Below are 72,089 nucleotides of genomic sequence, written 5' to 3' on the forward strand. Positions count from 1 at the left end.
TAGACATCTCTAATAGCTATGGAATATTAATGTGAAAGCCCTTATGTGATAAATAGCCCAATAACATGATAGTGGATGATAGTGGCTTGGTAATTTTGAAATTTATGATGTTTTTAAAGGTTAATTTTTGTATTTAGTAAAAATAAGGTTAATTAAATAGAACAAAATAATTTTTATCATCTCTTTTCATCTTCCCAACCGAAACTAGAATGACAAGAAGCCATTTCTAGGGTTCTTCATTTGGCCATCAACAATTCTTGCAATTAGGTATGATTTTTGTCTCATTTTTAATGATTTCTATATTTTTAATATCGTTGCAGCTTAGTCTAACTAGCCCAAGGACTAATTTGCAACACTGTTAAAGGTTTATGGCTTTTTCATTAATGAATCTATGTATGTTTTGATGTTTGATGATAGAAAATGCATGCTTGTTCTTAGATAAACAATATTTGTAAAGTGATTTTTGACAAAATTATCATTTAGGGGTTAATTGTGAAATGTGTAAATTTTGTGGTTAAATTGTGAAGTAAATGAAAAATATGATCTGCTAAGGACCTAATTGAAATTTTTCCAGCATGGGTTTTGGTTGAATTGCATGAATTTGTGATTTTATGAAATAAGGACTAAATTGTAAAAATTTTGAAATGTTAGGGGGAAAAGTATAAATTTGCCTTAATGTGTATTTTGGACTAAATTAAATAGAGTGATAATTAAATAATCTAAACTTTATATTATTTAGATCAAGAAAGGTGAAATACGGATTTAGATCGGGGAAAGAACAAGGTTCAGATTAATCGACTTATTACGCCTTTTTTGCATTCGAGGTAAGTTCATATGTATTAAGGTTTGTTATAAATGTATTTAAATGCCTTGATATTGCATAAATTGTGAGTACGACTCTATGGGCATGTTCGACGACAATTCGACAAGTGAAAAATCCTGATTGAACCTTAGGAATAGATTAGGGTACGAATGACATGTCATTAGGGGTTATGTGATTTGGGTGCTGGCCCGTACGTCCTACCGGTGGCTGAGTTATCTGACATGTGTTGCGACTACTCTTCAACTTGTGTGAGCAGCACTATGTAGCTTTTTCATGACCATCAGCTTGTGTGAGCAGACCCGTTGATAGCTTTAGCGTGAGCATTATATGTGATACGAGATTGAGATAGCTTCGGCTATATATATATGGCACTTAGGGTGCGAGATTCTCAAGTATCTAATATTATTTTGAATGGTTAACAGGTATATATGTTAGAGGTGTGGTTGATTATAAGTTTGATACAAGATTGTACAGGTATGTACACGAACCGCATGAGCTTTGAATCGAAGAAAACTGTGAATTTTACATCAAATCTTATGATTGAATATGTGAAAGGTTTGTTATCTAATATGAGTTATATGTTGATATATTCAATTGGTTGAATTGTATACTTGTGGTTAATTGAATTTAGTATTATACGAACTTACTAAGCTTTATAGCTTACTTTTTTTTTTATTTTCTGTGTTTTATAGTGAAATCAAAGCTAGCTCAGATTCGAGAATCGTCGGAGACTTCATCACACTATCCAACTATCACTTTGGTACTTTTGAACTCAAGTATTTTGAGTATATGCCATGTATAGGGACATTAGTCATGTTGGTATATGTGTAGTTAATGAATTTAGTCATTTGAAATGGCTTGTAATTATTAAGAGTTTGGTTTTGTTTATAGCCATGAGAGTTGGCTTGATTTTGTTGATTTGTTTGTGCATATGGCTTATGTTGTGAGTTTGTTGATGGATGTATGATGCTTGTTGATTATAGGTATTGTGGATGTCAAATGGTTGATATTTGAGAATTAGTATACTTGTGAATTTGGGCAAAATGATGCATGTTTGAAAGTGTTAAATTAGTTGAATTGTGAATGTAAATTTGGTATAAATGGAATGGCCTATTTTGCTACTTGTGTGTATTGTGGATGATGGTATAGAACTAGTATGAATTAGGCTTGATTTAGTTGACTTGAATGTCCATTTATGCCATGTTTTGGTGCCATTTGATTTGGTGTAGATATATGCAAATTTGGGTGGCAAGATGGCTTGGTAAATAGCCTATTTTTGTCTACATGGGTAGAGACACGGGCGTGTGTCTCAGCCGTGTGTGACACATGGTCAGGTTACACAGCTATGTGTCCCTTGGTGTGTATTTAAAAATCAAGTCAGTATGCTCCACACAACGCAGCATACGAACGTGTGACTTGGTCATGTGACATAAGTCAGTACACCCTACAGGTTTGGCACGGCCTATCACACGACCTGGCACACGGGCGTATGTGGCCATTTCTTAGGGCACATAGGCTAGCCACATAGGCGTGTGTGTTGGCCATGTGACCCAAGTTAGAGAGTTACACGGGGTCGGACACGGGTTGGGACACGGCCATGTGATCCCATTTCGAATGTCCACACGGCCTGTGACACGAGCATGTCTTTGGCCATGTAAGACACACAGCCGAGCCATATAGGCATGTGTCCCCTATAGTTTGAAAATTTTTATAAGTTTTTTGAAATTTTCTGAGATATCGGTTTAGTCCTGAACCATTTCAAATGCATGTTTGGGGCCTCGTAGGCTTGTATTAGGGACAATGTGATGATGTTGAGTTATAATTGCATGAATTTTGAAAATGTATGAGAAATGTATGTTTAATTAATTTATAAGTTCGGTAATTCTCCATAACCCTATTCGACGTTGAATACGGGTGAGAGGTGTTACATTTATATTTTGACCAAAATTAATTAATATAATTTTTATATTAATAAATTCGATAAAATACATACAATTAATATTTTGTATGAATCAAATTCATATATTAATTTTATCTTTGTTCTCTATTTGTGTACAATAAGTTTGTACATATAATGTGTTTAATATTTAACTATCAAATTAAATTAATTCAACAATTAATTTAATTCATGTGATACCTAAATGCAATACCAAATGTATTTGAATTATGTTCATTACAACTATAAGGTGTGACCCTATAGGCTCTTGTAATGTTGGTAGTAATACTAGAACATTTCTAACATTAGAAGTAATTAGTGACATCTAACAATGCATCATTACCACCCAAGTTAGAAGAAGTTGTGATTCGGCATAAACTTTCTGTGATAATCTTTTCATGTATTATATCTTTTTATCTTTAATATCTAGATTGGACAAAAGTCATGGAATAATCACATTTGTATAGTCCAATTTCATATTTCTTGATTTTTTTGAGTAGACTTCAATAAACAAATAAGTGTGATATCTTATATCAACTTATTCGAGCATGACCATGCATTTTTAGTCTCACTCCATCAAGAGGCCTAAGATATTACTCCCATTATGTAGGAGGGATAAATCTTATCTTGATCAACCATATTCCACTACATGGATTGTGGTATATCCAACATCAATCATTATAGTACAACCTATTACGGTAGACGTTTTGACCGTATCAAAATATATGACTCACGATGTTGGGACAATGATAATCTTAAGTTTGAGGATCATATACATAGTTATCACTTGAAGTAATATTGTGACTATTGCATAATAACCCAAGATACATACTCATACCTGGTTAGTCTAATATGTTGTTCTCTAACCTATACTCATGTATTGATTTTGGCATCCTTATGTCAATGACAACTCTTTGTCATTAATCAACTAGACATTAGTCTGAATGCATTATTTTTGTTCAAGCCAACAATAATACTTGACTAAGGACCTTTTAAGAATAATCATATTTTCTTAGGACTTTATTACAATTCAGTTTACTTATATAAACAGAAAAAGAAACTGAAATAATAATGGCAATGTCTTATATTAATAAACAAGATAAAATGAGTATGTGATTACAGTCATCGCATGATTGGTCTTTAGGCATACTCTAATACCATCATCATCGGAAAATCATGGATGGTCATTTATTGACCTGTGTTTTTGTGTGTCAAGTGATACTCGAGGGCAGATATGATAGATGGGTGAGAATTTAAAATTCATAATTGCAGTTCGTCATGAACATGCATTGATTTACTGAATGTTCCTTACATTATGTTTAATTATTTTGTTGTTATAAATTGAATGATTTGCTATTTGAACAATTATACATATAATGGTTCATTTAATGCCTTGAATGCTTCTAAGTTTGTTTTGTAAAAATTGACATAAGTGTCCATCTGCTTCAATGGTTGAGTGTTTTGGGTATGTGTATGAGGTCTGGGGTTCAAATCCCACTTTTGAAAATTTTTATTATTTTCCTAATCCTAGCCTTATCCTTGTTGAGTGGGTTTATATAAAATTTTCTGTTAATCCATATCAGAATGAGCCTGCTGGTTCGAGTAATAAGGAGTTGGTATGTTGCAAGTCTTTTGTTTGAATCCTTACATGAGCGTGATTATTAATTTTTGCCTCGATTGGCTAAGAGAGTTTGGATGGGATTGGGAGGCTGAGTGAGTGGGAAATTGTGGTTGAGATGATAGTGGGGAGTTGGGATATTGGGGCTATCTGATTTTATTTTTTTCAAAATAAATTTTGGTTCTCTCTCTCCTTTAAGTTTTCTAACGTCAGTTTTCTGCCATTCCTTTTTGGTTCTACCGTTTGGTCCTCTCTTTCATCATCTACATTTATTTTATGTTCTTTCATTTTTTTCAATCATTTTACTTTTTCTTTTTTGTCCTTCACGCGATCTCGGTAAGTTTTTCGTTTCATTTTCATTTTTCTTGTGGTGTGACGATAGTTGTAAGGAATTTGAATTCTACAAATGGTTGTGTAGGTAAAGGTAGTGAAGTTGTGCTTTTCACTTAAAAGGTTTAATTTTCACGTGTAGTTGTCTTTGCGGTGGTAAGTTTTGAGTGTTGCTCGGTTTAGTTTTGTTGAATTTGTAAATCGTTTGCTAATAGGGCATTAGAATTCTATTTTTAGGTGTTGGTGGTCTCAAAGCTGGTTTCGCATCGAAACTGTAACAGTTGTGTTCCCAAAATGTAGAAAATCAAGTTTCGGTGAAAGTCGAATAAGCATTCTATCAACGCCACACAGGGGTGTGTCTGGCTGTGTGGTTGGCCGTGCATGAGACACGACCATGTGTTTGATGAAGGAATGGTCGTGCGCAAGACACGACCGTGTGGTGGTGTGGGCATGGCTGTGTGGGCCACACGGGCTAGGCCAAGTAAGGCGTGTTGGCCCACACGGGCATAAAACACGGGCGTGTAGGTTTTTGGCTAGGCCTTGTGGGCCACACGGGCAAGCCCCACGTGGGCCCATAATTCTAAAATTTTCTCTAGGATCGCACAAGTCGCTTCGATCGATTGTGGGCATACTGTGGGTCGGTAAAGGCTAACCAAGCCTTATATTATGTGATCTGATATTCTGATAATCTACTCTGAATAAGACACAGTTATGCATGTCTAATTATTCTATTAAATATATATGTTATTTGTATCGAGCATGTTAAGCATGATATTTATGTATCTATATTCTGTATATATGTTTGAGGCGGGAATTGTATATGTGGAGGAAATGGTCTGTACGACAACCTTTCGCCTATACTCTAGTAGCTCGACTGCATATTATCTGTGATGTGTCGTATCGACACTATATGATGTGTAGGGATGGGTGTTGTTTTTAACCCCACATAGTGTGATGCGATGGTCAGAGCTAGTGTGTAGAGGATGGAGGTAGGATTATGTATATCCGTTTTGCTTATCTAATTATGTTATTTGTTTCTGTAAAAGACTTAAGCCCAAATCTTAATCTGACTGTATATGTGTTTTCTACATGTATAGCATGTCTATTTCTATTGGGTTACACACTGAGTTTACGAAAACTCACTTCTATTTGTCTGTTTTGTACAGGTAATCCACAGACTCAGGTGGATCGATACAGTAGAATCTTATGGTGACCACAAGTTTGTGAACTGCTTTAAATTAATGGTTTGTTTATTATGGATTATTTCTGGGAGTTTTTTAATTAAGGGACTCTTTGGACTATTTGGTTTTACTTTGGATTTTTGATTTAACTCTTTATTTGTGATGGTTAACTGAAAATATGGTTTTACTAAAACAAAAGCTTTTTGAAAGTATGAACAGGATTTTCAAATATAACAATTTCTAAGATTTTTGCTGTAAATTATGTTTTGACAAATAAATGGGTTAACTAATGCTTTCTGTAATAATTATAAATGCATATAGATTATAAAACCTAGATGATTTTTTGAACAATTATACAAAGCTTTATCGAAATGACGTTGCTTCAAAACCCTTCTTTGTGACATCTCTAGATTCGGCCATAATGTCTAGGTCAGGTTGGACGTGTTATATTCAGTAGTATCAAAGCTAGGTTGCAACACTCGGGTTGTGGATTTTGGGTTCCAAAATCTTGTTTCAAAAAGAACTGGTTTTCAAATGAATTAGATCACTCTGAGTAAGTATGTGGTACACCGAGCCTTCGGCGCCGATCCTGTAAGTATTTTTGAACTTAGACAGAATATTCTGAAAACACTGTAGTTAGCACTTTCTGAAACGATACTGAGTTAGTTAGAGACTAAAACCTCTGGATTACGTCTGAACTCTTGATAATTTAAGCATAAAATATCTACTAATAAATACTGGAACTGATGCATAAAATTTAATAATGTAGACAAATTTGAAAATATACAATGAGCACTTGTGGAACTTGCTATCGTGGTATTTGTGGGTGCGGTAGAAGCCGTAAGGGGGCTAGAGCTAAGCCTTCCTCTCTAGGCAATATGCCAAATTTAGACATGAGTAAGACATTGGTTTCACCTGCTACTTAGACTGGGTCTCAAAGCCGCTCGACTAGGGATGATGCACTGTCTCAAGCCATGTTGAGGGTGTTAGAGAGGGTGGTTGGACCCTATTCTAGATCTAAGGCCTATGGCTCGGTAACTGAACGACCCGGTCCAATGGAGCTAGCTGTTTAGGGGTGTCACTAGAGTCGCCCCTAATGTGGCTGAGTATTGGTTAGAGGCCACCGAGAGGATCATGAATGACATCGATTGTACTTTTGAGTAAAAACTTAAGGGTGCAACCTCTTTGCTTCGCGATGAGGCTTATCAGTGATGGTTGTCGGTTGAGGAGGGTACTCAGCCGGATTGTCTAAACTAGGACTATTTTAAGACTACTTTCCAAGGAAAGTATGTGGGGGCGAGCTATGTTGATGCTCGTAGGTGTGAGTTCATGAATCTCAAGCAAGGTGATAGATCTGTGGCTGAGTATGGGGTCGAGTTTCTAAGGTTGAGCCGCTACACTCGAGGCATAGTGGCATCTAAGTATGAGAAATGTATCCAATTTGAGGATGGTTTGAGGGACAGTTTGAGGGTTCTGATAGCTCCGTAGAGGGAGCGTAAGTTTTCTATTCTAGTGGATAAGGCGAAGATCGCCAAAGAGGTTAAGCGCATAGATCACCAAAATAGGGATCGTGAGAGAGGCAAGAATAAGAGGGAAAAGCCCTCTAGTTCTATTCAGAAGCCTAAAAAATGGGCTAGACTTGATAGGCCTATTACAGTGGAGGAACCTGTCACTGCTACTGGGATTCAGCCATGTGGTAATTGTGGTAGGAGCCATTCGAGAGAATGTTGGAGAAGGTTGAGGGCTTGTCTGGGGTGTGGGCCTTTGGAGCATCGGATTCGAAAGTGTGCACAGTATGCTGATCAAATGCAAGTTTCATGTCTGAGTTTCGTATAGCCTCAGAGGGTAGTTCAACAGCCATCTAGGAGTTGTGGACCGGCTAGGGGTGGTAATGGTATGGGCTGAAGATAGAGAGCACCGGACAGAGGTGTTAGTCAGACTGAGGCGAGGCAGTCTGTACTGGTTTATGCTACTCGATGCCGAAAGGATAGAGACGTTCCTGATGTTATCATGGGTACGTTCTTTATTTTTTATATTTCATATACTGCTCTGATAGGCCTCTGATAAACATAGGTTCTATACATTCCTATATAGCTAGTAATGTTTTCGAAAACTTGGGGATTTCTATTAAGAGTACTTCAAGTGAGATTACTGTACTGAGTCCGTTGGGGCAATCTGTTCGGGTTAGTAGACTTTATAGGAATGTTTCGTTAAAAGTGCAAGGGGTTATATTTCTGGCAAATTTGATGGAGCTACCGTTTGGGGAGTTCGACTTAATTCTGGGTATGGACTAGTTAGTTGAACACCAAGTTAGCTTGGATTGCACGACTAAGACGGCCATTCTGAGGACCAAGGATAATAAGGAGGTGGTTGTGATCGGTGAGCATTGAGATTATCTATCTAATGTGATCTCCACTCTTGTGGCTGAGAAATTGGTTCGAAAAGGGTGTGAAACGTATATCGCTTTTGTCAATGTTCTAGTTTATTGGAACTCTTCTGTCGGGGATATTAGAAAAGTGAGGGAATTTCTGGATGTCTTTCTTGAGAAGTTACTGAGTTTACCTCTAAATTAGAAAGTTGAGTTTGGCATTGAGCTTCTACCAGGTACAGCTCTAGTGTCTATCGCTCCCTACCGAATGGCACTGAAGGAGCTTACAGAGCTTAAAGCTCAACTTCAAGAGCTTCTAGATTATGGTTTCATCCATCCGAGTGTGTTTTCGTGGCGGCCACTAGTTCTGTTTGTAAAGAAAAAGGATGGTACCATAAGGATATGCATTGACTACCTACAGTTGAATAAACTTACTGTGAAGAATAAGTATCCACTTCCAAGGATCGACAATTTATTTGATCAGCTCCGAGGGCTTCAGTATTCTCAAAAATAGATCTCTGTTCTAGGTATCATTATCTTAGAGTTAAGCAAGTGGATGTTCATAAGATGGCATTTAGGACTTGTTATGGGCACTACGAGTTCCTAGTTATGCCCTTTCGTCTGACGAATGCTCCGGTTATATTCATGTATCTGATGAACCAATTTTTTTAGGTATATCTAGATCAATTGGTCATAGTCTTCATCGACGATATTATAGTTTACTCTAAGACTGAGGATGAGCATGATGAGCATCTTAGAATGGTGCTTCAGATACTCTGAGAGAAATAGCTCTACGCTAAATTGAGCAAGTGTAATTTCTGGTTACGAAAGGTAACTTTTCTGGGGCACATAGTTTCTACTGAGGGGATCCAAGTTGATCCTAAAAAAATTGAAGTTGTGCTTGACTGGAAACAGCCTAAGAACGTATTTGAGATTTGCAGTTTTCTGGGTTGATAAACCATAATTTATACATATTTCTATCCCATGCTTAGCACATTTTATGGATGATTTTTCCTTAAAATTGGTGAATTCGATGCTCCTAATGCCTTAATTTCATGTTTTATACTTAGGTGAGCATAGAAGAGTGAAAGGAATGATAAACGGGCCAAAAACGGAGAAAATGGGCCAATGTACGAAATCAACACGTCCTGGACCTCCTCACACGGCCAGACCACACGACCGTGTCAATTTGGCAGAATCGAAGCATGACTCACACGAGTGGACCACACGCCCGTGCCTATTTAACAGGCTTGACCACGGCCTGAAGTAATCGTACACAGGTATGTCACACGGGCGTGTCCCTGCCGAGCCCAAGTTTAGTCCAATTCGAAAAAGGCCAATTTTGAGGGTTATTAGGCATTCCAAAGCCTATAAATACACCCTAGAGGAGGAAGAAAAAGGGACACACAGGTAAGGAAGTAGGGAATTGCTCAAGGAAAGCCGATTGATCTATCTAAGAAGCCGGATTCATCATCAAGATTGAAGATCTCCCCTCAATTTCCCTTCAGGAGTTTTAGGTTTTTCTTTATGTTTTGTATTCATTATTCTTCTAAGATGTTTACCTTTTTAGTTATGAACTAAAACCTCTAAATACCTAAGGGGAATGAAACCTAAGACAGATCTTGTTATTATTATCTGAATTGTATAATAAATATTTGACTTGTTCTTAATTATGTGTTCTTAATTCTTATTTTGATATTCCAGGATATTGACTCAAGTTAAGCTCTTATTCAAAGGAGGAATAGACCCTGTCTAAGAGTACATTTGTCATAATTAAGCGGAGTTGGTTGCGCGCCTAGAGATAGGGTGACAAGATTTTGTCGGATTAGGGTGAAACCTAATAAAGGAATCAATAGATCGAGTTAATGCAATCCTAGGGAGTTAATTAGAAAGAGATTTCAATTATTCAACCTAGGGTTAGACATTGTTAGTCTCGAAAGAGATAATAATATAACTTAAGGATTTCTACGGATCAAGTTAAATGAATAAATCGTCTGATTCAGAGTCAAATAACAAGTGAAGTCTAGGTGGATTTTTCCTTAGGTATTGTCTCAATCAATCGAGTTTTCCAAAAGTAATTCCCCAATTCTATTTTCTGTGAATTCTTAGTTTGGTTAATTAGTTAATTAAAACAAACCCCATTATTCTTAGGCTAAATAATAAAAAGACAGTCATTACTAGTACTTTTAGTTCCTTTGGGTTCGACAATCCAGTCTTGCTAAAGCTATATTTCTATTCGATAGGTACACTTGCCTTCATCGTGATAATAGTTAATTTCAAGAATGATTCATTATAAATATTTAAAACCTATCACGAATATCACGTATCATGGGTCTTGTAGGATATTATCGATGGTTTGTCAGGGGGTTCTCTCTGATTGCAGCTCCATTGACTAAGCTTCTATGCAAGGGTGTTCCTTTTGTCTAGACTGATGCGCAACAATCGAGCTTCGAAAAGCTCAAGTCTTGTAACAGCCCGTTTTTAAGTCAAATCAGAACAGTGGTTTCGGGACCACAAATCTGAAGTTAAAATATTTATTTTATTATTTTATTAAAGTTTACAGCATGATAGAATTACTGTATAAAAATTTCGTTAAGAAATTTTACCATTTAAATGCTTAATTCGGTAAAAAAGATTAAATCACATAAATTGTAAATTTTGTGTGCTATTATTTTAATGTGCCTAATAGCTATGGTTTAATAAATTATAATTCCTTATGATGAAATTTGACCATGATTAAGGTTAGTGGACATTTATGTCCATGAATTATAAGACATATTAATGTTTAATAATAAGGTTATTAGTGTAATTGAATTAATTATGTTACAAAACAATTTTCAAGCTATCATCTTCTTCAATAGTCGAATGTGAGAAAGAAAATAAGGGTTTTAAAGCTTTGAAGGTTCGGCCATTGTTGTTCAAGCATTTAAGTCCATTTTGACTCAGTTTTTAATGATTTTTACATTTTTGAGATCGTTGCTTCGTATTCTAGCTAGCCCGTACCTTAATTTTTTAATTTTTTCATGATTTTGTAAAGTACCATTGTTGAATACTTGAGCTCTTTGATGTTTAATGATAGATTACGGAAGCTTGATGATATTTTACATGTTTTGTAAAGTGATTTTTGACAAAAATGTCAAATAGGATTAAATTGAGAAAATATAAAATTATGTGGTTAAAAGTGTGAAATAATGAAAGATATGGCTGCTAGTAATACATAGTAAATTCGGCTAGATGTGGGTTAGTACTAAATTGCATGAATTTGCAATTTTATGTGATAAGGACTAAATTATAAAAAAATTTAAAAGTATAGAGGCAAATATGCAAATTTGTCAAAATACGAATTATGCACTATATTGAATTGAATAACTTTTGAATGGGTTAAATTTGATATGTTATAGATCAAAATAAGCAAATACCAGAACTAGATTGGGGAAAAAGGACAGTGGACGAATAGTCGATAGTGTTATCTAAAGATACGAGGTAAGTTCGTATAATTAGAATCAAACTTTTATATACTTGTAATTATTGAAATGAATGTATATAATGGACATACTTGAAGTATGAATGCCTTATTCATGTAATTTATTTGTTGCTGATCCATGTTTAAATTGTATGAATTCATAGGATTATTGATGTTACCATTTTGGTTGAGCTTCTGCATTTGTTGCAGACTCACCACAGCTTGTATGAGCTTACCAATATATTAGCTCGTAAGAGCTTACTGTTATCAGCTCATTAGAGCTTACCGTTTCAGCTCATATGAGCTTCCTATTCAACTCGATAGAGCTTACCATTCTAGCTCAATAGAGCTTACTGTTCATCAGCTCGGGAAGAGCTTACCAATCATGGCTCGAAAAAGCATAAATGATAATGAATTGACGAATTACTGATATTACTCACCCGAGTAACCTTTGAATTTCTAATAGGTTCAACGAGCACAAATAATATTATATGGATGAGTTACGGTTTATAAATGTTGTTAATGTTATATATATGATATATGAATTTGGAATGATGCAAAGCATTGTATTAATGGATGGTTTCATGTATTTTTACAATGACTAACATATGATGACTACTTGTGATTAGGTATTTGTAAATTGAATTGGTTGCACTTTAATTATTTCTTTGATTATGTACGGGCTTACTAAGCTTTAAAGCTTACTCTGCTTCTTTTTCTATGTTTTATAGAGGCTCGTTAGCTCGCTCGTTTCGGAAAAGTCGGAGTTGCACATCATACTATCCAATTTTCGATTGGTATTTTTGATCTTGTGGATACATGTAAATGTGGCATATATAGGCTAGTTTAAAATATGTTAGTTATGTACTTGATATCATAACTTTGGTATGTTTTTGTGTATATGTTAAGCCATGTGATTTGGCTTATTTTAGTACTATGTTTTAGTTGAATTAAGTGTTCAATTATGGTACTATGCTTTGGCAAGGTAATGATGGAATGAAATTATGCAAGTGAAGTCTTTATATGTAGTTGGTAAATGAATGGATTATGCATGATGTTAAATAGGTATATAAGTATGTAATTATTAGGCTTGGATATGGCAAATAATGTATATTGAAATGGTTATTTTGGCTGCCTATTGAGTTGTAAAAATGTGGTCATTTATGCTTGTGAATGCTTGTGTTTATATGGTGGCAAAATGGCTTTACAAATGGCCTATTTTTGTCCACACGGGCGTGTGTCTCAGTGTGTGCGATACACTGTCATGCTACATGGCCGTGTGTCCCTTGGGGTACCCTTTCGAATTAAGTCAGTATACCCTACAATTTTGACATGGCCTAACACACAGGCTTGTGAGGCCATTTAAAAGAGCAAACGGGCTAGACACACAGCCGTGTTATTGGCTGTGTGACCCAAGTCAGTATCCTCTCCAATTTTCACACGGCCTGGTACACTGACGTGTCCTCGGCCATGTGAGACAAGTCAGTATGTATGCCCTGTTTCCACACGGTCTAAGACACAGGCGTGTCTATTGGCCATGTGAGGCATACGGCCTATTCACACGGGTGTGTGATACTTGAAATGTTAAAATTTTTCTAAGTTTCCAAAATTTTAATATGTTATTGATTTAGTCTGGAATGTATGTTTTAAGCTTTATATGCTCGATTTAAGTACATATTGAATGTGAATGAATGATAGTTACTGAAATAAGATGATAATTGATAAATTATTGTTCTAAACTGAGTTATAAGTCTGGTAATGCCTCTTAACCTATTCCGACAACAGTTACGGGTTAGGGGTGTTACAAGTCTGTTCTAACTCCTGCTCCTATCCTGATATAGTCTGAATCTGGAAAAGAGTTTGTGGTGTATAGTGATGTGTCACACGTCGGTTTGGGATGTGTACTGACACAAGATGGTATGGTTGTAGCTTATGCGTCCCGTCGGCTTAAGTCACACGAAGGGAATTATCCAACGCATAGTCTCAAGTTGACTGCTATGGTTTTTGCATTAAAGATATGGAGGCACAATCTGTATGGTGAGAGGCGTATTATTTACACTAATCACAAGAGCCTCAAGTACCTCTTTACACAGAAGGAGTTGAATCTTAGACAGCGTTGATGGATTGAGCTGCTCAAAGATTATGACTGCACGATAGAGTATCATCTGGTAGGGCCAATATGGTGGTCGATGCTCTCAGTCACAAAGCGATGACTGATTTGAAGGTGATGTTCACTCGTCTTAGTCTGTTTGATAATAAGGGTCTACTGGCCGAGTTGCAAGTTAAACCGACTTGGATTTAGCAGATTCGAGAAAAGTAGTTAGAGGATAAGTCATTGGTTATGCTGTTCTATCAGGTTGAGAGTGGCAGTGCATCTAATTTTGGGCTGAATAAAGATAGGGTTTTGTGTTTTCGAGGTTGGGTTTGTGTACTGAATGATTCTAATATGAGGCAATCAATTCTGAGGGAGCTGCATAGTAGCCCTTATGCTATGCATCCTGATGGTAATAAGATGTATCGGGATCTCCGTGAACTGTACTAGTGGCCAGGTTTGAAACTTGATATTACAGATTTTGTTGCTCGTTGTTTGATATGCTAGCAAGTTAAGGCTAAGCACCAGTTACCTTCAGGTTTGCTACAACCTATTAAGATTCCTTTATGGAAATGGGAACGAGTGACGATGGACTGCGTTAGTGGGTTGCCCTTAACACCCACTAAGAAAGATTTTATTTGGGTCATCGTGGATCAAATGAAAAATTCCACTCATTTTATTTTAGTTTGGACGAACTACTCTCTGCAGAAGTTAGTGAAGCTTTACATTTCTAAGATTGTAAGACTGCATAGGGTTCCAGTTTCGATAATTTCTGATTGGGATCCTTGCTTCACTTCTCGATTCTGAAAGAAATTGCATGAGGCTCTGGGTTCGAGATTGGACTTCAATATTGCGTTCCATTCTCAAACCAATGGTCAATCTGAAAGGGTGATTCAGATACTAAAGGATATGCTTCGTAGTTATGTGATTGATTTTCGAGGTAGTTAGGATCTTAGCTGAGTTCGCTTACAATAACAGTTTCCAGTCTAACATCTAGATGGCACCTTACGAGGCTTTGTATGGTCGTAAGTGCCGTACTCTGCTATGTTGGACTGAGTTGGGTGAGCGATAGATTTTAGGTCCTGAGTTAGTTTCTGAGACTAAAGATAAGGTTAGATTGATTTAAGATCGTCTGAAGGCGACTTCTGATAGACAAAAGTCCTATGTAGGTCTGAAAAGGCGAGATATCAAGTACTCTGTGGGTGACTTCGTATTTCTTAATATTTTTTGATGGAAGAAAATTCTAAGGTTCAGTCGTAAGGGCAAGTTAAGCCCTAGGTTCATCGGGTTGTATCAGATTCTGGATTGTGTAGGACCGGTCGCTTATCAGTTGGAGCTACCTCTAGAGTTGGACCGTATTTATGATGTGTTTCACGTCTCAATGTTGAGGCGGTATCAAACTGATCCATCTCATGTTGTTTCTATTCAGAAGATCGAGATTAGACCAAATTTGACTTTTGAGGAGGAGCCGATTCATATTTTGGATCGAGTTATTACAGTTCTAAGGAAGAAATCCATCCCGCTGGTTAAGGTTCTGTGGCGAAATCATGGTACTAAGGAAGCCACATGGGAACCTGAGGACTCGATGCGTCAACAATAACCTCATCTATTCTGAGCATATAAATGTCGAGGCCAAAATTTCTTTTAGGGGGCAGAGTTGTAACTCCTTGAATTTTTTTAAGTTTGCCTTGTAAAAATTGACACAAGTGTCTATCTGCTTTAGTGGTTGAGTGTTCTGGGTGTGTGTATGAGGTTTGGGGTTCAAGTCCCACTTTTGGTAAATTTTTTTAATTTTCTAATCCTAGCCTTATCCTTTTTGAGTGGGTTTATATAAAATTTTCTATTAATCCATATTAGAATGAGCTTACTGGTTCGAGTGGTAAGGAGTTGGAGTGTTGGAGGTCTTGTGTTCGAATCCCTACATGAGCGTGGGTATTAATTTTTGTCTCAATTGGCTGAGAGAGTTTGGATGGGATTGGGAGTCTGAGTAAGTGGGTGTGGTTAAGATGATAGTGGGGAGTTGGGATATTGGGGTTATCTGATTTTATTTTTGTTTTTCAAAAAAAAATTTGGTTCTGTCTCTCGTCCAAGTTTTCTGATGTCAGTTTTCTGCCATTCCTCTTTGGTTCTGTTGTTTGGTCCTTTTTTTCATCATCTACATTTATTTTATGTTCTTTCGTGTTCTTTCAATCGGTTTACTTTTTCTTTTCCATCCTTCTCGCGATCTGAGTAAGTTTTTCATTTCATTTTCATTTTTTTTGTGGCGTAACGATAGTTGTAAGGAATCTGAATTCTACAAATGATTGTGTGGGTGAAGGCGGTGAAGCTGTAGTTTTCTCTTCAACGGTTTAATGTTCATGTGTAGTCGTCTTTGCAGTGGTAAGTTTTGAGCGTTGCTCGGTTTAGTTTTGTTGAATTCACAAATTGTTTGCTAATAAGGCATTGGGATTCTGTTTTTAGATGCTAGTGGTCTTGGGGCTGGTTTTACATTAAAACTGAAATAAGTGTGTTCCCTAAACACAAAAAATTGAATTTCGGCAGAAGCCAAAAAAACATTCTGTCGATGCCACACGAGCGTGTGGGCCCATAATTCTAAAATTTTCTCTAAGGTAGCACGAGTCGCTTCGACCGATTGTGGGCCTACTATGGGGTTGGTAAGGGCTAACCAAACCCTAAATTATGTGATCTGATATTCTAATACTCTGCTCTGAATAGGACACCATTATGCATGTCTGATTATTTTGTTAAATATATATGCTATCTATATGCGAGCATGTTAAGCATGATATTTATGTATCTGTATTATGTGTATATGTTTGGGGTGGGAATTGTATATGTGGAAGAAGTAATCTGTACGGCGACTTTTTGCCTATACTCTGGTAGCTCGACTGCATATTATTTGTGATGTGTAGTATCGACACTATATGGTGTGTAGGGATGGGTGGGTATTTTTAACCCCAAATGGTGTGATGGAATGGTTAGAGCTGGTGTGTAGAGGATAGGGGTAGGATTCTGTATATCTGTTCTGCTTATCTGATTATGTTATCTGTATATGTAAAAGACTTAAGTCCAAATCTGAATCTGACTGTATATGTGTTTTCTATATGTATAGCATGTTTATTTCTGTTGGGTTACACACTGAGTTTACGAAAACTCACTTCTATTTGTTTGTTTTGTACAGGTAATCCACAGACTTAGGCAGATCGGTGTAGTGGAGTCTCACGATGACCACAAGTTTGTGAACTGCTTTAAATTAATGGTTTTTATTTACTTATGGATTATTTCTAAGAGTTTTGTAATTAAGGGACTCTCCGGACTGTTTGGTTTTATTTTGGACTTTCGATTTAACTCTTTGTTTGTGATGGTTAACTAAAAATATGGTTTTACTAAAACAAAGTTTTCTAGGAGTACGAACAGGATTTTCAAATATAACAATTTCTAATACCTCCGTTGTAAATTATGTTTTGGCAAATAAATGGGTTAAATAACGCTTTCAGTAATAATTATAAATGAATATGGGTTATAAAACCTGGATGATTTTTCAAACAACTACACAAAGCTTTATCAAAATGACGCTGTTTCAAAACCCTTCTTTGTGACATCTTCAGATTCGGCCATAATATCTAGGCGGGGTTTGAGGTGTTACAGTTCAAAAATTAGACTCATATTAAGTTTTCATAAACTCACTCCCCTTTTTTCTTACCTTTCAGGTAACACAGAAAACTAGGACTCGGAAAGGCATCGGTGGAACCCCGGACTAGCAGCTCATTTTTATTATTATTTTAAAGTTCCATTAAATTTTTCCTTCATCGTTTTTAGGGTTGTAATTATTAATTATTTATTTCTTTTATATCTTAGGTTTGGTATTCTTTAGCTTATTAATTCTAAGCGTGATACTTAGTTAATTCTTTGATAATTGCATGCTATTTGGTTTTAAAAACAATTAATTTTAATAATGTTTTTCGCTCCTTTGCAAAATACTTAGAAGTTTTGAAAAAATTCTTGAAAACCTTAACTATTTTTAAAACTCCATGATAATAGTATCTTCATTAATTTTTTTAAGAAAAGCCGGCTTAATTAATAAATGTTTTTCTAAACACAAAAGTGTGGTTTCCTCACATATCAACGCAAGTAAAAAGGTGGTTTTACAAGATCACTTTGGTGATCGAATGTAACACCTTCAACTTAGTCGAAAACTCTTAGGTCGGGTTGGGGGTGTTGCATCCGCTTTGGTCAGAAGAATCCAATTGTTATTGTCTAAAATGGTGCATTGGTCGATTCATTATGTTTCCAGAAAACTCAACAAAGATGCTGATAGGCTAGCGAAAATGACAGTTGATTATAACAATGGCCTTCAATTTTTTGAAACTCCTCCAAAGAGGCTTGGGTATATATCTAAATAGTTCTTTGTAATATTTTTTCTTTCACCAAAAAAAAAGCATACTTGTAATTATGATTAAATACGTTTCTTTTGAATATTTATAATATATATAAAAGTATGCATTTGTAAAAAAAAATCACTTATTGGGAATTATATTACTAAATTAACATTAGAATAATAATTTATTAATATTATTATATTGATAATGATAAAATAATATTAATTAATATGATAATATATTAATGTGAAATTAATTAATTTCGTCATATTTTTAAAACATCCACTTAAAAAATAACATAGTATATTATTAATTAATAAAATTAGAAATCTATTAAATCATTGAATATAATTGGATAAATTAAAATAGAAAAATACAAGTTTTTAGTTAATTATATATATTTATATATAAATATGATAATAATTAATAATGTTAAAAATATTTTTGTAATTAATAAATAATAAATATGTGAGATTAACATTAAATATATGAAAAGGTAATATCAATATATTTTAGATTTTTTATTTATAATGTGTAAATTTATTTATTTATTTATAATGTAATAGATTTTTTGAAATAATCGATGTAATAGTTATTATCACTTAATTAGACTTTGGATCCATATTAAAGTACACTTATTATTTTAGATTAATTCTCACTTAATTGGTATCAATTAAAACTAGTATTTAACACTATAAACATATGCATTGGTAAGACATTTTCATTAAAAATAACATCTAAAAAATTATTGGAATATTTATATTTTAGTATTATTTAATAGTTTTGCTTTCATCACCGAAAAACTTATGATTTTTATTATTATTTGAGATGATTAGTTATTATTTTATTTTTAGTAGTTTTACTATTATTTGATTTTAATAATATTTACATATTTGTTAATTGTTGTTTACAGTTATGTTATAAAATAATATGTCAAAGGCAATGAAGTATTAAAGTAATAGTTCTTTGTATGTGAATTTTCTATTCATATTCAAAAGACAAATTATTTTATCTAATTATTTAATATTTTTCTATTGATGGTTTCTCACTTTTTATTTTCATTACTTTTAAAATGGTATTTTATTCACTCAATTATTTTTTAAAATTAATGGGCTTTTAATATAAAATAGACCAATTTTTATTTAATTAAGAAATATATACTTTAAAAATTATGAAAATATATTATTTTAAAAATAAATACTTAACCTACGTGACATGAGACCTAATTAAATACGTTTTATATCAAATAACATAACAAATATTTTTTATGTCTTTTAAATTTTGCACTATAAAAGTATCATGGGGCCTCTTTACGAAGAGGTGGATAATATTTTGCCCCCTCTACTAAAAATGGGCAAATTAACTCCTGTACATTAGAAAAAAAAGTGTAAATTGACTGTTCAGTTAAAAACTCCACCCGTATGTATTGTTAAGAGATGATTTTGGATTTTTCAAAAAAAAAATATATGTAAGTGGCATGGAATTAAAGGATGACAAAGATTAGATAAAAGTATAATGGAGGGCCCTAAAGTAAGAGTTGGATTGCATTTATTTGCCCCTCTACTAGAAAAATGGGCTAATTAATCATTATATATTAGATCAAAAAGCAACTAGCCATTTTGTTAAAAATTCCATCAATTTCTACTTTTAAATGATGACGTGACTGACGGAGCAACTAAATAGCGACACTTAATGTACCATGTATACTTCATTCTAATATGATACATTTTGTCACATCAACAAATATTTAAAATTTAAAAAAGTCTAAAAAATAACTAATTTCTAATCATTATTTTAAAAAAACACGTCCATATGGTTTATCCTGGACGTGGTTTTTAAATAATTATAAAAAATATTTAAAATTTATAAGAAATTACAAAAGTTTTTGAAATCATTTAAAATTTATTAAAAACAATGTCTAAAATGAACTTGGACACATGGTTGTCCAAGTTCAAATGAACCATATAACCATTTGTCTAAGTTCATTTTAAAGTTGTGTCTTAAATAATTATAAGAAATTAATAAAATAGGACTTCTTAATTAAATTAACTAAAAATATTAACTTGATTAATAAGATTCGTATGTGTATGTATGTGTATATAGGTATATCTAAATTCTTCAAGCATGTTATATGTGTGTATATATATTTTTGTAATTTTAAAATTTATTAATCATTATTTGTAATTTTATAACTCTTAATAATTTTTAAATAATTTTCTATAATTATTTAATAATTGTTAAAGAAACTACTCTAAAATGAACCTAGACAAATGATTCTCCAAGTTCATTTGAGCTTGACAACCATTTATCTAAGATAATTTTGGAAGTTGCTTGTAATAATCTTTATTAATTTGTAGTAATTTTGAAATTTTTATAATTCTTAATATTTTTATATAACTCCATATGCTTTTATAACTTTAGAAAAAACACTCCCAAGCTAAAATAATTAGGACATTCATTTGTCCAATTTCATCATTAGTAACTATATTTTGTTTTATTTTTTGGAATTTTTAATTTTTAAAATATTATCACGTTAACATGAGGTACACGTGGCACACCATGTGCTACTATATGGTTCCTCTGCTACCCATATCAGCATTTAACAATACAAATGGATGAAATTTTTAACAAAAGAACTAGATTGCTCTTTGATTTAGCGTAAATTATTAATTTTTCTATTTTTTGAGTAGAAGGGGTTAAAATGCAACCTGACTCCCAATACAAAGGCCTCCATGGTACTTTTAACTAATCCTACTCATCATTTATTTCCAGGTCACTTGTATAAAAATAATTGAATAAGCCAAATCATTACTTAATAGCACATATGAATGGAATTTTTAACAAAATGGGCAATTTGCACTTTTTCTAACATATAAGGGTTCCATGGTTAGTTTTCAAATTTTGTACTCCTCCATCCCACTAAATTTATTATATTTTGGCTTTTAGGGTCTTTTTGGATAGCACAGAGTAAGTGAATGAAAGTGTAATTACTAATGTAGTAATTACACTCTCTTAAAATTACAAAGAATTATAAATTACTGGATGTGATTGGCTGACAAAGTTTAATTACATTTTAATTCCCTATATCATGTTTGGTAGTATAAATCGTAATTACAAAGTTACATAATTAATTTTTAATAATTATTTTACTATAAAAATAATTAGTATGATAAAATATTTTCTAAACAAGTGACAAAAATTAAAACTAAATCATCATATGTATTATGTTAGTCTAAAAAGTAGTTGATGATACATCATTTGTAATTTTATCTAATTGTTCTAGTGCATATGAGGTTATTCCCTTTTTTATATTTAGCATATACTTCTTAACAACATTTGAATTTGCATCATTAAGATTATCGAGATCTCCTTCTTCCATGTACTCTTCGAAGTATGGATAATTCAATTCCACCTATGTTGAAGTTATGGAATATGCAATATGCTAGTATTATCCAACCTCATTTTTTTATGCTATACTAAGGTGATGCTGTTAAAATGAGAAATATCTTTTTAAAACAATAATTTTTTTCTCTAAGGAAAATGGAAAATATCAATCGTAGTGAAGTATAATGGTAATTTTAATTTTCACTTAAATAATAATGGCAAATTTGCATATTAAGCCATTATTTTTATAATAATTTTTGGTCATAACTTTATAATTCTTTTAGTATTTTAAATAATATATTTTTATTATAACTTTATAAAATAAATAATTATTTTTATAATTTAATTTTTACGATTTATAGTATAAGAAATTTTAGCTACAGCCATCCCAATCACTCATATGTGTCCACACTTATAATATAATTTTTAAAACTTGTATAAAAATAATTTTAAAATTGGATTTAGGTGTAATTACTCGTGTAATTACTCAAATTCTCACTCTTCCCCTAATAATTGAAAAGTGTAATTGAGATACTCTATTTACACTCAATTCTTTGGGGTCCACCAATTACAACAGTTATTTCACATCCTAAAACTATGACTAGAAGAAATAGGGATAAAACTTAGAAATTTTATTTTTAGTTAAAATATAGGGTAAAAGAATTAAAAGACCTTAAAAACTATTTGTGCTAAGAAAATAATAAGAATGAGTCTATTAATTCAGTGATAAAGCCTTAGTTTACCTTTAGGCCCTAAGTTCGAAACCCCTTATTAATGTGCATTTTTACCCCATGAAATTGTCAAAATTTCAAAATATCCCAGCCAAAACCATTTTTTCTAATTTAGTCCTTATTTTAAAATAGTCCTAATTCTACATAAATTTCTAAAACCTATTTCAATTAGGGAAAAATAGTCTTATAAAAAGGAAATCTTTTCAAGCCCTAGGATTTTTATTTAGCAAATTTCTCAAGAAAACTCTCAAGTTCTTCTTTTTCTCCACCATTACCAAATCAATCTTCAAACAAAAGAATTCAAAGTTTTCAAAATCATCTCTCTCCTGCTGAGTAGATCATCAATCTCCTCATTCGATTAAGGTTTTTTGTGTTTTCAAAATCAGTTGTGGGATCTAAACTTAAATCATTATGTTTGATTCATTGAAGTATTAAGAAGTGTAACATCCCGAATTAGGGCCTAGTTAGAAAAATGGTTTTGAGACCACAAATATGAGATAGAATAATGATTTTGTGATTATTATGATGTTCGTGATATGTATGAATGCTTGTGTGAAAGTTTCATGAAGAAATTCTATACATAAAGTGTCTAGCTGAACTTTAGGGACCAAATTAAATAGGATGCAAAACTTGTGTTATGGAAGCTTTTAGCATGAAATTGCTTTAGATTATAAATTAGAAGGTCGTAATTAGCAACTTGACCAATTTCTAAAAGTTTGGACAAAAATGGACATGTGTAGGAAAATTTTGAAAGAAATGCCTTAAGGGCATTTTGGTCATTTGGTAAATAAAAGAATAAAAAGGGAAAATAAGTTAAAATTTGTGTCCATCTTCCTCCCCCATTTTTGAAAATTTCAAGGCGCCATAGCTAGGGTTTTGTTCATCTTTTCAAGCTCAATAGTAAGTGTTCCCTAGCCCATTTTTAATGTTCTTTACATTTTTGAAGTCCTCGTAGCTTGATTTGTCTATTTTCACCATTATTTTGAAGTAAGGTTTATGTATGAAAATTTACCCATATGTGACATGCATGTATTTTGATGATTTATGGAGGAATATGAGAGTTTAGTGTGTGATAAACATCTTTCTCAAGATGATTTTTCATGAAAACCACTAAAAAGGTCTAAATTGAAAAAGGTGTAAAATAAGTGATAAAAATCTTATTTTGAAGAAGATATGGGTTGTTATGAGTACAAGGAAAATTTGGCTAGGCTTGGGTAACAAAGAAAATGCATGTATTTCATTTTACGAGCCTATGGACTAAATTGTAAATAAGTAGTTAGGGGTAAAAGAGTAATTTTACTAAAGTATGAATTATGATTCGATTTGAACAATGTGATTATTAAACAAGTTAAATTTGGCATTATAGATCAAGAAAAATGTGATTTGGGTCTTGACCGACGGAAGAATAAAGTTTTTAACGAATAGGCTCGTATATCATCATTTTGTACTTAGGTAAGTACATGCGTAGATAATGTGACAATATAGTATGTTTTGATGCGTTGATATTATGTGGAAAATATTTTATTATTATTTATGTATGTTATGCCTAATGATGGTGTTGTAAGTACGAATGATATTATGGTCGTTATCCACGACATCACGAGCAAGTGTAATGGAAACGTTATGTACAAGTGAGAAAGAATCTCATTTTAACCTTAGGAATAGTTTAGGATACAAGTGACATGTCACTAGGAATTTAGAAATTCAAACTCATTGAGTTAGTCTGGGTTCGTGATATATATGTGGCATCTGAACTCATTGAGTTGGTCTGAGTTCATGAGGGATATGATACATGTAATTGGGTTCCAGGCGCTGGTCTTGTGTGTGTTCTATCGATGGCTAGGTAGTCCTGAGTGTGTCAGACACCTGACAGCTTGTGTGAGCAGCCCGTGTAGTTACACCATGACCGATAGCTTATGTAAGCAGGCCCATGAGTAGCTCCATTGCAACTGTTACATGTTATGAGGTAGCTTTGGCTACGTATGTATATATTGCACTTATGTGTAAGTTTTCCATGTATCCAATAGTATTTCGAGTGTTCAATGGGTCATGCAATGGATGAGGTGATGAAAGGCCCTATGAGGGCATGTTAAAGAAGGTATGGTCATATGATATACTACAGGTAAGTACAGGTATGTACGATAAACTCATGAGCAATGCCTTGATAAAGGATGAATTGTGATGAGAAAGTATATATATATATATAAAAGAACACTTGATAAATAAGTCAAAATACTTGAATGATGAATAATTTTTATGGTTATGTTATTATGTCTTTGCATGATAATTGCTTACTATCATTGCATATTATTTGCATGTGGACTTACTAAGCTTTAATGCTTACCCCCTTTCCTTTCCATCCTTTGTAGTTCCGCCAAGCTAGCTCGGGGATCGAAAATTGTCAGAGTATTCAATCACACTATCAAAAAAATATTGGGTATAGTGAATTTGATAACTCGAGTATGGCATGTATAGGGGACTTGGTTATTTTGTGATATGTGTCATGCAAATTTGGCCAAGTTGTAAAGGCCTCTAATATTGATGATTCATTTTGTAATGGCCATGTCACATGGCTTATATTTGATTATTGGGTTGTAATGTAATTACCCATGCATGCATGCGCTAATACCGTGATGATGTGATATGTTATTACTTGGTGAATGTATGATGAAGTATGGATTAGATGCTAGAAGATAAGAAATGATTTAATGGGTTAAGATGATCATGGTAGTGAATATGTATTATGGAATTTGGATAACAAATTTGGTTATGCATGAAATTGGTGTGGAATGCATCTAAATGGTGTGACTAATTACATGTGCTTTAGGATGATATTTTGAAGGCATGAAAATGCCATGGCATTGGATATTGAGTGTTTAATTATGCTATGTTGCATGATACGAAACATGTTTAAAAATGTGGATGAGTGAGGGTGGCAATTGGCTTAGAAAAAAGCCTCTAAATTGTCCACACGGATAGACACACGGGCATGTGTCTAGGCCGTGTGTGACACATGGGCTGCACCCATGGGCGTGTTGCATAGCCGTGTGTCCCCTGCACCCTAGTTTTACAAGTTAGTATGCTTAATAGTAAACACATGGGCTAAGACACAGGCATGTGTCTTGGCCGTGTGAGAAACACGGCCTATGATACGGGCGTGTGCTCTAGCCGTGTGAAGTTTGCACCATTTTATGAAAAATTCATTTATTTTTAATATACCATACAGTCTGGACACACGAGCATGTGATACGACAGCGTGACCCTATTTTGATGATGATGTCATAGTCAGAGAGTTACACAGGTTGAGGAAACGGGCGTGTCCCAAACCACACGAGCGTCTGTGACCACACGGCCTACCCTCACGGGCGTGTAACTCTCTAAAACAAGAAAATTGTTAAGTTGCCCAAAGTTTTTTGAAAGTTCTCGGTTTAATCCCGAACCACCCCCGATGTATGTTTTGGGCCTATAAGGCCTATATAAGGGACAAATTGCATATGTATGAATGAAATTGATTTGAAGAAGAATTTTATAATCCAGTTTTGCATGAATGTTTGAGTACAAGTCTGGTAATGCCTCGTGCCCTGTCCCGGCGTCGGACATGGGTAAGGGGTGTTACAAGAAGAAAGTAGTGAGTAATGAACACCCCCATGTGAACCCATATGTGCGAACTCTTGCAGCGAACCCCCTTGCAAGTGAAACCCCTTGTATGTGGACCCCCATATGCGAACCCCCTTACATGCGAACCCATGAATGCGAGCCTACATGCAAACCCTTATGGATTTAGTATGCGAACCCCGTATGTTTTAATATTCAAACCCTATATGTGCGAACCCTATATATGCAAACCCTATATGTATGAACCATGTATGTGCGAACCCTATAGGTGTGACCTTTACATATGAGAACCCATATGTGCGAACCCTGTATGTGTGAACCCTTCGTGTGAACACCAAACTAGGTATATTAATTCACATAAAGATAATATATATGTGAAACTGTTTTTAGTTCACAAAAATTAATTGTATATGTGAAATTGATGAGAACGAATGCATGAATACATGCCATTAAATGTTAGTATGAAATAATGAATGTAGCAACGACTACTGATAAATAGCATAATATGCTAAGTATATGTACATAATTACATGAAATTGGGTATGGAGAAGAAATGAATTCTGTAGGAGATAGTGGCAATTTAAGTCTACACCGAAAGTCAGTACTGCATGAAGTAGGCAAAAATAAAAGCCATCAAAATTAGACAACTGGGATGGTAAGTTATTGTAGTAAAAGTCATCATCACATATGACAAGTGAACGGCCATCTTCACCAGGTAATCTGAGATGGTTAGTGTAACACCCCATACCTGGACCGGTTGTCATACTCGAGTTACAAGATGCTACAAAATTATATAAAATTAATAGTAAATTGTATAAAATTACACAATTCACTCAAATTATGTCTAATGTCTCAATATGAATTAAAATGACTCAATTGGCTACCCAAATGCTCGAAATTTGCATAAATTATGAGTAAAAAGGTGCTAATAAAACCTATATAATTTAAATGTATCAGACACCACATTTCATAAACCAACCAATTCACATTCAAAGACTACAAGTTCCTACCTATTACACATGCTAAGCATATTATTTCATTCATACCCCTCGCAATCATTTCTACCATGTTTTCACCACATTCATGAGGCATCAAGAAAAATGGCCAAATCAATAACAAGCATTTACATATCCTCAAACACATTCATAAATAAGATAACTCCTATTACAAGACAAATTCATTACCACATTTAGATTTTCACTTTAAGCTATAAGCAGCCACAATAATAACCTTAAACATATACCCATCACATTAGCATAAACATACCACTGAAGTAAATACTTATAATATATATAAGACACTCCTATTACATGCCATATATCCCAAAAGAAAACATTTTTAAAATCTACCTAAAGATAGCTGGATAAGATAGTTGGATAGTGTGATCTTCAATTTGATCCAATCTTCCAATTCCAAAAAATGATATCTACAAGGAAACAAAGAAAAATGACACGAGTAAGCTTCAATAAAGCTTAGTAAGTTCAAAAGTTGAAACATTAAAACTTACTGAACAAACTTAGCAAATTGTATAATAATGTTAATAAACATTACTCATGTCAACCACAACCATTCAACAGGTGAGTTTTACAAATATACGAGTTACAAAAATCTATTCAGTCGTTCAAGATTATTTCATACCAAATCATGATATAATATCAAAATATCACGCCAACATTTGTATAATTTGATAACAAATAATTTAACCATTTGAAAAACTGCTTGTTGAACGATATAATAGATGTAGATACACGGTTATCCACCAAAGACATGCCAGAAAGCTTAAATGAGCCAAACCAACCAAGAACACGCTTGGGCACCAAGTGCAAAGCCCGTAGGCTTTACATCTGCCTCCAGTAACACACCAAAATCACTATAAATATAACACGATAGTTCGCAACAAATGCTAGACTCCAGTATATTCAGTGGATAAATAACAAGTCAGGAATCAACATCTCATCATAGTTCAATCCCGTACAGCACGCAATATAACCTATTGTCATGCCAATTGTATCCTATCATATGTTCATAGAATAGTTTACATTTCAATCCATTTTCTCATCATTTCAATTGTAACATTTCAATTTAAAACCGGTGTCAAAAAGTTACAGAATTTTAATAATAACATTACTAAAATACACAAAATAATATCAAATGAACTTACCAGGACCAAATTGCAGAAGTAGCAATATCAGGGACTAGTCTGAAATTTTTTATTTTCCACGGTTTTCTACTGGTTCTTGATCTATACGATAATTTATTTAAATTATTAGCTTCAACTTCATTTTAGTATTCAATTTAATGCATTTGACTTCCTCTTCACACTTTTTTTCATAATGTCCCTAAACTTTTACACTTTATTTGATTTGGTCCCTAAGACCAAAATAAGATTATTTTCATAATTAGTCCTTCAGCCCACGTGGCAAATTTATTAACACCCAAAAACAATCCTCAAATGCTGAAATTTACTAGAAAAACATGTCAAATATAACTTATTTTCAATTTAACCCCTAAACCTAAAAACTAAACAAAATCACTTTACAAGCTAGTCCAAACTCATTATCAAGCTTCCAACTAAATCATTAACAACAAAAAAGCTTCAAGAATATCAATGGCAAGTTTTCAATAATTTAACAATTTTACAAAATAATCATTGGACTAGCTAAATTAAGTTACAACGATTTTAAAAATATAAAATTTATAAGGAACGGGTTAAAAACAGAATTGCATGCAAGGAAGAATAGTGACCGAAACTTCAACTCCATCCATGGTGTTATTAAGGTTACTATTTCGGTGCAAGAATAAATAAAGATGACGACTATTCTTTTAACTTTTTTTATTATTTTCATTATCATGTTTTATTAAATTACAACATATATTTAATAATAAAGCTTTAAGACTAACCAACCATTAATAAATCTATGACTAAATTGCTATATAAAACCATTATATTATGTTTTGCACCCAATTAAACCTTATTAACCTATAGCAATTAACTTTTTGCATTTTTTAAATTTTAATCCTTTTTTATTTAATTAACTAACCAAACATTAAAATTCTCGAACTGAACCTTCACATACCAATATAATAACTCTGTAAATATTTTTATTCAGTTTACAAAAATGAGGTCCCGATACCTTCTTTTTCAAAATTAATTGACTTTAGGGGCAACCCACTTGTATTTAAATTAGTCGTCCAAATAACAAAATATATCAAAGGAAAAATTCACTATATTACTATATTTGACTCGTAAATAATAAATAATAATATTTACGGACTCACTCGTTGAAATTGTGATTTTGAAACCACTATTTCTGACACAACTAAAAATGGGTTGTTACAGTTAGTTATTGATATGTGTTTTGGTGTGTCGAGCAATGCTCGAGGGCAAATAGGATAGATGGGTGGGAACTTAAAATTAAAATTGCATTGCATCATGAACATAATCTGTACATGCATTGATTTACTATATGTGCCTTATGTTTAATTTGTTTTTATGTTATAAATTAAATGTTATACTGTTTGAATGATTATATATAAAGGTTTAAAAATTAGACGCACTTTGAGTTGTCGTAAACTCACTCCCCCTTTCTTTACCTTTCAGGTAGCACAAAGAATTAGGTCTCGGATTGGCATCAGAGAAGCCTCAAATTAGCAGCTTGTTTTTCTTCAGATTTAAAAGTTTTCATTAAATTTTTTTCGTAATATTTTTGTTTTGGATTGTAATTATTAATTATTCTTACTTTTATATCTTAGGTTTGGGATTGTTTAGCTTATTTATATTAACCATGTTTGTAAAATCCCATTTTCAGTGAAATCGAAATAGTGGTTTCAGGACCACTAATCCGAGTTAGAAAGAAAATTTATTTTAAAATTATTGCATGGTCTACATCAAGATACGAAAGATGTATGAAAATTTCGATAAGAAAATTTTACCGATTTCATGTTTCATAGTGGAAAGGACCAAATTGCATAAAATGCAAAAGTTGAGTTCTAGTAGCTATAAGTATCAAATAGCTATGGAATCCAAAAGTTGATGTCCTTATACGGCAATTAGACCATTAAGAAAAGTTAGTAGATATTTTTTTATTATTCATCCATGGAAAATTAGAAAAAAAGGACTAAATTGGCAATTGAAATAAATAAAAGATGATAAATAAAAAAAATATCAAATATCATCATTTTATATTATCTTCTTCCCCAAATTTTATGGAAACCTAGAAAAGAGAAAGAAAATTAAGCAAGCTTAATTAGGTAAGTAATCTTGTCCCATTTTTAGTAATTTTTATATTTTTGAGATCGGAATAACCTAATCTATCTATTTTGGCGATCAATTTGAAAAGACATAAAGTATTGAAATTTTTCCATGGATGAATATGCTGAAAATTTGAAATTTTTGGTAGAAAATGAAAGGTTGTTGATAGATAAACAACTTTTGTAAAGTGAATTTTCATGAAATTGTGATTTAGGGACAAAATTGTAAAGATGTAAAATTCATGGAAAATTTATGATTTTTATGTAATATATATGTTGTAAATGTTATATGAAAAAATTAGTTAGGCTTGGAATAAGGATTAAATTACATGAATTTCATTTTCTGAGCCTAGGGACGAAATCGTCATTTATGAAAAGTATAGGGGTAAAATGGTAATTTTGCCTAGAATGTGAATTGAATTGAATTAAACTGAATATGAAATGGATTAAATTGACGTTAAATTCATTTACATAGATCCAGATAACTCAAATACGAAGTTAGATCGAGGAAAAAAAAAGTGTCGAATTAGTAGATCTTCATATACGAACAAGTGACAAGGTAACTAAATTGTGTATTTATATGTTTTAAACTAAATAATTTGTATGTGAATTGCATCATTTTCATGAATATGAAATAAATATTATATCCGAAAAAGCCCGATACATGATAAGTCTTATTTGAATAGATGGAATTCGATGGATACAGGATTTCTCGATTGGTTGTGGTCTTGCATATGTTGCAGACACACCATAACTTGAAAGAGTATCCTGTTATAAGCCCTCTTGAGCTTCCTATTATATGGCTTCTGCGAGCATCCTAATCAGTAGTGGTCCTGCATGTGTTGCAGACTACCGTAGCTATTTGTGAGTGTCTTATTATATGATCGATTGTGATACTACATATATTACGGACACAAACACAGCTCTTTATGAGTGTCCTAATAAAGGCTCTTTGTGAGTTTCCTAAGATGGCTCGCTTGAACATCTTGTTACATGGTTATCTAGAGCTCCTTGATAATAGCTCTTCGGAATTACCTATTAAGCTCAATGAGCTTCTTGTTCTAAACTCTTATGAGTTTCCTGATTTAGCCCAGATAAGCTTCCTATTACATGGCTCACATGAGTATCCTGTTATATGGCTCGAGAGAGTGCTTCCTAATTATGTGCCCTAATCGGGTACCCCTGAATATGAGTTGATGGTTTACAGTTTTTTACACTTTGAGTGGACTACATATGTATCCATCAATATTTCAAATAAATTCAACGGGAATAGTTTGGCATGGTTGAATTGAACTTAAGATGATTGATTATAAAAAATGCACATGCTATATGAAAATATGATATGAAAAGCACATGTTTATGAAAGTTATTACATGATTAGCTCATCTTTGATTTTTGATGTTTACATGATATACATGACTAACAAGTTTTTGAGGTTATATGTGTTTACGCAAATGGCCATAATGATTTGGATGCATGTTTGTATACTTATTTTGAATGTACATGATTGGTAAGTTAAATTCTTGTTATACGAACTTACTAAGCATTTGAAATCCTTACTAGGTATTCTTTTCTCTGTTTTATAGTGCTCGGAAGCTAATAAAGGTTGAAACTGGTCGAAGCATCATCACATTATCCTTCAGCACATTTTGTTATAAATAGCAAACTTATTTTGGTATAATGGCATGTATAGGCTAACTTGGCCAATGTTGGCATGTAAATGGTTGTTTGTAATCTAGCCATTGAAATGGCTAGTAATGGTATATTTAGCGAATATATACTTGAGGTTATAATATGGTTAATATATGTGTGCTTGGTATGGTTAGATTGAATTATGGCAAACATGTGTGTCTTACAAAAAGTGAGTTTGAATACATGTGATGGTATATCATGTATAATGTTAATGTTGGCTTGGTTTTAATATCTTGAATTGGTTGTTATATGTATGCAAGTATTAATGTAGGTACAAGGCAAATTTTGGGTGAAAAATAAGGCTTAAAATTGGCCTATTTTGTCCACACGGGTAGACACATAGACGTGTGTCTCAACCGTGTGTGACACACGGCCATTCACACGGGCATGTGGTTTGGCCATGTGTCCCCTGCATCTTAAAAATTGAAAAACAGAATGCTCAAAATTGGTCACACGGACAAAGACATGGGCATGTGTCCCAGCTGTGTGAAACACACGGCCCAACACATGGGTGTGTGTCTTGGCCGTGTGAATACTGCACCTATTTTTGAAAATTAAATTGTCAACACGACCTAGCACATAGGCGTGGGGTTGGTCATGTGACCCACGTAACAACCCGTTTTAGGGTCAAATCAGAACAGTGGTTTTAGGACAAAAAATCCGAAGTAGAAATGTTTATTTTTTTTAAGGTCTACAGCATGATAGAATAATTGTGTGAAAATTTCGTTAAGAAAGTTTATCGATTGAGTGCTCAATTTGACTAAAGGGACTAAATTGCAATAGGTGCAAAATTTGAGTTCTATAAGTTAAAGGTGTCTAATTGTTATGAAATTTTAAATTGGAGGTCTTTAAATGGTAATTAGACCATTATACTAGTATGGACAAAAATGGGCATGGTTAGGTGAAATTTTAAAGTTATGCATTAAGGGTAAATTGGTAATTTGGCAAATAAAGACAAAATTAACTAAATAAAAGATGTCCATATTCTTCAATTTAGTCCCCTAGCTGAATTTTTGAAGAGAAACTATAGCTAGGGTTTGGCCAAGCTTTCAAACTCGATTGTAAGTCCGTTCTTGTCCCGTTTTTAATGATTTTAATATTTTTTGGATCATTGTAACTTGATCTAGCTATTTCAAGGACTAATTTGAAAGAAAGTTAAAGTCTAAAATTTTAACCATGTTGAATATGTTTGTATTTTGATGTTTGATGGTAGAAAATGCATGTTTGTTGTTATTAAACAACATTTGTAAAGTGATTTTCGATAAAAAATCAAATAGGGACTTATTTGTAAAAGACTATACAATGTGTAGAAAAGTGTAAATAAATGGAAAATATGGGCTATTATGAGTACAAGTAATATTCGGCTAGGTTTGGGTTGTGATGAAATTGAAAGAAATTCATTTTACGAGCCTAGGGACTAAATTGTAAAATGTTGAAATGTTAAGGGCAAAAATGTAATTTTTGCCATAATGTGATTTTGGACTGAATTGAATAGCTTGATGATTAAATAAGTTTAATGTGGTATTATAGATCAAGAAAAACAAAGTTTAGATCTAGATCAGGGGAAAAATAAAGTAATTAACGAATAAATTCCTTTTATCGTTTTTGTAACTGAGGTAAATTCGTATGTAAATAAACTTTATTATAATTGTATTTTAAATGCTTAGAATTTGTAAGAATTGTGTAAACGACTCTATGGACACATTCGATGACGTTTTAGCAAGCGAGAAATCCTAATCGAACCTTAGGAATAGATTAGGATACAAGTGACATGTCACTGGGGTATTATGTTATGTGATCTGGGTGTTGGTCCTATACGTCCTACCGGTGGCTGAGTATACTAGCATATGTTGCGGTTACATGGTAGCTTGTATAAGAAGCACTGTATAGCTATGCGGTTACTTGGCAGCTTGTATAAGAAGCACTGTGTAGCTATGTCTTGACTGACAGCTTGTGTGAGCAGACCCGTTGATGGCTCGATAGCATATATGTGTTATGAGATAAAGGTAGCAATGGCTACATATATGACACCTTGTGTGCAAGGTTTCTTGAGTATCCAATATTATTATTCTGAGTTGTTTATTAAGTATGTCAACAATGAGAATAGGTATGAACTTGTTACGAGATGGTACAGGTATGTGCATAAAGCTTATGACTATTAAATTCGTGAAATGATGATTTCAAGGTAAGTTTGTGATAGAATGAATTATGGTTATGAGATTATGGTAAATTACACTATCTTATATTACATTACTTGAATGTTAAATGTTTGGTAAGATTTACTTATTTTGTTCATGTGAGCTTACTAAGCTATATAGCTTACTTCGTTTTACTTTCCATGTTTTATAGTGTCACTAAGCTAGTTCGGATTGGGAATCGTCAGAGATCACACCACACTATCAAACTGTCATTTTGGGTATCGATGATCTTAAACATTTTGAGTGTATGGCATGTACAGGGACTTGGTCATTTTATTATATGTTTCATTATGATTTTGGCCAAATGTATTGGCTTGTAATAGTCAAAGGTTTGATTTGGTATTTGGCCATTGAAATTGGCTCATTTTGGTTAACTTAATTGTAAGCTTATATATATTTATACATATATGCATATATGTGCCAATGCCTTTGGTGATGTAGTTTATATTGATTTGCTAAATGTTGATAGTGGCTTAATGACTTGTTGTGAAATGGATTTTTATTAGTATATTGGATTATCTTGATAAGTTAATGCAAATTGAAAGTAGTTTTTAGTGGTGTTTTGGAATGTGAAATTGGTATGTTTGATTTAGCATAATGAAATGTCATTAGCATGTTAGATGATAGTATTACATTTACATGTGTTGGCTATGATTGTAGATGTCTTGGTTGTCTAAATATGCTATGATTTGTGCCAATAAAGTTGTGAATGTGTGTGTGCAAATGAGGGTGACAAATGGCTTGGTAAATAGCCTTTATTTTGTCTACATGAGTAGACACACGGGCGTGTGTCTAGGTCGTGTATGACACACGGCCTATTCCATGGGTATGTGTTTTGGTCATGTGTCCCCTACACCTTAGTTTTGAGAAACAGAATGCTCAGAATTGAGCACACAGGCTGAGATACGGGCGTGTGTCTCAGCCGCGTGAGGGATACAGCCTCAAGCACGGGTGTGTGTCCTGACCATGTTAAGTCTGCACTTATTTTATGAAACTTAATTAACCACACGGCCTTGCACACAGGCATGTGGCTTGGCTGTGTGACTTCAATTTGTTCATGCCTTGCAAAAAGAGAGTTACACAGGTTAGGGACACGGGCGTGTGTGACCACACGGCCTGCCCACACGGGCATGTCCCAAACCGCATAGGCGTATGGACCCTTGTTTATAGCAAAAATTTTCTAAGTTTTGTAAAAATTCCCTGAGTTATCAGTTTATCCTCAAACCACTTCCAAAGCATGTTTTGGGCCTCGTAGGCTCGTATTAGGGACTTTATGATTGAATACAAATGGTTTTAATTTGGATGCAAATTTATGACTCGATTTGTATGTTTGCTTGCGATGTAAGTTCGGTAATGCCTTGTATCCTATTCCGGCATTGAACGGGTAAAGGGTGTTACAACCCAAGTCAGTAGCTACCTTAAGTTGAACACGGGCTTAGACACGATCGTGTACCTTATATTAAATACCCACACGGCCTAAGACACGGGCGTGTCACTTGGTCGTGTGAGAGCCACAAGGTCTGACCACACGGGCGTGTGTTCCCTGCACCTAAGAAAAATTTTGAAATTTCACGAAAAAAAATTTTTGAGTTCCCGAGTTAGTCCTAACTTGTTTCTAATGTATAAATAGGACCTCGAGAGTCCATTTAAGGGATAACATAATTGAATTATGATTTGTTCCAGATATGAATAGTAAAAGACATGAATTAATAGTATTTGTTCTGTAAACTCTGGTAATGCTCTGTAACCCTATTCTGGTGACAGATATGGGTTAATGATGTTACATTTATTGGTATCAGAGCTACGGTTTAGCCGATTCTCAGACTAACATAGTAAGTACGAGTTTAGCTATACATGTAATTATATAATTTGTGATAGTGTGATATCTCCTGACCATTTTAAATGTGTTTTTCATATAGTAATGTCGTCCAACCGAGCTAGAGTTGAATTTGAAGAAGCTGGAGCATTAGTTCAAAGAGCTGCATCTAGTAGTAGTAGAAGGCCTACATCTGAGAGCCAAAGTGAGGACGCAAAAGAAGCCTTCTTCCAAATGATGAATGAGTGGTTCACTGAATATTTAAGAACAAATCCTATTGTACAACAACCTCCCCCTCCTGCTCCTCAACCAGTTCCCGATATGCCACAAGGTATGAACTTGTTAGAACTGGTAAGCCTCCAGTAGATAAAATTCGGTAATATGGGGCAGAAGAATTCAGGGCTACTGCCGATGATGATCCAGAAAAGACTGAATTTTGGCTAGAAAATACCATTAGGGTTTTGGATGAATTGTCTTGTACACCTGAAGAATGTCTAAAATGTGTTGTATCTCTGCTAAAAGACTCAGCCTACCAGTGGTGGAATACCGTAATCTGTTGTACCGAGGGAAAATGTTACATGGGAATTTTTCCAGAAAAAATTCAAAAAGAAGTACATTAGCCAGAGATTCCTTGATCAGAAAAAGAACGAATTTTTAGAACTTAAATAGGGAAATATGACTGTATCTGAATATGAGCGGGAATTTGTTTAGTTAAGTAAATATGTCAGAAAGTGTATCCCGACTGAAGTTGCCATGTGTAACATTTTGACAAAGGATTGGATGAAGATATATAGTTGGGATTTTGGAATTAAAAGAATTTGTTGTACTAGCCGACCGAGCACATAAAGCTGAAGAATTAAATAAAGAAAAGAGGTAGGCAAAGATAGAAGCCTGAACTTCGAGTAAAAGATTTATGAGGAAATCACAAACATCAGCTTCAAAGAAATCAAAGAAATATCATGATCGTTCTATCTCATCTGTAGGGTATTCTGGAAAAATCGAGGTTCTTAACCCTCTAACCTGAGATCTCCATCTCCACCAGTAGCAAGTGCTGGAAGTGTTGGTAATCTCAAACTTAGATGTAAACAGTGTAATAAATTTCATTTTGAGGAGTGTCATATGAGAAGCAGAGCCTGCTTTAGATGTTGTTCTCTCAACCACTATCATAAAGATTGTCTAGAAAGGCTTGAAAAAGATATTGTTCAGACTTCGAAGCCAAGTAAACCCGGCTCAAGAGGTAGACTACCTCTTCACCCTAATAATGTCAGTGGTAGCCGAGGTGCTACAAAAGATTCAATAGTTAAATCTGAAGCATGAGCACCGGTGAGAACATATGTTATATGTGCACGAGAGGATGCTTCTGCACCTGATGTTATTACTGGTACATTTTCTCTTCTTGATACTGATATTATTGCTATAATTGATCCCTGTTCAACACATTCATACATATGTACGAATTCAGTGTCTGTTAAAAATTTACCTATTGAGTCCATTGAATTCATGGTTAAAGTTTCAAATCCCTTGGGTCAGTATATAATGGTGGATAAAGTTTGTAAAAATTGTCCATTAATGGTATGGGGCTATTTTTTCTCAGTTGATTTAATGTTGTTTCCATTTGATGAATTTGATGTAATTCTGGGTATGGACTGGTTAACTTCGCATGATGCAGTGATAAATTGTAAACAGAATTACATTGTGTTAAAATGTCAGAATGGTGATTTACTTTCTGTTGAATCTGATAAATTGGACGGGTTTTCCAATGTAATCTTAGCTATATTAATATAGAAATATATAAGAAAATGGTATGATACTTATCTTGCATATGTGTTGGACACTAAAGTCTCTGAATCGAAGATTAAGTCAGTGCTGGTTGTTTGTGAGCTTCCTAATGTGTTTCTGGAAGAATTACCTGGTTTACCACCTATTAGAGAGGAAGAATTTTCTATAAATCTTTTTTCGGGGACAACACCGATATCCATAGCACCCTACAGAATGGCTCCTACTGAATTAAAGGAGTTAAAAGCATAGTTGCAAGAATTGACTGATAGAGGTTTTTCTCAACCCAGCTCATCATCTTGGGGTGCACCGATTTTATTTGTTAAGAAAAAAGATGGATCGTTGAGGTTATGTATTGATTACAGGCAACTCAATAAAGTCCCAATAAAGAACAAGTATCCATTGCCTCGTATTGATGATTTGTTTGATCAGTGGAAAAATGCCACTGTATTTCGAAGTTTAATCTTTGTTCCAGTTACTATCAGTTACGGGTAAAAGACTCAGATGTACCGAAAACAACCTTCAAAACTAGGTATGGGCATTATGAATTTCTTGTGATGTCGTTTGGCTTGACTAATGCACCTACAGTATTTATGGATTTAATGAATAGAATTTTTAAACAGTATCTAGACAGATTTGTGGTGGTATTTATTGATAATATCCTGGTATATTCTCGAGATGAAAATGACCATACTGATCATTTGAGAATTGTGTTGCAAACTGTACGTGAAAAATAACTATATGCCAAATTTAGTAAATGTGAATTTTAGCTTCGGGAAGTCAATCTTCTTGGACATATAGTATCTGTAGAAGGTATCAAGGTGGATCCAAATAAAATTTCAGCGATTGTTAATTGGAAGCCACCGAAAAATGTGTCTGAAGTCAGGAGTTTTTTGGGATTAGCCGGTTATTATTAGGGATTTGTAAAAGGGTTTTCTATGATAGCTTCTCCGATGACAAGATTGTTACAGAAAGATGTGAAATTTGAATAGACTGATAAATGTCAGCAAAGTTTTGACGGATTGAAAGCTTTGTTGACTGAAGCACCCGTGTTAGTTTAACCTAAATCGGGTAAGGAGTTTGTGATTTATAGTGATGCGTCAATAAATAGTTTGGGTTGTGTTTTGATACAAGAAGGTAAAGTAATAGCCTATGCTTTTAGACAACTAAAACCACATGAAAAGAACTATCCGATACATGATCCAGAATTAGCAGCTATTGTATTTGCTTTGAAAATTTGGTGACATTACTTGTTTGGTGAAAATTTCACATATTCACTGATCATAAAAGTTTAAAGTATTTAAAATTGCAAAAAGACTTGAATCTGAGACAGCGCAGATGTACCATGATTTGAAAAAGATGTTTTGGTGGCCAGAAATGAAACGTGATACTTTTGAATTTGTGTCTAAGTGTTTGATATGTCAGCAAGTTAAAGCTAAATGCTAGGTACCTTCAGGATTATAACAGCCAGTTACGATACCAAAATGGAAATGGAAAGAGTTACTATGGACTTTGTATCAGGGTTACCCTCATCTCCGAAAAAGAAAGATGTCATTTGGGTAATCGTCTACCGATTAACAAAGTTTGCACACTTTATTCCAATACGGATGGATTTCTCCCTAGATAAATTGGTTGGGTTATATGTTTCTGAGATTATTAAACTACATGGAGTACCAGTCTTCATTATTTCTAATAGAGATCCCCAATTTACATCCTAGTTCTGGAATAAGATGCAAGAAGCTTTAGATACATAGTTACATTTCAACACCACTTTCCATCCTCAGAATGATGGATAATCCGAGTGTGTGATACAGTTTTTAGAATATATGCTTCGGTGTTTTGTGCTAGAATTCGAAGGTAACTGGGAAAAATATTTACTTTTAGTTGAACTTGCATATAATAATAGCTATCAGTCAAGAATTAAAACGGCACCGAATGAGGCTCTGTATGGTCGTAAATGTAAAACTCCATTGTACTAGACGAAATTCAATGAGAAAAAGATACATGGAGTTGATTTAGTCCGTGAAAATGAAGAAAAGGTGAAGGTGATTTGGAATAGTTTGAAGGTAGCCTCCGATCATAAAAAGTCTTATGTTGATTTTAAATAAAAAGAGATAGAATTTCAAGTTGATGATAAGGTATTCTTGAAAGTATCACCTTGGAAAAAAGTTCTCCGATATGGTCGTAAAGGAAAATTGAGTCCACGGTTCATTGGAACATACAAAATTATTGAAAGAATTGGACATGTTGCATACAGATTGGCATTACCAGTAGAGCTTAACAAAAATTATAATGTTTTCCACGTGTCTATGTTGCGACGGTATCAGTCAGATCTTTCACGTGTTATCTCTCTGACAAAATTTGAAATTCATCCTGATATGACTTACAGTAAGGAACCAATTAGAATTTTAGCACGTGAAACAAAAGAGTTAAAGAATACAAAGGTAGCTCTAGTGAAAGTTCTTTGGCAACAACATGGGATTGAAGAAGCTACCTGGGAACCGGAAGATACCGTGAGAAAGCAATATACGAACCTCTTTACTGGTAAGATTTTCGAGGATGAAAATTCTTTAAGGGGGGAGAGTTGTAACAGACCATTTTCAGTGAAATTGGAATAGTGGTTTCGGGACCATAAATCCAAGTTAGAAAGAAAATTTATTTTAAAATTATTACATGGTCTACATCATGATAGGAAAGACGTATGAAAATTTTGATAAGAAAATTTTATCGATTTCATGTTTAATATGAAAATAACCAAATTGCATAAAATGCAAAAGTTGAGTTCTAGTAACTATAAGTATCAAATAGCGATGGAATTCAAAACTTGAGGTCCTTATATGGCAATTAGGCCATTAAGAAAAGTTAGTAGGTATTTTTTATGATTCATCCATGGAAAATTAGAAAATGAAAAGGATTAAATTGGAAATTGAAATAAATAAAGATGATAAATAAAATAAATATCAAATATCATCATTTTATATCATCTTCTTCCCCAAATATTATGGAAACCCTAGGAAAGAGAAAGAAAATCAAGCAAGCTTAATTGGGTAAGTAATATTGTCCTGTTTTTAGTAATTTTTATATTTTTGAGATCAGAATAACCGAATCTATCTATTTTGGGGATAAATTTGAAAGATATTAAAGTATTGAAATTTTTTCATGGATGAATATGCTGAAAATTTGAAATTTATGGTAGAAAATGAAAGGTTGTTGATAGATAAACAACTTTTGTAAAGTGAATTTTCATGAAATTGTGATTTAGGGACAAAATTGTAAAGATGTACAGTTCATGGAAATTTCTGATTTTCATGAAATATATGTGATGTAATGTTATATGTAAAAATTGGTTAGGCTTGGAATAAGGATTAAATTGCATGAATTTCATTTTTCGAGCCTAAGGACGAAATCGTCATTTATGAAAAGTATAGGGGCAAAATGGTAATTTTGCCTAGGATGTGAATTGAATTAAATTGAATATGAAATGGATTAACTTGACGTTAAATTCATTTACATAGATCCAGATAACTCAAATACAAAATTAGATCGAGGAAAAGAAAAAGTGTCGAATTAGTAGATTTCCATATACGAACAAGTGACGAGGTAAGTTCGTGTAACTAAATTGTGTATTTATATGTTTTAAACTGAAAAATTTGTATGTGAATTGTATTATTGTCATGAATATGAAATAAGTATTATATCTGATAGAGCCCGATACATGATAAGTTCTGTTTGAATACATGGAATTCGATGGATACAGGATTTCCCGATTAGTTGTGGTTTTGCATATGTTGCAGACACACCATAACTTGAAAGAGCATCCTGTTATAATCCCTTTCGAGCTTCCCGTTATATGGTTTCTGCGAGCATCCTGATCAGTACTAATTCTGCATGTGTTGCAGACTACCACAGTTCTTTGTGAACGTCCTGTTATATGACCAGTTGTGATCCTGCATATATTGCAGACACAAACGCAGCTCTTTATGAGCATCCTAATATAGACTCTTTGTGAGTTTCCTGACATGGTTCACTTGAACATCCTGTTACATGGCTATCCGGAGCTCTCTGATAATAGCTCTTCGGAGTTACCTATTAAGCTCAATGAGCTTCCTATTCTAAACTCTTATGAGTTTCCTGATTTAGCCCGGATAAGCTTCCTGTTACATGGCTCACATGAGCATCCTGTTATATGGCTCGAGAAAGTGCTTCCTGATTATGTGCCCTAATCGAGTACCTTGAATATGATTTGAAGGTTTACAAAGTTGTACACTTTGAGTGTGCTACATGTGTATCCATCGATATTTTAAATAAATTCAACAAGAATAGTTTTGACATGGTTAAATTGAAATTAAGATGATTGATTATAAAAAATGCACATGCTATATGAAAATATGTTATGAAAAACACATGTTTATGAAAGTTATTACATGATGAGCTCATCTTGGATATTTAATGTTTACATGATATACATGACTAACAAGTTTTTGAGATCATATGTGTTTAGGCAAATGGCCATAATGATTTGGATGGATGTTTGTATACTTATTTTGAATGTACATGATTGGTACGTTAAATTCTTGTTATAGGAACTTACTAAGCATTTGAAATGCTTACTTGGTTTTCTTTTCTCTGTTTTATAATGCTCAGAAGCTCGTAAAGGTTGGAATCGGTCGGAGCATCATCACACTATCCTTCATCACGATTTGTTATAAATAGCAAACTTATTTTGGAATAATGGCTTGAATAGGCTAACTTGGCCAATGTTGGCATGTAATGATTGTTTGTAATCTAGCCATTGGACTGGCTAGTACTGGTATATTTAGTGAATATATACTTGAGGTTATAATATGGTTAATATATGTGTGCTTGGTATGGTTAGACTTAATTATGGCAAACATATGTGTCTTACAAAATGTAAGTTAGAATACATGTGATGATATATCATGTATAATGTTAATATTGGCTTGGTTTGAATGTCTTGAATTGGTTGTTATATGTATGCAAGAATTAATGTAGGTACAAGGAAAAATTTCGGAAAGAAATAAGGCTTAAAAATGGCCTATTTTGTCAACGCGGGTAGACACACGAGCGTGTTTCTCAACCGTGTGTGACACATGGCCGTACACATGGGCGTGTGGTTTGGCCGTGTGTCGCTGCATCTTAAAAACTGAAAAACAGAATGCTCAAAATTCATCACACGGGCAGAGACACATGCATGTGTCTCAGCCGTGTGAAACACACGGCCCAACACATAAGCGTGTGTCTTGGCCGTGTGAATACTGCACCTATTTTTTAAAATAAAATTTTCCACACGGCATAGCACACGGGCGTGTGGCTGGCCATGTGACCCAAGTCAGTAGCTACCCTAATTTGAACACGGACTAAGACACGGCTGTGTGCCTCACATCGAATACCCACACTGCCTAAGACACAGGTGTGTCACTTGGCTGTGTGAGAGCCACACGGTCTGACCACACGGGCATGTTTCCCTACACCTAAGAAAAATTTTGATATTTCGTGAAAAAAAATTTCTGCATTCTCGATTTAGTCCTTGTAACACCCTTTACCCGAGTTTGAGGCTGAGACAGGGTACGAGGCATTATCGGACTTAAATGTACACAACTATGTAAAACCGGGCCATAAAAAAATTTTGTTCAAATTAAAAACATTCATTCATTTTCATAATGTCCCTTATACAGGCTTATGAGGCCTAAAACATACATCGGGGGTCATTCAGGACTAAACTGAGACTTACGAACTTTTTACAACACTTAGAAAATTTTCTAGTTTTGGAGAGTCGCATGCCTGTGTGGATAGGCCGTGTGGTCACACACGCTCGTTTGGTTCAAACACGCTTGCGTGGCTCAGACACGCTCGTGTCCTCAGCTCGTGTAACTCTCTGTTTATGATGTCATCAATATTTTAAGGTCACACGGCCATGACACATGCCCGTGTGCTAGGCCGTGTCTTCCACGCGGCTAAGACACACGGCCGTGTCTCTTTCCATGTGGCCAACACTTAGGCTATTTTCCAAGCCTTGGTCAACCTTAATCCTTCACACACTTATACAACATCAAAGGCATATATCACGGCATCCAATTACAGATTAAGCATCCTCAATTAAGTCACAAACATAGCATTTGCATGTCATCATACTTTTGTTTCTCATACTCATTTTATATCAAGTCTAGACATACCAAATCATATTCATTTGGCCTTGTCATCTTTACTAACACTTATACCCTTATACCATGGATGTCTTCATGCTGATATTCTCAACTTAGTCATCTAGCATTCATAGTCATGTCTAATTCATATCTTTAATGTCACATATCACACACTCACATTAACATGTTTCCATAGGGCATTCCACTCTAATTTCATTCGTTATTAACATCATTAACTTACTCTAAATTTACACTTTTATACTAAGAATATGGTCACATCTATTGATCAAAGTTCATCCATTAAATATGCATACCATATCATACATTCATTGATACCAAGCCATCACAACATGCACATCATCAAGACATTAGATTAGTCATGAAAAATCAATTAGGTTTACAACCCAATGATCAAATATAAACCATATCTCATGGCTCTATAAAAATGAATCTTTATAAGCCAACTCAATTGGCCAAATCATGAAACACATATCATAAATTACTAAGTCTCTATATATGCCACTCACTTCAAAACACTTAAGGTTTATGAATACCCCAACTTGATAATTTGATAGTGTGATGCTGCCTCCAACGATCTCCAACCCCAAGCTAACGTGACAACACTAAAGAAAGGGAAATGAGGGGGCAAGCTTTATAGCTTAGTAAGTTCGTATGAAAACAATAATAATCAATTTATTAACGTGCTTTTGCCAAATTCTTACAACATATTCTCATGGTAACACAATCGAAGTTGCACATAATTCTACAATTTGCTCATATTCCAGTCAAGTTGTCTACTCGAGTTATAGTCACTAAATTATTAATATCTTGAGCTACGGAACTCTGAATTAAGATCTGTTAATTTTACTTGAAACTAGACTCACATACCTTCTTACCATAAAATTTTTAGAATTTTTAGTCTAGTCAATAAGTATAGTTTCTTCTTTACAATCTCCCCTGTACTGTTGTTTGACAATTTCAACCTTTCTTCACTAAAAATTTATTATCTCACTGTATGGGATTCAGATGATGTTTCCATTTCTTTCTCTTGAAAATAGATTCATTAAGAACTTATTCATATCAGTTGTAACCCATAATTATTCTTGTACAATTTTTAGTGATTTTCCAAAGTTAAGATAGGGGAGCCCGAAATCCCTCTTACCCTATCCCACAAAAATTCAAATATCTCAAAATATGATATTCTTTTACTTACACCATTTCCTCTATGTGAACAAGACTCAGTAATCTTTAATTTCATATCTTATTGAGTCTCTAATTCGATTTCTACAATTTTTGGTAGATTTTCAAATTCAGACTACTGCTATTGATAAACCGTAATTTATACATATTTTTACCCCATGCTTAACACATTTTATGGATGATTTTTCCTTAGAATTGGTGAATTAGATGCTCCTAATGCCTTAATTTCATGTTTTATACTTAGGTGAGCATAGGATAGCGAAAGGACGAGAAACGGGCCAAAAAAGGAGAAAATGGGCCAACATACGAAATCAACACAGCCTGGACTTCCTCACACGGGCAGACCACACGGCCGTGTCAATTTGGTAGAATCAAAGCACGACTCGCACGGATAGAACACACGCCCGTGCCATTCTAACAGGCTCGAGCACGGCCAGAAGTAATCGTACACGGGCGTGCCACACGGGCATGTCCCTGCCAAGCCCAAGTTGAGTCCAATTCGAAAAAGGCTAATTTTGAGGGCTTTTAGGCATTCTAAAGCCTATAAATACACCCTAAAGGAAGAGGAAAAAGAAGAGGAACAGGGAGGAAGGAGGGAATTACTCGAAGAAAATTGATTGATCCATCTCAGAAGCCGGATTCATCATCAAAACTGAAGATTTCCCCTCAATTTCCCTTCAGGAGTTTTGGGTTTTCTTTTATGTTTTGTATTCATTATTCTTCTGAGATGTTTTCTTTTTTAGTTATGAACTAAATCCCCTAAATACCTAAGGGGAATGAAACCTAATATGAATCTTGTTATTATTTTCTGAATTGTATGATAAATATTTGACTTGTTCTTAATTATATGTTCTTAATTCTTGTTTTGATATTCCAGGATATTGATTCAAGTTAAGCTCTTATTTAGAGGAGGAATAGACCCTGTCTAAGAGTACAATTGTCATAATTAAGCGGAGTTGATTGCACGCCTAGAGATAGGGTGACAAGATTTTGTCAAATTAGGGTGAAACCTAGTAAGGGGATTCATAGATCGTGTTAATGCAACCCTAGGGTGTTAATTAGAGAAAAGTATCAATTATTCAATCTAGGGATTAGACGTTATTAGTCTTGAATAGGGATAATAACATAACTTAGGGATCTCTACGGAACAAGTTAAATGAATAAATCGTCCGATTCGGAGTTAGAATAACAAGTGAAGTCTAGGTGGATTCTTCCTTAGGTATTGTCTTAATTCAATCGTTTTCGAAAAGTAATCCCCCAATTCTATTTTCTGTGAATTCTTAGTTTAGTTAATTAGTTACTTAAAACAAACCCCCTTATTCTTAGGCTAGATAATAAAAAGACAGTCATTACTAGTACTTTTAGTTCCTTTGGATTCGACAATCCGGTCTTGCTAAAACTATACTACTGTTCGATAGGTGCACTTGCCTACATCGTGATAAGAGTTAGTTTCAAGAACGATTAGTTATAAATTTATAAAACATATCACACAAAATCACGATCAAGTTTTTGGCGCCGTTGCCGGGGAACTAAGATATTAGGAACACTCAATTTTTATTACTTTAGCCATTTATTTTCTTGAAAGTTAATTATTTTTATTATTATTTATTAATTTACTTTTTCTTTCTCTTGGCAGGTTTTTATAGTTTATGACTAGAAGAAACCCGTCAGGACCACTACTTTTTGATGAAGAAATCTATCGCATAACTCGCAGAAAAGGAAGAGAAATAAAGCGAAGCCTAAGATACACAGAGGAAGAGCAAGAGAACGATATCTCAACTATAACCGACGAGATGGCTGAAAATCAAGACAATCAACTACCTCCTGCAATACCCATTAAACTAGTAAATCAGAATCCTGCTCCTCGTACCATGTATGATTATGCTAAACCTACTTTAACAGGAACTGAGTCAAGTATAGTTAGGTCTGCTATTGCTACGAATAATTTTGAACTAAAGCCTAACACTATTCAAATGATACAGCAATTTGTTTAGTTTGATGGTTTGCAGGATAAGGATCCAAGCACTCACTTGGAAAATTTCCTAGAATTCTGCAATACATTTAAAATTAATGACGTTTCTGACGATGCCATTTGTCTTCGGTTATTCCCTTTTTCATTAAGGAACAAAGCTAAACAGTGGTTGAACTCGTTACCACGAGGGTCAATTACTACTTGGGAACAAATGACCGAAAAATATTTTTCGCCGGCTAAAACAGCCAAATTACATAATGATATCTCTTCGTTTGTGCAGATGGACTTAGAAACTCTTTACGATGCATGGGAAAGATACAAAGACCTACTGCAAAGGTGTCCTCACCATGGATTACCTCTATGGTTGCAAGTTCAAACATTCTACAATGATGTGAACCCCTTGACAAGATAGATAATTGATGCAGCAGCCGGGGGAACCATCAATAACAAAACACCTAAAGAGGCTTACGAATTTATTGAAGAGATGTCAATGAATAACTATCAGTGGCAAGTCATGAGGACTAAGCCAACTAAAACAGAAGGTGTTTATAACGTCGATTCAGTTTCTATGCTGTCAAACCAGGTAGAACTTCTAAATAAAAAGATTGATGGTTTACTTGGTTCTTCGCTGGTTCATCCAGTAATGCACTGTGAAGTCAATAGAGGTGGATCAAGCAATTCAGAATACCCAACTTATGGCCACAACATAGAGAACGAGCAGTTAAATTATATGGGTAATAATCCTCGATCTCAAAACAATCCTTATAGCAATACTTACAATGCAGGTTGGAGGAATCACCCAAATTTCTCCTAGGGTGGTCAAGGGAATCAAAGGCCATAGAATCCTCCGGGTTTTCAACAACCACCCTATCAACAGGAAAGGAAATGAAACCTTGAAGAGATGCTATCTAAATTTATCTCAGTGTCAGAAACTCATTTCCAGAACACCGAGACAACACTTAAAAATCAACAAGCGTCGATCCAAGGGCTTGAAACTCAGATAGGCCAGCTGTCCAAACTAATCTCTGAACGACCACAAGGTAGCTTGCCAAGTAATACTGAACCCAAGCCAAGGGAACAGCTCAACGCAATTAATGTTCAAGATAAAAAAGAATTCGTTGAGCCTGAGCCAGAACCGAGGCAAGAAACTGTGGCGAGCAGAGGTCAAGGTGAGGTAGGTCATAATAAAAACAAATCAGTGAATGTCAAATATAAAGCTCGGGTGCCATACCCCAACGTGACAAGGAAAGACCGTTCAGATGAACAATTTTGTAAATTCTTTAAACTCTTAAAAAATTACACATTAACTTACCGTTTATTGAAGCTCTATCACAGATGCTAAACACAATGAAATTTTTAAAGGAGCTTTTAGCAAATAAGCGGAAGTTGGACGAGGCGTCGCATGTGGAGCTAAACGCAGTTTGCTTAGCTATTCTGCAGGATAAGCTACCCAACAAATTAAAAGATCCAGGGAGTTTTACAATTCCTTGTTTAATTGGTAGTTTAGATGTTAATAATGTATTAATTGATTTAGGGGCTAGTATTAATGTCATGCCTTACAAAATATTCAAACAATTAGGTCTTGAGAAACCCAAACAGACTAGGATGAGCATTCAATTAGCAAATAAAACTATAAGATTCCTAGGGGTATTATTGAAGATGTGCTAGTTAAAATCGATAAATTTATATTTCCCGTTGACTTCATTGTTCTAGACATAGAGGAGGATAGCAATACTCCTTTGATTTTAGGAAGGCCCTTTTTAGCAACTGCTAAAATGATTATTGATGTTGGCACAGGTGAGCTCACACTTTATGTAGGAGACAAAACAATCACCCTTCAAGCTTACAATTCTAGCAACACATCGAAAATTGAAGGTGATCGTCTAAACCATTCTACTAAAACTGACAATACGGTGCAACCTACTTTGCAGGAAATGAGTCTGAAGGAAATACATGAGCCATTCTCAAGCAATAGTAGAGGACCTATTCATGAAAATCGAAGGCTACAAATCGAGGAGTTAGATGAATGGCGGACGCATAAATCGAGAACCCACGATAAACCAAAACTACACCAGAACGAGCTCAATACCTTCGTAAATCAACTTAATGTTGGAGATAAAGTTTCATTAGATGTTGCAGATCCTCACATTGTCACTACCAAACCGAATGAAGAAATCCCTCTTACGGTCTTGGTATTTTCCCATTCGGTACAGTCGAGGTAAGTCATCCCAAGTTCGGCACTTTTAAGGTAAACAACACCCGTCTAAAACCTTATTTTCATGAGAATGATAGCAGGAATGAGGAGTGTAAACACCTCAAACCACCATGACCAATCAATAGAGAGGTAAGTCAAGCTTAGACTATAAATAAGCGCTTCTCGGGAGGCAACCCACTATATTAACTTCTTTAAAGTTTAGTGTTTAACACCTAACTTACTAACGGAGCTCTTGAATATAGAAGCAACCATGGTCGAACCCGTTAGATTAACACGGGCATGGGACTACATACACAGGCATGGGAGAAGCGAATGAAGACAGACATGGTCGTGCGACACGGCAGTGTGCAACCACACGCTAAGGAACACGGGCGTGGGCCAATTGTCAGACACGCCCAAATTTAAAATTTACGAATCACACGGGCAAAAATTGGGGAACACGGGCGTATTCCTGGTTGTGTGTCCCAAAATCTATAAATACCCTACACTATTTATTATCTTCTTCACTCAAAATCGCTAATCCTAGCCACTCTAAGGCATTAGCTCTCTCTCCATCTATGAGGTACCTACACGCCATTTTGTCTCACATGTTAACAGGAAGGCGAGAGAGCACTGGTGTCGTCAACACTCACGATGCCTACTTTCTATGGTGTATGTCGCACTGGCACGTCATAGACCTTGCTTATTTCATTGCCCTTGCCATTCAGCACCAGATGGAGCGGCATAGGAAGGGGGTCATCTCCATTGGCCCCTATGTTACTCGATTGGCTAGACACTTTGGGCTCCTCAACACTGCGGCCCAAGAATCATCCTTGACCCTCATTGGCCAGATGTCTTCATAAGACATCTCCAGCATGCTAAACATAAGGATGATGGAAAAGCGCCGAAGAGCCTACCCTCCTCAATATCGTCTTGCCTAATCTACCGAGGAGGAGGCCCCCGAGGACATTACTGATGATGTCCCTCCACAGCACGAAAACCCAGTGTCTCAGCCACCACCTCCTTCTCATCCAGTTCATGAGGCAGCTTCATACACTGACATCTCTGAGCACCTTACCTGATTCAAGCAACAGTGTCTTCAGCGCTTTGATAACATTGATGCTACTTTACAATAGATTTGTCAGCACTTCTACATCTCATCGTCACCCCCACCTCGCGAACCATCTAGCGATGAAGATGTTTAAAAAATTTTATTTATTATTTATTTTTATGTTTTGACTTTTATTTGAAAACTACTTTTTATTTTTCTTTAAGCTTGTTTTTATTAGTTTTTGTAATTTTATTTAACAATTTTTACTTTTGGCTATTTCATATCAAGTAATTATGCTTCCTTATATTACTTAAAAAGTTCTTGATTCTGTTACAATTAAAAAGAGCTCCTAAGCTCATCATCGCATAGGAACTAAAAACTCCACCGGGAAAGGTTCTCCACGACTGCCAAGTCTTGCTCGACCACGACCATAGCTACCACCAGATATAATATTCTTTTGGCGTAGGACTTATTGACTAATGAACCTCTACCACCACCGGAGTATCCTCCTCCACCCTCACGTCGATTATTCTCCAAAACTCCAGTTCAAGGAAATTCATTCATCACTCAGGAAGTTTCACTTCTCTTCCTATCTTATATTTATATTATTTTCTATATATCTATCTTTGTACATTGAGGGCAATGTACACCTTAAGTGTGGGGGTCTTTTAGATCAGAAAAATCCCTGAATTTTGTTTTATTCTCATACGATCTTCTCATATCATTATTAGAATGAATTCCAATTAGCCTATAATGTTTATTGATATATCTTGAATTAAAACATAGGCATTTATGCATTGATTGTTTAAACTTTAAGACATTAGGGAATCAAGCACGATAAGTTGATTTTTGAAGAATTAAAAACTTTTAGGTTGTTTCCCCAAGTTTAGGTATTACCTTGAGTTGGAATTCACAAGTTTAAACATCAAAAAAACTATAATTTTTGTGAGATCTTGAGCCTTCAAGAGCATCTATTAATTCTTTCATGCTCACTTTCATTATGAGTGTGTCAGTATTGAACTGTTATTCTAGAACTTGCTTCATTATGCATGTTAAGACCACACTATTTGATTTCATATGTCAAGATGATAGAGGCACCTAGGATTAACCCACTCATGCCATGAAAACCCTACCTCCACGATTAACCCTTAGTAAACCCCATTGAGCTAACAAGTCATTTCTTGTATTACCCTTAATATTAACCCTTAACCCATTATTGTTGAAATCCCCTCAATTATTTTGATCTCTATTTTTGTCGAGATTTGATTTGAATAAATTGCTTAGCTATGTCCTGTTCTTAATAGTTAGTTATTTGACTTGTTCTTAAAAATAAAAATAAAAAAGGTATACATATTAGTAGTAGTGATCTTTTGAGCTAAAGAAGTTAAATTCCATATTCTGAGAAGAAGCTCTGCTTTACTCAATTAATGACTAGTCATTTTCTAGTTTGGTAATTTTTCAATTCAATCTCGATTCTAACCTTTTCTTTCAGCTTGTGACCACACCCCCTAACCAAGTCTCATTACAACCCTCTAAAGACATTTTGATTGATGTATCATCTCAATTTATAGTGGTGGAGATTTGATTTTCATGCAAGCCTATGGTAATAACTTTTCATATTGACTGATGAGTGCTAATTTCATTGTCCTTAAACACTTTGAGTGATTTGAGTGAATCTTTAATGAGGATGTTAAACTCCGTGAAATTTCGAATCGAGGTAACCACTTAGATAAGGGGAGATGCCTAAGTTTTGCATGATTAAATACTCAACTCGGAATGCTTGAAGCTCTAATGTTCTTTTAGTTGAATTCTCAATGTACGACTACTCATGAATTAGTTTGAGATATTTTCGATAGAGATTATAAGTTGAGAAAATTTTATTTTGATTATTAGTTGAGAATTTTGCTTGAGGACAAGCAAATGCTTAAGTATGGGGGTATTTGATAAACCATAATTTATACATATTTTTACCCCATGCTTAACACATTTTATGGATGATTCTTCCTTAAAATTGGTGAATTCGATGCTCCTAATGCCTTAATTTCATATTTTATACTTAGGTGAGCATAGGATAGCAAAAGGAACGAGAAACTGACCAAAAATGGAGAAAATGGGCCAACTACGAAATCAACACAGCCTGGACTTCCTCACACGTGCAAACCACACGTCCGTGTCAATTTGGTAGAATCGAAGCATGACTCACACGGATAGAACACATGCCCGTGCCATTCTAACAGGCTCGAGCACGGCCTGAAGTAATCGTACATGGGCGTGTCCCTGCCAAGCCCAAAATGAATCTAATTCGGAAAAGGCTAATTTTGAGGGCTTTTAGGCATTCTAAAGCCTATAAATACACCCTAAAGGAAGAGGAAAAAGAAGAGGCATAGGGAGGAAGGAAGGAATTACTCGAAGAAAGTCGATTGATCCATCTCAGAAGTCGGATTCATCATCAAGACTGAAGATCTCCCCTCAATTTCCCTTAAGGAGTTTTGGGTTTTCTTTATGTTTTGTATTCATTATTCTTCTAAGATGTTTTCCTTTTTAGTTATGAATGAAATCCTCTAAATTCCTAAGGGGAATGAAACCTAAGATGAATCTTGTTATTATTTTCTGAATTGTATGATAAACATTTGACTTGTTCTTAATTATTGTTCTTAATTCTTGTTTTGATATTCCAGGATATTGATTCAAGTTAAGCTCTTATTCAGAGGAGGAATAGACCCTGTCTAAGAGGACAATTGTCATAATTAAGCGAAGTTGATTGCGTGCCTAGAGATAGGGTGACAAGATTTTGCCAGATTAGGGTGAAACCTAATAAGGGGATCCATAGGTCGAGTTAATGCAACCCTAAGGTGTTAATTAGAGAAAAGTCTTAATTATTCAATCTAGGGATTAGATGTTATTAGTCTTGAATAGGGATAATAACATAACTTAGGGATCTCTACGGAACAAGTTAATTGAATAAATTGTCCGATTCGGAGTCAGAATAACAAGTGAAGTCTAGGTGGATTCTTCCTTAGGTATTGTCTTAATTCAATTGTTTTCCAAAAGTAATCCCCCAATTATATTTTCTGTGAATTCTTAGTTTAGTTAATTAGTTAGTTAAAACAAACCCCCTTATTCTTAGGCTAGATAATAAAAAGACAGTCATTACTAGTGCTTTTAGTTCCTTTGGGTTCGACAATCCGATCTTGCTAAAACTATACTACTGTTCGATAGGTACACTTGCCTACATCGTGATAATAGTTAGTTTCGAGAATGATTAATTATAAATTTATAAAACTTATCACACAAAATCACGATCAGCTATCCAAAACGTTTTTAGTGCAATATGATGATAACTATCATAAGTTCATTTTCAACTAATTATGAACTCACCATTTCATGGATTCCATGTTCAATTACACAATATAAGTTAGCATGATATTGCAACAAAATTCATAATCATAATTCATACATCTTAGCACACCAAGGTCTCGACATTTCAAAATCTCAATAAACATGAGTTTAGAGATTCACGTACATAACTGTACCACAAATTCTTACACATATTACTCCACTTCTTAACCAAAATCTTGAATGGTCTGTTGAACTGCCCGGAATACTGAAGGACATTCGGAATCATCATACACCAAATAAAGTACCAAAGCCATGTCCCAGACATGGTCTTACATGGATCCACATGTCAACACCATATCCCAGATATGGTCTTGTACGAAGTCTCATATCAGTGCCGATGCCATGTCCCAGACATGGTCTTACACTACCGCACTTATCATCACCGATGCCATGTCCCAAACATGGTCTTACACTGCACACATATCAACGCTGATGCCATGTCCCAAACATGGTCTTACACTGGCACACAAATCAATGCCGATGCAATGTCCCACACATGGTCTTACACTACACACATGTCAACACTGATGCCATGTCCCAGACATGGTCTTACATTGGCACACATATCAACACCGATGCCATGTCTTAGACATGGTCTTACACTGGCACACATATCAACGCTGATGCCATGTCCCAAACATGGTCTTACACTGGCTTTCATCTCGGACGCCAATGTCATGTCCTAGACATGGTCTTACACAGGATCTCATTAACCCTGGTGTCATGATATCCGAATCTTAAGCATTCCTCAGGGTTACCCAGGGCTTATTCGAATACATATCTCGTCGAAACTTGTCCCTAGGACTAAATCATATATCTCATGATGGTAATTAAGCTCATGATTTCACATAATGTTAATAATCATGATAATCAATTTTTAACACAAAATCACAATTCATCACATTGTCATCACACATCATAGACATGTTGTAGATCACTTCTTATGCATAGCATACAATAACCTTTAACTCAACAAGTTCAAATCAACTTACCAATTTAGATTCAGTCACAATCAATCATAACATTATCGTAGGTACTTACTTGTCAAATTCTCGTCGTATACATCCGTATGGCAACTCATCCAATTTATGAGACAATAATATAATTTACAATTCAAGTATAACATTAAATTATTATTATTATTATCACACAAACTTACCCCAAATCCTAGCATGGCTAATTATTCCATTTTAGTCAATAATCTTGTACCTTCCCGATTTAAGTCTGAATCTCGTTTTCCCTTATAATCGAGCTTGGAAGCTTGAAAAACCCTAGACATGGTTTCTCTATGCAAGTTTCGTCATAGCTTGAAGATGGACAAAAATTGGCTTTTAATATTGTTTTTAATTCATTTTAATTGCTAAATAACCAAAATGCCCCTAACATAAAAATATTCTATTTCACCTATTTCATGTGCATTTTTGTCCAAAAAATTAACCAATGGTCTAATTACCATATAAGGACCTCTAATTTAAAATTTCATAACAATTGGACACCTCTAGCATATAGAACTCAAGTTTTGCACTTTTTACAATTTAGTCCTTTTGACCAAATTGAGTGCCCAAACGTCAAAATTTTCAAACGAAATTTTCACAAAATCATCCCATAATATTGTAAACTATAAAAATATAATAAAAACAAATTTTCTTACATCGGATTTGTGGTTTCAAAACCACTATTCCGACTAGGCCCAAAATCGGGCTGTTACAACTCTCCCTCCCTTTAGGGATTTTCGTCCCTGAAAATCTTACCGGAAATGAGGTTTGATTTCCGCATAAGCTCCTTTATTTAAAAAAATCATTAAAGAAGCTTTACTAATACTTAACTTTTAGTTCCTAACACTTCAAGCCTTCGTTCCAAGGTCATGAGCATTTCTTCATTATACAACACATCAACTGAATCTTGACTTATGTCGGAGAACTTATATACACGAAGAATCTGATCCATACTTTCACAACACACACACACATGGCATACTTGAATCCTTTCGAATTCGAATGGTGAAACTAGCTAGTTTATCACGGCCTTATATTCTCTATAATTTCATATGGCCCGATAGTTTGTGAATACAAACCTCGAATCTCAATCTAATTAACGAAAACTAACATTTAAAGAAATCTGACAACCTCAAAGACACATAATTCCATTTAACTTTCCAGCGAGTATTCTGTACATGCCGAAATGATTTGCAATTTACCTAAACAGAGGACAACAATTCACATAACATTTCTCTTTTTCAGAGATGGGGATAATCCAGCTATGAAATATATAGTAGCCCTTTCCCATTTCATTCTCGTATCAATATTGTACTCCCTTAGTTTACAAATTACTAACGCATTTCCCAACTACACAGACTTACAATAAAACTTCAATTTTCAATCTTGAACCCAGCTAAGACTGAACTGTCAAAAGAAAAGATCAACCGTATAACCATCATTCTCAATGAAATCAAGGATTTTCAACCCCCATACTAATAACTGCATTTTGCTGTTCTCAAAGATCAAACAATAACTAACTCATCATCTTTCAATGGTTCAAATTATCTATGCTATCTCAAATTCGGATCTTTCCATAACATCGGATACTTTTAGCTATTACGTTGCTTTCTGGCCGTGAAACAGATCCCAATTTATTCAATATCGTATCTCAGAAAATCAAGAACACTATGCCCGAGGCAGGCTGTTTCAAATCTTATATTTCGATTAACAATACTTCCAACTATTTTGAGCCTTACTAGCATGTAACAAACCATCCAATTTTTCATAAAGGCAATAACTTTATCAATTAATACAACTTCGACTCATAATAATGTCTTTTAAAAATATACATTCTTTATTCTGAATACTCGTCTTTTACTCATAAAGAAATGAAATTCTGTTTCCAAACATGGAAATAGACTCGAATATCAATAACTCATTTAATCTTTCGAACAAATATCCTTTTAAAAAACCGAGTTGATCTTAATTATGGATTAATAATAATTCAAGTATTCCCCTCACACTGATGATAGAACAATTCAAACAAACAATCTTTTATAATTCTTTCACAACACAAGTCAAAATCCTTTATAAACTGTTTCAGCTCAAACAAAACATAAAGCTTCTTTCTAATCCAATAGAAATCAAGATTACCGATAAAAATGAAAACCAATATACAACCTGAACTCGAACTGTCGCAATCTATACTTCGGCCAATTTCAACCCTTTTTATGAAGATTAGAAAACCTTATATCAGTATCACCGTGTTCCCATTATCGGACTAGAGATATAGCCATATAGACATATTTAGTTCCAACCCATGGATATCCCACGCAAGCGAATCACGTGTTAGACATTTTTAACATTAGGAATAACAAGAAAACCGAGACATTGGCATTCAAGATATGTAGACATACAGAACTTTTAAGAACACAACCCAAATGAAACAATAAAGATCTCTATGATCCTCTCAAAGAAAAGAAATCCAGAAGAAAATACCATTCAGACTCGCTGAAACCAAATGCTACAAAGACAATGCATTTTCCATATATATACCGAATAGAGCAACAATCATTAGAATTAGAATCATAGCATCATATGCATTTTCTCATCTATTTCCAACAGGCAGATGGTAATAGAATGCCAGGGAGAATTAAAGTAATGCAAATTATAAACCATTCAGACTAATAATGCTTTCTTCTACTATCATGATTATGAAACATTCCCTAACAATAAGGATTTGATCAGAAGATAGATAGCCATATGAATACCTCTGAGAACAATTGGACACACAGAATACCCTAGAAGAGATGGTCATAATCTGCTCAATTGCAACTATCATACTTAGACATCTTACTATACAAACATTATTCCTTTCACTATTTCTGATCACCTTTATATTTATTCTACCACTGAATTCTTCGGTTTCTCACTAAGGAACTCATTCAGCATAATTCTCATGAAATTTATAAACCTCAATTCATCATAAGTATACTCTGCTCAGATACTTTAGCATCACTACCAACATGATCGGGTGTAGCTCGATTGGAGAGTATCTCTGTCTAAGCGAGATAAATCTCATCCGCGTCAGGAGACATCACACTATCACAAATTATATGTGGCATGTATAGTTAAACTCTCACACATGCTAGGTTAGTCTGAGAATCGACTAAACCATACCTCTTATACCACTAAATGTAACACCCCTTACCCGAGTCCGAGGCCGAGATAGGGTACGAGGCATTACCGGACTTAGACGTACAAAACTATGTAAAACTGGGCCATAAAAAATTTTGTTCAAATTAAAAACATCCATTCATATTCGTAATGTCCCTTATACAGGCTTACAAGGCCCAAAACATACATCGGGGGTGGTTCAGACAAAACCGAGAACTTACAAACTTTTTACAACACTTAGAAAATTTTCTAGTTTTGGAGAGTCACACGCCCGTATGGGTAGGCTGTGTAGTCACACGCACTCGTATGGCTCAGACACGCCCGTGTCCTCAGCCCCGTGTAACTCTCTATTTATGATGTCATCAATATTTTAAGGTCACACGGCCAAGGCACATGCTCATGTGCTAGGCCGTGTCTTCCATACGGCTGAGATACACGGCCGTGTCTCTATCCATGTGGCCAACACTTAGGCTATTTTCCAAGCCTTGGTCAACCTTAATCCTTCACACACTTATACAACATCAAAGGCATATATCATGCAATCCAATTACAGATTAAACATCCTCAATTAAGTCACAAACATAGCATTTGCATGTCATCATACTTTTGTTTCTCATACTCATTTTATATCAAGTCTAGACATACCAAATCATATTCATTTGGCCTTGTCATCTTCCTGATATTCTCCACTTAGTCATCTAGCATTCATAGTCATGTCTAATTCATATCTTTAATTTCACATATCACACACTCACATTAACATGTTTCCATAAGGCATTCCACATTAATTTCATTCTTCATTAACATCATTAACTTACTCTAAATTTACACTTTTATATTAAGAATATGGTCATATCTATTAATCAAAGTTCATCCATCAAATATGCATACCATATCATACATTCATTGATACCAAGCCATCACAACATGCACATCATCAAGACATTAGATCAGTCATGAAAAATCAATTAGGTTTACAACCCAATGATCAAATATAAACCATATCTCATGGCTCTATAAAAATGAATCTTTATAAGCCAACTCAATTGGCCAAATCATGAAACACATATCATAAATTACTAAGTATCTATATATGCCACTCACTTCAAAACACTTAAGGTTTATGAATACCCCAACTTGATAATTTGATAGTGTGATGCTGCCTCCAACGATCTCCAACCCCAAGCTAACGTGACAACACTAAAGAAAGGGAAAGGAGGGGGCAAGCCTTATAGCTTAGTAAGTTCATATGAAAACAATAATAATCAATTTATTAACGTGGTTTTGCCAAATTCTTACAACATATTCTCATGGTAACACAATCGAAGTTGTATATAATTCCACTATTTGCTCATATTCCAGTCAAGCTGTCTACTCGAGTCATAATCACTAAATTATTAAACTCTTAATCTACGGAACTCCAAATTAAGATCCACTAATTTTACTTGAAACTAGATTCACATATCTTCTTACCATAAAATTTTCAGAATTTTTGGTCTAGCCAATAAGTACAGTTTATTCTTTAAAGTCTCCCCTATACTGTTGTTTGACAGTTTCAACCCTTCTTCACTAAAAATTTATTATCTCATCATATGGGATTCAGATGATGTTCCCATTTTTTTCTCTTTTAAATATATTCATTAAGAACCCAGTCATATCAGTTCTAACCCATAATTATTCTTTTACAATTTTTAGTGATTTTCCAAAGTTAAGACAAGGGAGCCCGAAATCCCTCTTACACTGTCTCACAAAAATTCAAATATCTCATAATATGAAATTCTTTTCATATACCATTTCCTCTATGTGAAACTAGACTCAATAAGTTTTAATTTCATATCTTATTCAGTCTCTAATTCGATTTCCACAATTTTTGGTGGATTTTCAAAGTTGGACTGTTGCTGTTGTCCAAAACTATTTTAGTGCAATATGATGATAACTGTCATAAGTTCATTTTCAACTACTCATGAACTCACCATTTCATGGATTCCATGTTCAATTACACAATGTAATTTAGCATGATATTTCAAAAAAATTCATAATAATAATTCATACATCTTAGCTCACTGAGGTCTCGACATTTCAAAATCTCAATAACCATGAGCTTAGAGATTCACGTACATACCTATACCACATATTCTCACTCATATTACTCCACTTCTTAACCAAAATCTTGAATGGTCTGTTGAACTGCCCTAAATACTGAAGGACGTTCGGAATCATCATACACCAAAAAAGTACCAAAGTCATGTCCCAGACATGGTCTTACATGGATCCACATGTCGACGCCATATCCCAGATATGTTCTTATACGAAGTCTCATATCAGTTTCGATGCCATGTCCCAGACATGGTCTTACACTAGCACACATATCATCACCAATTCCATGTCCCAAACATGGTCTTACACTGCACACATATTAATGCTGATGCCATGTCCCAGATATGGTCTTACACTAGCACACATATCAACGCAAATGCCATGTCTTAGACATGTTCTTACACTGCACACATATCAACACCGATGCATGTCCTAGACATGGTCTTACATTGGCACACATATCAATGCTAATGCCATGTCCCAAACATGGTCTTACACTGGCACACATATCAACACCGACGCCATGTCCTAGACATGGTATTACACTGGCTTTCATCTTGGATGCCAATGCCATGTCCCAGACATGGTTTTACAGGGGATCTCATTAACCATGGTGTCATGATATCTGAATCCTAAGCATTTCTCAGGGTCACCTAGGGCTTCTTCGAATACATATCTCGTTGAAACTTGTCCTTAAGATTGAATCATATATCTCATTATGGTAATTAAGCTCATGATTTCACATAATGTTAATAATCATGATAATCGCTTTTTAACACAAAATCACAATTCATCACATTGTCATCACACATCATAGACATATTGTAGATCACTTCTTATGCATAGCATACTGATACGTGATATTCACGACAGGTTTTAAAAATTTATAATTAATCGTTCTTGAAACTAACTATTATCACGATGAAGGCAAGTGTACCTATCGAACAGTAGTATAGCTTTAGCAAGACCGGATTGTCGAACCCAAAGGAACCAAGAGTACTAATAACTACTTTCTTTTTATTATCTAGCCTAAAAATTAGGGGATTTGTTTATCTAAACTAATTAACTAAACTAAGGGTGTACAGAGAGAAAACTGGGAAAAGCTTTTTGGAAAACTTGATTGATTAAGACAATACCCAAGGAAAAATACACCTAGACTTCACTTGTTATTTGACTCTGAATCAGACGATTTATTCATTTGACTTGATCCGTAGGAATCCCTAAGTTATATTATTATCCCTCTCGAGACTAATAACGTCTAACCCTAGGTTGATTAATTGAAATCTCTTTCTAATTAACACTCTAGTGTCGCATTAACTCGATCTATGGACTCCCTATTAGGTTTCACCCTAATCCGGAAAAATCTTGTCACCCTATCTCTAGGCGTGCAATCAACTCCACTTAATTACGAAAAATTTACTCTTAGACAAGGACTTTTTCTCCTCTGAATAAGAGCATTAACTTGAATCAATATCCTGGAATACTCAAACAAGAATTAAGTACACATAATTAAGAACAAGTCAAATATTTATCATACAATTCAGATAATAATAACAAGATCCATCTTAGGTTTCATTCCCCTTAGGTATTTAGGGGGTTTAGTTCATAATTCTGAAAGAAAATGTCTCAAAAGAATAAATATAACAAAACATAAAGAAAACCCAAAACTCCTAAAGGAAATTGAAGGGATATCTTCAGTCTTGACGATGAATCCAGCTTCTGAGATAGATCAATCGGATTTCCTTGAGTAATTCATTGCCTCCTACTCTCTGTGTCCCCTCTAAGTGCCTCCTCAGGTGTTTAAATAGGCTTTAGAATGCCTAAGAGCCCTCAAAAATGGCCTTTTCTGAATATAACTATACTTGGGCTTGACAGGGACATGCCCGTGTGCGATTGCTTTAGACCATGGTCAAGGCTGTTAAATAGGCACGGGCGTGTGGTCTACCCATGTGAGTCGTGCTTCGATTCTGCCAAATGGACACAGCCGTGTGGCCTACTCGTGTGAGGAAGCCCAGGCCGTGTTGATTTCCCATGTTGGCCCGTTTTTTCCGTTTTTGGCTCGTTTCTCGCTCTTTTTACTCTCCTATGCTCACCTAAGTATAAAACATGAAATTAAAGGATTAGGAGCATTGAATTCACCAAATCTAAGGAGAAATCATCCATAAATGTGCTAAGCATGGGATAAAAATATGTATAAATTACGGTTTATCATACAATAGCCTTTAACTCAACAAGTTCAAATCAACTTACCAATTTAGATTCAGTCACAATCAACGATAACATTATCGTAGGTACTTACTTGTCAAATTCTCGTCGTATACATCCGTATGACAACTCATTCAATTTATGAGACAATAATATAATTTACAATTGAAGTATTACATTGCATTGTTACTATTATTATCACATGAACTTACCTCAAATTCGAGCACGGCTAATTATTCCATTTTAGTCCATAATCTCGTACCTTCTCGATATAAGTCCGAATCTCGTTTTCCTTGATAATCGAGCTTGGAAGCTTGAAAAACCCTAGCCATGGTTTCTCCATGAAATTTTCAGCCATAGCTTGAAGATGGACAAAAATTGGCTTTTAATTTTATTTTTAATTCATTTTAATTACTAAATGACCAAAATGCCCCAAACTTAAAAATATTCTATTTCACCTATTTCATGTACATTTTTGTTCAAAAAATTAACCCATGGTCTAATTACCATATAAGGACCTCTAATTTAAAATTTCCTAACAATTGGACACTCTAGCATATAGAACTCAAGTTTTGCACTTTTTACAATTTAGTCCTTTTGACCAAACTAAGTGCCCAAACGTCAAAATTTTCGAATGAAATTTTCACAAAATCATCCCGTGAAATTGTAGATCATAAAAATATAATAAAAATAAATTTTATTACATTAGATTTGAGGTCTCGAAACCACTATTCTAACTAGGCCCAAAATCAGGCTGTTATAGTCCTGACTTGTTTCTAATGTATAAATAGGACCTCAAGGGTCCATTTAAGGAACAACATAATTGAATTATGATTTGTTTCGGATATGAATAGTAAAATACATAAATTAATTGTATTTATTTTGTAAACTCCGGTAATGTTCTGTAACCCTGTTCCGGCGACGGATATGGGTTAGGGGTGTTACAATGTTACTTAATTATTACTTTGATATTGCATGTTATTCGGTTTAGAGAATTATTATTTTAAATGTCCTCCGCTACTTTACAAAGTACTTAAAGTTTTGATAATTCTTTTCTTGAAAACATTAACCATTTTCAAAACGACACAATAATATTATCATAATTAAATTTCTAAGAAAAGTTGGCTTAATGAATGAATGTTTTACTAAAAAAAAGATTGTTTTCCTTACATATCAATGCAAGTAAAAAAAAGTGACTTTACAAGATCACTTCGGTGATCGAATGTAACGTCTTTGACTTAGTTGAAACTCCTAGGCTGGGTCGAGAGTGTTACAAGTTACGCAAACATGTCACCATTATGTAATTATAAACAATTATACACAAATTCAATTACTAGGTAATTTTTCGAACACTACCTTAATAATTGGATTTTTAAATTTTAATGTACTAATTTTCTTCTTAAAAAGTACAAATTGTTGTTACTTCCAAAAATGTTTCCATATATGCATACTATTCTTGAGTTAGCTATTTTTTTTTAATGTGATATTAGATAGTATCACACTATGAACTAGTTAAAGACACATATATAAGGTGAAAATAACATGTAAAAATATATTGATAATAGACTTTCGTTATAAATGGTAAGTTAAAATTATAAAGAGTAGCCTTCAAAAAAGTTATAAAGAGTAAAATGTTTTACGTTCAAATTTGACTATTATAATACTATAAAAGATAAAATATCTTTGTATTAAAAGTTATTTATAAGATATAGTGTTTTTACAGATCTACTTTTTAAGGTATTTATTAGAGTGAGTTTAATGATTAATTATTTGCATTGTGTCAATTCATTAAGGGATAAACGCGACCACGAATTCTAAAAGCGCTCCATACCTACGACAATAATCAAATCCTACACTATTGGTTAAGGTAAAAAGATTCTTGTCATCTCACTTAACTCGTGATTTTTATAGAACTATTTATTTTAAATAATGATTCAAGTTATTTTTTTAAAGTTTTGTATAAAATATTTAAATGTAAAGATATTTCTATTCTTATTTTTATTTTAAATAACTTTTAAATGTTTTCTCACACAAGGCAATCAATGTATTATAAGTTTATATTTTAGAAAAGGTCAATTTTTTTTAATTCGTACTGTGAATGTAATAATGGACATTGGATTTAGAGGCTGAATACGTTGCATTGTTGTTTTCTTAGCCTAAAAAGTAACACTATACATCATTCCTAACGTTAAATTGCTAGAAAGATCCAAATTTCATTTTCCCTTGTGAAAACTGCTTAATATAAAAATTGCACCCTAAATATACTCATTTTCTTAAATAGGTACTTAAACTTTTTTTTGATCAATTTTAGTATCTAAACTGATTTTTTTTTCACATTGGCACCTCGTTAGTTCTCCTTAGTTAGTCGTCAGTCAATCTTGGTCAACAATGATGAGGCCCAATCACCAATCGACATATGACAAAATAAAAAATTAGAAACATTGAAATTATTTTTTTTGATTTTATAATTTAATATTAATATTAATATTTTTATTTATTAAAACTAATATTAAAAAATAAAAATCCTCCGCATCCCCTCCCCGTCCCTCTCCTCCTCTCCCCATTGTCCCTCCCTCCTTCACCTCAACCGTCTCACTCTCCAACGACAATTAGCATCTCAATTTCCTTTGATCTTCGAATGGAAACTTCGCCATCTTCCAACTACCTAGGCAACACCAAGAATTAAAAAATCAAAACCCCATTCTTTTCAACACTTTCCCACTTTCCCTATTCCTTAACTTTACTGTAGAAAACATAAACAATTGGTACACTAAAGGTACTTAATTTAGTTATTGACACTTTAGAGTTTCAGAGTACAAACACAAACCCTAGATTGGAAGAAGACCATAAATAAAATTTAGAGTACACTAAAGCAAACTAACAAACACAAAACCTTTACCCACAAAAATCAACATTCAAATGTTCCTTTTCTTGTTCAGATATAAACTTATGATCATATTATAAAGAAATAAATCCGATACATGAAAAGGAAAACACCAATTTTAGGCTTAAAAATTATTTTTTTGAGGGTCATTTTTCCAAACATGTGGTGGACGAATTTGAAGGCAGTTGTGGGACAAAGTGTAACCTCCTCAATCTGGCCTAGACTGTAGACTCAAATTCGGGAGATTACATTAACCACCGAAGCGGTTTGATCTTTATCAAAATCAATTTTCCTTTATAACTCAAGTTTATACCGGTGATTTACAATTTATATTCTAGTTTAACTTATTAGAATTAGCAACAAAAATAAAACTTAAGTCATTTTAATAAAACAAATTAGTTTAATCCAATACTAACACACAATAACCTAACTTTATAACCTATACTGAATGAGATGCACCAAATAATGAAATTAAAACCAAATCCCAAACCACGGTTCTTAATAAAAGAAAACGGAAATAACTCAACCTCCTAAGGAATTAAAAACAGTAACATTAACGGAAACAAAATAAATGGAACAAAAGTCGAGACCCTCCATTTGTCATGTTTGCGTCCTAGTCAGAAGGATTATCTATAAATATGAAAATTAGGGGGAGTGAGCTATGGAAACTCAATGTGAGTCCATTTACAAAAAAAAAAAAAAAAAAAACAAATCATACAGTTATAATTTTAAACATTAAATTACATTGTACATCATACCAATAAGAACAATCGGTTATAAGTATCTGTTAATTTTAAATACAGTAATTTGGTGTTGCTACTTTAGTCAAGCAATAGTAATAATATACTCAACCATAGACCATCAATTGAAACAATTTCAAATTTATTCATATCATTCAAAAAAGAATATGCACATAAATTAGTTCAATCATTTCATCGAGTAAATTCAGTCATGTATGCATAAGTGATCAAATATGATACTAAAGTCGAATGTGTAGAACCAGCATCAACCAAAGAGAATAATGGAATAGATTGCAAAGTAAAAGTATCTGCGATATCATCAGTCAAATCCAAATCCTCCAGCTCCCTAACAGCATAAACTCAAGTTGGACCTCTAGACTCAACCTAAGAGCAACAATATGAGCAACAACTCATTGCCCAATTGATTCAGTTAGCACAAAACAAGGCAACTCAGCTGAACTCTCTTCAACAGCTTTGGCTTTCTTAACCGACTCATCAAACCACTCCGAGTTCTGAGCTATCAAGTAAACCCGAAGCTCACAATTAAGCCCAAAATGAAACCTCTTACAACAGCCCCTCTCAAAAAGAACGATCTCAGGAACATAATGACTAAGTCGTACAAACTCCGACTCATACTCAGCCACTGTGAAATTACCTTGAACTAATTCTAAGAACCCACATTTACGAGCTTCCATGTACTGTTCGCCCATAAAATTCCTCTTAAAAACCTCAAGAAAGTATTCCCAAGTCAACTTATTAGAAGTAGTACCTCTCTTAACAGTATTCCACCAACGATGAGCCTCACCGTCAAGTAGGGACATAGTACAACCCAACTTCTCCTCATCAAAACAAGACATCTTCTTGAGGATCCTTTTAACTCCTTTCAACCAGTAATTAGCTATGGTCAGATCAGTTCCTTTCACTCCAGAAAACTCTTTCCCACCTAATGCTCGCAGACTTTCAAGTGGCAACCCTCGACTAACAGGTACAAGATTTGCAAGGTGTAAAAGTAAGTTTAGCACTAGAAATCCTCTAAAACACTCCAATCATAGGTTCCATCAGAAGGTTAACACCCTCATCAGGTATATTCACTCTACACAATGGCACAAGATGTGCAAAGGATGTACCATCCTTTTGAGCATTTGCATTCACACGTCTACGAGGCATATCGAATCTAATAATCTAATATACACAAACAAATAAGAGGTGTGAGTGGCGGGGAAATTATCCAAGTCACGTTCCTATAAAAAAACTTTAGAATAAAGGTAATGTGTTCCCGTCCATACCCTAATTTCAAACAAATTCATGCAGTTCAAACAAAGATATCTCAAACAATTCAAAAAATTAGAAAAATTTAGACACATGGGTTTCGTAACCCCAATCCACACACCAATAACTTAGTTCTGAGTGTTAAATAACCTAAGCTCTGATACCACCAAATATAACACCCTATACCTAGCCCGATCCCCAAACCCAAGTAATAGGATGCTACACCATCATCTCACCATCAAAAGCATAAAGCATCTCATTGACGTGCGATTAGCATCATAATAAGTAACTATATGAGGTTTAATTCTAATCTCTCCTTAGCGAAGTTAAAATCTCGCTTAAACATACAATAATAAACCTTACAACAAGTTAACAGCATGCTTAAAGACCATTTAACATAAAATATTAAAAAATCATGTATGTATCAATACCCATTCGATGGAATCAATATTTTCATAAGAGGTATCAATACCTTTTAGAAAATCAGTACCATTTTAGCATTCTATTTCCCTATAAAAATAAAACCAGCAAACTATTAAATGTAACATCCCAAATTAGGGTTTAGTCGGAACAGTGGTTTCGGGACCACAAATCTAATGTAATAAAATTTATTTTTATTATATTTTTATGGTCTATGATTTCACAAAATGAATTTGTGAAAATTTCGTTCGAAAATTTTGACGTTTGGGCACTCAATTTGGTCAAAAGGACTAAATTGTAAAAAGTGCAAAAGTTAAGTTCTACATGTTAGAGGTGTCTAATTGTTATGAAATTTTAAATAGGAGGTCCTTAAATTCTAATTAGACCATTAGTTAATTTTTGGACAAAAATAGACTTGAAATGGGTGTAATAAAATATTTTTAAGTTAGGGATATTTTGGTAAACTAATAATTAAATGAATTAAAAAGCCAAAATAGCCAAAATTTGGTCATCTTCTCCATGTACCAGCCGAAACCCCCATGGAATCCATGGTTAGGGTTTGGTTCAAGCTTCCAACCTCATTTGTAAGTGCCCCCGAGCCTCGTTTTTAAAGTTCTTTACATTTTTGAAATCCCGGTAACATGTTCTAGCTATTTCTACCATTCTTTTGAGTTAGGGTTTATGTTTAAAAATTTACCCATGAGTAATATGCATTCATTTTGATGTCTAATGGTAGAAAATGAGTGTTGGGTGTTTAATAAACGACTTTTACTAAGCGGTTTTCGATGAAAACGTCTGAAATGACCGTTTTGTAAAAGTTGTAAAATTGGTCATAAATGGGTGATTTAGTGGAAATTAGGGGCTGTCATAGTTATGAAAAATGATCAGAATGTCATAAAACATAAGAAAATAGCATGAAGTTTAATTTCCGAGCATTGGGGAAAAAGTACAAATATGCAAAAGTTTAGGGGTCAAAAAGAAAATTTGTAAAATATGATTTTTGGACTCCTATGAATAATGTGACTAATTATTAGGCTAAATGTGATATTATAGATCAAGGAAAACAAGATTCGGACTTAGAACGAGGTTGAACAAGGTTAAGCACAAACTCGAAATAAATAGTCGTACTCGAAATCGAGGTAAGTTCATATGTCAATGATAATGCAATAATATTATTGTTCATACTTGAACTTAAATTGATGTGTTAACATTGGGTGATGGATATTTATTTAGTTTATATGAAGATTATATATTGTAACAAATGCCAAATTATAATTATATGTAATACCATGTTTATCTTATGGACTAATGTCTAAATAAACATGGAAATGTGTTGAATTGGATGTATATGGCATGAGAAACTATGCATAATGAGAGACTTGATGAAAAGAGAAAAATCTCGGTTGAATAAAAAGGGAATTCGATGGATAAACCATGTTTTACATGTGAAATGAGATCCTGCATGTGTTGCAGTAAGGATTTAGCCTGGAAGGGTAATCCGTGATCTCAAGTATGAAAAGGATCTAGCCCGGACGGGTGTTCCTTAAGTGATAGAGCCTCCCGAAGAATATGTGTGCATTAAGGATTTAGCCTGAACGGGTAATCCGATTAGGGTCTAAATTTAGCCTGGACTGGCAATTCAGATCCGAGCTCATTGAGAGTGCTTGTCGTACAAGGGATTTAGCCTGGACTGGTAATCCCGCCGTAAGATGTGAGGTTCGTGGGAGTGCACAGATGAAATGATCACTTGTATGAATTGACGGTGAATGGGATATCCATCGAGATTCTGAAAAATTCAACGAGATTAATATGAGAAATGAAATAAAAGGCTCTTGCCATGATACATAATGTATATTATATGATAATATTATGATGCATGTGAGTTGTCATGTTTGGACGAGTGCGGTGCTAAATGATAGCACAGGTAAGTACTCGAAACCCATGAACACGTGCTTGACATGTGAAATGAAATGGACTTATGACGATGGTCCAAATGAATGAATGATATTTATGAGAATAATTTTTATGACAAATTTGTGATGGTTATTACCTTGTTGCACTAAGATAGATTTGGTACAGCAGCATTGGTCCAACTTTGAAAATCCACCAAAAATTGTGAAAATTAAATTAAAGACTGAATAAAATATATAATGAAACCTTAACGAGTCTAGTTTCACATAAAGGAAACAGTGTAAGAAAAAGAATTATGTATCATGAGATATTTGAATTCTTGTGAGACAGATTTGGAGTGATTCTAGACTCCCCTGTCTCAAATTTGGAAAATCACTAGAAATTGTAAAAGAATAATTATGAGTTAAAATTCATATGAATAAAATCCTTAATGAGTCTAATTTCAGGATAAAGAGGCAGAAACATTATCTGAGTCTCGTACTAGGAGATAAATAAATTTTAGTGAAGAAAGGTCGAAGCTGTCAAACAGCAAAATAGGGGAGACTTTGAATAATAAAATGTACTTATTGGCTAGACCAAAAATTCTAAAAATTTTATGATAAGAATAGATATGAGTTTAGTTTCTAGTAAAATTAACAGATATTAATTTGGAGTTCCATATCTCGAGTTATAAATAATTTATCGACTATAACTCGAGTAGATAGCTTGACCAGAATATGAATAAAAGCATAATTATAGTTGTGTTACCTAAGGAAACATGTTATTATTATGCTTATTATTTTCATATGGACTTACTAAGCGTAAAGCTTACTCCTCCTTTCCATTTCTTTTAGTTTTGACAGGTTAGCTTGGGGTTGGAGATCACCGGAGGCAGCATCACACTATCAAGCCTTTACCCTTGGAATATTGACATGTATATGTTAAACGTGTTCAAGTGAGTGGCATGTATAGGGACTTAGTTTTTCTATGATCGATGTCGTTGTGATTAGCCAAATGTATTGGCTTATAATGATTTGTTGTATGTAGCCATGAAATGTGGCATATAATGATTTTGGCTTGTAAGCCTATTCATCCATGATATATGTAAATGTCTCGTGATGTGGGTATGTGATTATGCTTGCTCACTATGTATAAGAAGTATATAACATATATACATGGTGAATGCCTTAGGACCATTTGAGGTGGTCAGGGCTATGGAATATATGTGTGATATGGTAATAAGTTGATAATACCCTGAACATGGATGTTTAATTTTTAAGTTTGTAAACATAGTATAATGGTATAAGGAGTAAAAAGGGGTGACTTAAGACTTGGAAAATAGCCTATTAGGGTCCACATGGTTGGACACACCGGCGTGTGTCTAGGCCGTGTGTGATACACGGTTCCCTCCCATGGGTGTGTGCTATGGTCGTGTGTCCCCTGCACTTAAAATTTTAAGTTAGTACAGGACACGGGTAGGTCACACGGGCGAGTGCCATAACAGTGTCCCAAAGTCAATATTGAACACGGACAGGCAGTATGGGCGTGTGCCATAGCCGTGTTTAAAAGTCAGTGTTACCCACAGGCTAAGGGCATGGGCATGCCCCAAGCTACACAGGCGTGTGAGTCCACACGGCCCACCTACACGGGCGTGTGGCACTCCAAAGCTAGAAATTTATTAAGTTGCCCAAAGTTTACTGAATGCTTTTGGTTTTGTCCCAAACCGCCTTAATGTAAGTTATAGGCATCGATGGCCTGTTTAAGGGATGATAGCATATGTTCTAAAAGTTTTAATTTTGGGCGAAATTTAGTGACCCGGTGTTGTATGTTTATGAATGTTTAAGTCTGGTAATGCCTTGAGCCCTATCCCGGTGTTGGATACGGGTGAGGGGTGTTACAATTAATACCTATAAAAAAGTATCAGTATTTTTACCACGAGTAACGATACTCGAGAAATGGTATCAATACCAAAATGAGCTACTGACTTCTTACACATTCGAAATATCATGGAGATATCGATACTAAATACTCAATTATTGATACCTCTGCACAAAACATCATGGCAATATTCATGTAACAAATCTACCACATTACCTTATTCCCATATTTCAACATAATAGTTTCAAATCATGTACTCAAATGCTAAATTTACTTGGATCACTCCCTTGGAAATTTTTGCTTCACTCACACAGCACGCTAACTGTCTACAAAGATTTTAAAATAGTGGGTAAGCTTAAACAAGCTTAGTCAATGATCAGAATAACCACCAAATAGACATGCATTCACACGTTAAACAAAAATGATCAAATCTCTCAACGACATATGTAATTCATCAAGAGAACATACTAACATATTCATGTAATATTAATCAACTCATTTAGCTTTTTATTCACCTGTGTCCGCACACATCACATATTGCAATATCATATTTAAACGATAATTTGGCACATGAGGCTATGAAACATAAAAGTAAGCTCTAATCACCACACATCCCAAAAGTGTAGCATTTAGTTGACACTCTCCAAACACAAAAACATATTCCATTGAATGGAATCAAGCTTACATTCCCTTATCTCTCCAAATTTGTCCTCATCCTTAACACCCCCAAAACACAACACAAGGGTGAGTACATTCACTTTATAAGGACAACGTTTTACTCACATTTTATAGCATGCCAACTATATCCAATGGTCTTAAAGATCACAAGGCCAAAATATCCACAATTAAACTCACATTTTACTCACATTTTACTTACCGTTTTCTGCACTTTTTCACTCCACATTCACTTTATAAGGAC

General features: G+C 34.3%; 1 non-coding gene across 1 annotated transcript; it reads right to left on the minus strand.

The window, feature by feature from the left end:
• Positions 1 to 47,237: 47,237 nt before the first annotated feature.
• On the minus strand, positions 47,238 to 47,343 carry LOC128282551 (small nucleolar RNA R71). The gene has a single exon (XR_008272854.1). It is a non-coding gene; the product is annotated as a small nucleolar RNA R71 (small nucleolar RNA).
• Positions 47,344 to 72,089: the final 24,746 nt, after the last annotated feature.

This window comes from Gossypium arboreum, chromosome 1 (assembly GCF_025698485.1).
Source record: "Gossypium arboreum isolate Shixiya-1 chromosome 1, ASM2569848v2, whole genome shotgun sequence".
NCBI lineage: Eukaryota > Viridiplantae > Streptophyta > Magnoliopsida > Malvales > Malvaceae > Gossypium > Gossypium arboreum.